Source organism: Triturus cristatus, chromosome 1_2, assembly GCF_964204655.1.
Source record: "Triturus cristatus chromosome 1_2, aTriCri1.1, whole genome shotgun sequence".
NCBI lineage: Eukaryota > Metazoa > Chordata > Amphibia > Caudata > Salamandridae > Triturus > Triturus cristatus.
In genome coordinates, this window is record NC_140580.1 from 241,396,593 (window position 1) to 241,467,423 (window position 70,831).

Genomic DNA, 70,831 nt, shown 5'->3' on the forward strand with positions numbered 1-70,831 from the left:
AGGCCAGAGTAAGAGTTAAGACCTTAACCAGTAGGCCAGAGTACGAGTCTAAGACCTTAGCTATTAGGCCAGAGTATGAGTCTAAGACCTTAGCTATTAGGACAGATTAAGAGTTAAGACCTTAACCAGTAGGCCACAGTACGAGTCTAAGACCTTAGCTATTAGGCCAGAGTACGCGTCTAAGACCTTAGCTATTAGGCCAGAGTAAGAGTTAAGACCTTAACCAGTAGGCCAGAGTACGAGTCTAAGACCTTAGCTATTAGGCCAGAGTACGAGTCTAAGACCTTAGCTATTAGGCCAGAGTAAGAGTTAAGACCTTAACTATTAGGCCAGAGTACGAGTCTAAGACCTTAGCTATTAGGCCAGAGTAAGAGTTAAGACCTTAGCTATTAGGCCAGAGTAAGGGTTAAGACCTTAACCAGTAGGCCAGAGAAAGAGCTAACACCTTAACCAGTAGGCCAGAGTAAGAGTTAAGACCTTAACCATTAGGCCAGAGTACGAGTCTAGACTTTAGCTATTAGGCCAGAGTAAGAGTTAAGACCTTAACCATTAGGCAAGAGTAAGAGTTAAGACCTTAACCATTAGGCCAGAGTACGAGTCTAAGACCTTAGCTATTAGGCCAGATTAAGAGTTAAGGCCTTAACCATTAGGCCATAGTACGAGTCTAAGACCTTAACTATTAGGCCAGAGTAAGAGTTAAGACCTTAACCATTAGGCCAGAGTACGAGTCTAAGACCTTAGCTATTAGGCCAGAGTAAGAGTTAAGACCTTAGCTATTAGGCCAGAGTAAGGGTTAAGACCTTAACCAGTAGGCCAGAGTAAGAGTTAAGACCTTAACCAGTAGGCCAGAGTACGAGTCTAAGACCTTAGCTATTAGGCCAGAGTAAGAGTTAAGACCTTAGCTATTAGGCCAGAGTATGAGTCTAAGACCTTAGCTATTAGGCAAGAGTAAGAGTTAAGACCTTAACCATTAGGCCAGAGCACGAGTCTAAGACCTTAGCTATTAGGCCAGATTAAGAGTTAAGGCCTTAACCATTAGGCCATAGTACGAGTCTAAGACCTTAACTATTAGGCCAGAGTAAGAGTTAAGACCTTAACCATTAGGCCAGAGTATGAGTCTAAGACCTTAGCTATTAGGCCAGAGTAAGAGTTAAGACCTTAGCTATTAGGCCAGAGTAAGAGTTAAGACCTTAACTATTAGGCCAGAGTAAGAGTTAAGACGTTAATCAGTAGGCCAGAGTACGAGTCTAAGACCTTAGCTATTAGGCCAGAGTAAGAGTAAAGACCTTAACCAGTAGGCCAGAGTACGAGTCTCAGACCTTAGCTATTAGGCCAGAGTACGAGTCTAAGACCTTAGCTATTAGGACAGATTAAGAGTTAAGACCTTAACCAGTAGGGCAGAGTACGAGTCTAAGACCTTAGCTATTAGGCCAGAGTACGCGTCTAAGACCCTAGCTATTAGGCCAGAGTAAGAGTTAAGACCTTAACCAGTAGGCAAGAGTACGAGTCTAAGACCTTAGCTATTAGGCCAGAGTACGAGTCTAAGACCTTATCTATTAGGCCAGAGTAAGAGTTAAGACCTTAGCTATTAGGCCAGAGTAAGAGTTAAGACCTTAGCTATTAGGCCAGAGTAAGGGTTAAGACCTTAACCAGTAGGCCAGTGAAAGAGCTAAGACCTTAACCAGTAGGCCAGAGTAAGAGTTAAGACCTTAACCATTAGGCCAGAGTACGAGTCTAGACTTTAGCTATTAGGCCAGAGTAAGAGTTAAGACCTTAACCATTAGGCAAGAGTAAGAGTTAAGACCCTAACCATTAGGCCAGAGTACGAGTCTAAGACCTTAGCTATTAGGCCAGATTAAGAGTTAAGGCCTTAACCATTAGGCCATAGTACGAGTCTAAGACCTTAACTATTAGGCCAGAGTAAGAGTTAAGACCTTAACCATTAGGCCAGAGTACGAGTCTAAGACCTTAGCTATTAGGCCAGAGTAAGAGTTAAGACCTTAGCTATTAGGCCAGAGTAAGAGTAAAGACCTTAACTATTAGGCCAGAGTAAGAGTTAAGACCTTAACCAGTAGGCCAGAGAAAGAGCTAAGACCTTAACCAGTAGGCCAGAGTAAGAGTTAAGAACTTAACCATTAGGCCATAGTACGAGTCTAAGACCTTAGCTATTAGGCCAGAGTAAGATTTAAGACCTTAACCAGTAGGCCAGAGTAAGAGTTAAGACCTTAACCAGTAGGCCATAGTACGAGTCTAAGACCTTAACTATTAGGCCAGAGTAAGAGTTAAGACCTTAGCTATTAGGCCAGAGTAAGAGTTAAGACCTTAGCTATTAGGCCAGATTACCAGTCTAAGAACTTTGCTATTAGGCCAGAGTAAGAGTTAAGACCTTAGCTATTAGGCCAGAATAAGAGTTAAGACCTTAATCATTAGGCCAGAGTACGAGTCTAAGACCTTAGCTATTAGGCCAGAGTACGCGTCTAAGACCTTAGCTATTAGGCCAGAGTAAGAGTTAAGACCTTAACCAGTAGGCCAGAGTACGAGTCTAAGACCTTAGCTATTAGGCCAGAGTACGAGTCTAAGACCTTAGCTATTAGGCCAGAGTAAGAGTTAAGACCTTAACCATTAGGCCAGAGTACGAGTCTAAGACCTTCGCTATTAGGCCAGAGTAAGAGTTAAGACCTTAGCTATGAGGCCAGAGTAAGAGTTAAGACCTTAGCTATTAGGCCAGAGTAAGGGTTAAGACCTTAACCAGTAGGCCAGAGAAAGAGCTAAGACCTTAACCAGTAGGCCAGAGTAAGAGTTAAGACCTTAACCATTAGGCCAGAGTACGAGTCTAGACCTTAGCTATTAGGCCAGAGTAAGAGTTAAGACCTTAGCTATAAGGCCAGAGTAAGAGTTGAGACCTTAGCTATTAGGCCAGAGTAAGAGTTAAGACCTTAGCTATTAGGCCAGAGTAAGGGTTAAGACCTTAGCCAGTAGGCCAGAGAAAGAGCTAAGACCTTAACCAGTAGGCCAGAGTAAGAGTTAAGACCTTAACCATTAGGCCAGAATACGAGTCTAGACTTTAGCTATTAGGCCAGAGTAAGAGTTAAGACCTTAACCATTAGGCAAGAGTAAGAGTTAAGACATTAACCATAAGGCCAGAGTACGAGTCTAAGACCTTAGCTATTAGGCCAGATTAAGAGTTAAGGCCTTAACCATTAGGCCATAGTACGAGTCTAAGACCTTAACTATTAGGCCAGAGTAAGAGTTAAGACCTTAACCATTAGGCCAGAGTACGAGTCTAAGACCTTAGCTATTAGGTCACAATAAGAGTTAAGACCTTAACCATTAGGCCAGAGTACGAGTCTAAGACCTTAGGTTTTAGGGCAGAGTAAGAGTTAAGACCGTAGCTATTAGGCCAGAGTAAGAGTTATGACCTTAACCATTAGGCCAGAGTACGAGTCTAAGACCTTAGCTATTAGGCCAGAGTACGCGTCAAAGACCTTAGCTATTAGGCCAGAGTAAGGGTTAAGACCTTAACCAGTAGGCCAGAGTAAGAGTTAAGACCTTAACCAGTAGGCCAGAGAACGAGTCTAAGACCTTAGCTATTAGGCCAGAGTAAGAGTTAAGACCTTAGCTATTAGGCCAGAGTACGAGTCTAAGACCTTAGCTATTAGGCAAGAGTAAGAGTTAAGACCTTAACCATTAGGCCAGAGTATGAGTCTAAGACCTTAGCTATTAGGCCAGATTAATGGTTAAGGCCTTAACCATTAGGCCATAGTACGAGTCTAAGACCTTAACTATTAGGCCAGAGTAAGAGTTAAGACCTTAACCATTAGGCCAGAGTACGAGTCTAAGACCTTAGCTATTAGGCCAGAGTAAGAGTTAAGACCTTAGCTATTAGGCCAGAGTAAGAGTTAAGACCTTAACTATTAGGCCAGAGTAAGAGTTAAGAACTTAACCATTAGGCCAGAGTACGAGTCTAAGACCTTAGCTATTAGGCCAGAGTAAGAGTTAAGACCTTAACCAGTAGGCCATAGTACGAGTCTAAGACCTTAACTATTAGGCCAGAGTAAGAGTTAGGACCTTAGCTATTAGGCCAGAGTAAGAGTTAAGACCTTAGCTATTAGGCCAGATTACCAGTCTAAGAATTTTTCTATTAGGCCAGAGTAAGAGTTAAGACCTTAGCTATTAGGCCAGAATAAGAGTTAAGACCTTAACCATTAGGCCAGAGTACAAGTCTAAGACCTTAGCTATTAGGCCACAGTAAGAGTTAAGACCTTAACCAGTAGGCCAGAGTACGAGTCTAAGACCTTAGCTATTAGGCCAGAGTACGAGTCTAAGACCTTAGCTATTAGGACAGATTAAGAGTTAAGACCTTAACCAGTAGGCCATAGTACGAGTCTAAGACCTTAACTACTAGGCCAGAGTAAGAGTTAAGACCTTAGCTATTAGGCCAGAGTAAGAGTTAAGACCTTAGCTATTAGGCCAGAATAAGAGTTAAGACCTTAATCATTAGGCCAGAGTACGAGTCTAAGACCTTAGCTATTAGGCCAGAGTAAGAGTTAAGACCTTAACCATTAGGCCAGAGTACGAGTCTAAGACCTTAGCTATTAGGCCAGAGTAAGAGTTAAGACCTTAGCTATTAGGCCAGAGTAAGAGTTAAGACCTTAGCTATTAGGCCAGAGTAAGGGTTAAGACCTTAACCAGTAGGCCAGAGAAAGAGCTAAGACCTTAACCAGTAGGCCAGAGTAAGAGTTAAGACCTTAACCATTAGGCCAGAGTACGAGTCTAGACTTTAGCTATTAGGCCAGAGTAAGAGTTAAGACCTTAACCATTAGGCAAGAGTAAGAGTTAAGACCTTAACCATTAGGCCAGAGTACGAGTCTAAGACCTTAGCTATTAGGCCAGATTAAGAGTTAAGGCCTTAACCATTAGGCCATAGTACGAGTTTAAGACGTTAACTATTAGGTCAGAGTAAGAGTTAAGACCTTAACCATTAGGCCAGAGTACGAGTCTAAGACCTTAGCTATTAGGCCAGAGTAAGAGTTAAGACCTTAGCTATTAGGCCAGAGTAAGAGTAAAGACCTTAACTATTAGGCCAGAGTAAGAGTTAAGACCTTAACCAGTAGGCCAGAGAAAGAGCTAAGACCTTAACCAGTAGGCCAGAGTAAGAGTTAAGAACTTAACCATTAGGCCAGAGTACGAGTCTAAGACCTTAGCTATTAGGCCAGAGTAAGATTTAAGACCTTAACCAGTAGGCCAGAGTAAGAGTTAAGACCTTAACCAGTAGGCCATAGTACGAGTCTAAGACCTTAACTATTAGGCCAGAGTAAGAGTTAAGACCTTAGCTATTAGGCCAGAGTAAGAGTTAAGACCTTAGCTATTCGGCCAGATTACCAGTCTAAGAACTTTGCTATTAGGCCAGAGTAAGAGTTAAGACCTTAGCTATTAGGCCAGAATAAGAGTTAAGACCTTAATCATTAGGCCAGAGTACGAGTCTAAGACCTTAGCTATTAGGACAGAGTACGCGTCTAAGACCTTAACTATTAGGCCAGAGTAAGAGTTAAGACCTTAACCAGTAGGCCAGAGTACGAGTCTAAGACCTTAGCTATTAGGCCAGAGTACGAGTCTAAGACCTTAGCTATTAGGCCAGAGGAAGAGTTAAGACCTTAGCTATTAGGCCAGAATAAGAGTTAAGACCTTAACCATTAGGCCAGAGTACAAGTCTAAGACCTTAGCTATTAGGCCACAGTAAGAGTTAAGACCTTAACCAGTAGGCCAGAGTACGAGTCTAAGACCTTAGCTATTAGGCCAGAGTACGAGTCTAAGACCTTAGCTATTAGGACAGATTAAGAGTTAAGACCTTAACCAGTAGGCCATAGTACGAGTCTAAGACCTTAACTACTAGGCCAGAGTAAGAGTTAAGACCTTAGCTATTAGGCCAGAGTAAGAGTTAAGACCTTAGCTATTAGGCCAGAATAAGAGTTAAGACCTTAATCATTAGGCCAGAGTACGAGTCTAAGACCTTAGCTATTAGGCCAGAGTAAGAGTTAAGACCTTAACCATTAGGCCAGAGTACGAGTCTAAGACCTTAGCTATTAGGCCAGAGTAAGAGTTAAGACCTTAGCTATTAGGCCAGAGTAAGAGTTAAGACCTTAGCTATTAGGCCAGAGTAAGGGTTAAGACCTTAACCAGTAGGCCAGAGAAAGAGCTAAGACCTTAACCAGTAGGCCAGAGTAAGAGTTAAGACCTTAACCATTAGGCCAGAGTACGAGTCTAGACTTTAGCTATTAGGCCAGAGTAAGAGTTAAGACCTTAACCATTAGGCAAGAGTAAGAGTTAAGACCTTAACCATTAGGCCAGAGTACGAGTCTAAGACCTTAGCTATTAGGCCAGATTAAGAGTTAAGGCCTTAACCATTAGGCCATAGTACGAGTCTAAGACGTTAACTATTAGGTCAGAGTAAGAGTTAAGACCTTAACCATTAGGCCAGAGTACGAGTCTAAGACCTTAGCTATTAGGCCAGAGTAAGAGTTAAGACCTTAGCTATTAGGCCAGAGTAAGAGTAAAGACCTTAACTATTAGGCCAGAGTAAGAGTTAAGACCTTAACCAGTAGGCCAGAGAAAGAGCTAAGACCTTAACCAGTAGGCCAGAGTAAGAGTTAAGAACTTAACCATTAGGCCAGAGTACGAGTCTAAGACCTTAGCTATTAGGCCAGAGTAAGATTTAAGACCTTAACCAGTAGGCCAGAGTAAGAGTTAAGACCTTAACCAGTAGGCCATAGTACGAGTCTAAGACCTTAACTATTAGGCCAGAGTAAGAGTTAAGACCTTAGCTATTAGGCCAGAGTAAGAGTTAAGACCTTAGCTATTCGGCCAGATTACCAGTCTAAGAACTTTGCTATTAGGCCAGAGTAAGAGTTAAGACCTTAGCTATTAGGCCAGAATAAGAGTTAAGACCTTAATCATTAGGCCAGAGTACGAGTCTAAGACCTTAGCTATTAGGACAGAGTACGCGTCTAAGACCTTAGCTATTAGGCCAGAGTAAGAGTTAAGACCTTAACCAGTAGGCCAGAGTACGAGTCTAAGACCTTAGCTATTAGGCCAGAGTACGAGTCTAAGACCTTAGCTATTAGGCCAGAGGAAGAGTTAAGACCTTAACCATTAGGCCAGAGTACGAGTCTAAGACCTTCGCTATTAGGCCAGAGTAAGAGTTAAGACCTTAGCTATTAGGCCAGAGTAAGAGTTAAGACCTTAGCTATTAGGCCAAAGTAAGGGTTAAGACCTTAACCAGTAGGCCAGAGAAAGAGCTAAGACCTTAACCATTAGGCCAGAGTACGAGGCTAGACTTTAGCTATTAGGCCAGAGTAAGAGTTAAGACCTTAACCAGTAGGCCAGAGTAAGAGTTAAGACCTTAACCATTAGGCCAGAGTGCGAGTCTAGACCTTAGCTATTAGGCCAGAGCAAGAGTTAAGACCTTAGCTATAAGGCCAGAGTAAGAGTTGAGACCTTAACCAGTAGGCCAGAGTACGAGTCTAAGACCTTAGCTATTAGGCCAGAGTAAGAGTTAAGACCTTAGCTATTAGACCAGAGTAAGAGTTAAGACCTTAGCTATTAGGCCAGAGTAAGGGTTAAGACCTTAGCCAGTAGGCCAGAGAAAGAGCTAAGACCTTAACCAGTAGGCCAGAGTAAGAGTTAAGAACTTAACCATTAGGCCAGAGTACGAGTCTAAGACCTTAGCTATTAGGCCAGAGTAAGTGTTAAGACCTTAACCAGTAGGCCAGAGTAAGAGTTAAGACCTTAACCAGTAGGCCATAGTACGAGTCTAAGACCTTAACTATTAGGCCAGAGTAAGAGTTAAGACCTTAGCTATTAGGCCAGAGTAAGAGTTAAGACCTTAGCTATTAGGCCAGATTACCATTCTAAGAACTTTGCTATTAGGCCAGAGTAAGAGTTAAGACCTTAGCTATTAGGCCAGAATAAGAGTTAAGACCTTAATCCTTAGGCCAGAGTACGAGTCTAAGACCTTAGCTATTAGGCCAGAGTAAGAGTTAAGACCTTAACCAGTAGGCCAGAGTACAAGTCTAAGACCTTAGCTATTAGGCCAGAGTACGAGTCTAAGACCTTAGCTATTAGGACAGATTAAGAGTTAAGACCTTAACCAGTAGGCCAGAGTACGAGTCTAAGACCTTAGCTATTAGGCCAGAGTACGCTTCTAAGACCTTAGCTATTAGGCCAGAGTAAGAGTTAAGACCTTAACCAGTAGGCCAGAGTACGAGTCTAAGACCTTAGCTATTAGGCCAGAGTACGAGTCTAAGACCTTAGCTATTAGGCCAGAGTAAGAGTTAAGACCTTAACCATTAGGCCAGAGTACGAGTCTAAGACCTTAGCTATTAGGCCAGAGGAAGAGTTAAGACCTTAGCTATTAGGCCAAAGTAAGGGTTAAGACCTTAACCAGTAGGCCAGAGAAAGAGCTAAGACCTTAACCAGTAGGCCAGAGTAAGAGTTAAGACCTTAACCATTAGTCCAGAATACAAGTCTAGACTTTAGCTATTAGGCCAGAGTAAGAGTTAAGACCTTAACCATTAGGCAAGAGTAAGAGTTAAGACATTAACCATTAGGCCAGAGTACGAGTCTAAGATCTTAGCTATTAGGCCAGATTAAGAGTTAAGGCCTTAACCATTAGGCCATAGTACGAGTCTAAGACCTTAACTATTAGGCCAGAGTAAGAGTTAAGACCTTAACCATTAGGCCAGAGTACGAGTCTAAGACCTTAGCTATTAGGTCACAGTAAGAGTTAAGACCTTAACCATTAGGCCAGAGTACGAGTCTAAGACCTTAGGTTTTAGGGCAGAGTAAGAGTTCAGACCGTAGCTATTAGGCAAGAGTAAGAGTTATGACCTTAACCATTAGGCCAGAGTACGAGTCTAAGACCTTAGGTATTAGGCCAGAGTATGCGTCAAAGACCTTAGCTATTAGGCCAGAGTAAGGGTTAAGACCTTAACCAGTAGGCCAGAGTAAGAGTTAAGACCTTAACCAGTAGGCCAGAGTACGAGTCTAAGACCTTAGCTATTAGGCCAGAGTAAGAGTTAAGACCTTAGCTATTAGGCCAGAGTACGAGTCTAAGACCTTAGCTATTAGGCAAGAGTAAGAGTTAAGACCTTAAGCATTAGGCCAGAGTATGAGTCTAAGATCTTAGCTATTAGGCCAGATTAATGGTTAAGGCCTTAACCATTAGGCCATAGTACGAGTCTAAGACCTTAACTATTAGGCCAGAGTAAGAGTTAAGACCTTAACCATTAGGCCAGAGTACGAGTCTAAGACCTTAGCTATTAGGCCAGAGTAAGAGTTAAGACCTTAGCTATTAGGCCAGAGTAAGAGTTAAGACCTTAACTATTAGGCCAGAGTAAGAGTTAAGACCTTAACCGGTAGGCCAGAGAAAGAGCTAAGACCTTAACCAGTAGGCCAGAGTAAGAGTTAAGAACTTAACCATTAGGCCAGAGTACGAGTCTAAGACCTTAGCTATTAGGCCAGAGTAAGAGTTAAGACCTTAACCAGTAGGCCTTAGTACGAGTCTAAGACCTTAACTATTAGGCCAGAGTAAGAGTTAAGACCTTAGCTATTAGGCCAGAGTAAGAGTTAAGACCTTAGCTATTAGGCCAGATTACCAGTCTAAGAATTTTGCTATTAGGCCAGAGTAAGAGTTAAGACCTTAGCTATTAGGCCAGAATAAGAGTTAAGACCTTAACCATTATTAGGCCAGAATACGAGTCTAAGACCTTAGCTATTAGGCCAGAGTAAGAGTTAAGACCTTAACCAGTAGGCCAGAGTACGAGTCTAAGACCTTAGCTATTAGGCCAGAGTACGAGTCTAAGACCTTAGCTATTAGGACAGATTAAGAGTTAAGACCTTAACCAGTAGGCCATAGTACGAGTCTAAGACCTTAACTACTAGGCCAGAGTAAGAGTTAAGACCTTAGCTATTAGGCCAGAGTAAGAGTTAAGACCTTAGCTATTAGGCCAGAATAAGAGTTAAGACCTTAATCATTAGGCCAGAGTACGAGTCTAAGACCTTAGCTATTAGGCCAGAGTAAGAGTTAAGACCTTAACCATTAGGCCAGAGTACGAGTCTAAGACCTTAGCTATTAGGCCAGAGTAAGAGTTAAGACCTTAGCTATTAGGCCAGAGTAAGAGTTAAGACCTTAGCTATTAGGCCAGAGTAAGGGTTAAGACCTTAACCAGTAGGCCAGAGAAAGAGCTAAGACCTTAACCAGTAGGCCAGAGTAAGAGTTAAGACCTTAACCATTAGGCCAGAGTACGAGTCTAGACTTTAGCTATTAGGCCAGAGTAAGAGTTAAGACCTTAACCATTAGGCAAGAGTAAGAGTTAAGACCTTAACCATTAGGCCAGAGTACGAGTCTAAGGCCTTAGCTATTAGGCCAGATTAAGAGTTAAGGCCTTAACCATTAGGCCATAGTACGAGTCTAAGACCTTAACTATTAGGCCAGAGTAAGAGTTAAGACCTTAACCATTAGGCCAGAGTACGAGTCTAAGACCTTAGCTATTAGGCCAGAGTAAGAGTTAAGACCTTAGCTATTAGGTCACAGTAAGAGTTAAGACCTTAACCATTAGGCCAGAGTACGAGTCTAAGACCTTAGCTATTAGGGCAGAGTAAGAGTTAAGACCGTAGCTATTAGGCCAGAGTAAGAGTTATGACCTTAACCATTAGGCCAGAGTACGAGTCTAAGACCTTAGCTATTAGGCCAGAGTACGCGTCAAAGACCTTAGCTATTAGGCCAGAGTAAGGGTTAAGACCTTAACCAGTAGGCCAGAGTAAGAGTTAAGACCTTAACCAGTAGGCCAGAGTACGAGTCTAAGACCTTAGCTATTAGGCCAGAGTAAGAGTTAAGACCTTAGCTATTAGGCCAGAGTACGAGTCTAAGACCTTAGCTATTAGGCCAGAGTAAGAGTTAAGACCTTAGCTATTAGGCCAGAGTAAGAGTTAAGACCTTAGCTATTAGGCCAGAGTAAGGGTTAAGACCTTAGCCAGTAGGCCAGAGAAAGAGCTAAGACCTTAACCAGTAGGCCAGAGTAAGAGTTAAGACCTTAACCATTAGGCCAGAATACGAGTCTAGACTTTAGCTATTAGGCCAGAGTAAGAGTTAAGACCTTAACCATTAGGCAAGAGTAAGAGTTAAGACATTAACCATAAGGCCAGAGTACGAGTCTAAGACCTTAGCTATTAGGCCAGATTAAGAGTTAAGGCCTTAACCATTAGGCCATAGTACGAGTCTAAGACCTTAACTATTAGGCCAGAGTAAGAGTTAAGACCTTAACCATTAGGCCAGAGTACGAGTCTAAGACCTTAGCTATTAGGTCACAGTAAGAGTTAAGACCTTAACCATTAGGCCAGAGTACGAGTCTAAGACCTTAGGTTTTAGGGCAGAGTAAGAGTTAAGACCGTAGCTATTAGGCCAGAGTAAGAGTTATGACCTTAACCATTAGGCCAGAGTACGAGTCTAAGACCTTAGCTATTAGGCCAGAGTACGCGTCAAAGACCTTAGCTATTAGGCCAGAGTAAGGGTTAAGACCTTAACCAGTAGGCCAGAGTAAGAGTTAAGACCTTAACCAGTAGGCCAGAGTACGAGTCTAAGACCTTAGCTATTAGGCCAGAGTAAGAGTTAAGACCTTAGCTATTAGGCCAGAGTACGAGTCTAAGACCTTAGCTATTAGGCAAGAGTAAGAGTTAAGACCTTAACCATTAGGCCAGAGTATGAGTCTAAGACCTTAGCTATTAGGCCAGATTAATGGTTAAGGCCTTAACCATTAGGCCATAGTACGAGTCTAAGACCTTAACTATTAGGCCAGAGTAAGAGTTAAGACCTGAACCATTAGGCCAGAGTACGAGTCTAAGACCTTAGCTATTAGGCCAGAGTAAGAGTTAAGACCTTAGCTATTAGGCCAGAGTAAGAGTTAAGACCTTAACTATTAGGCCAGAGTAAGAGTTAAGACCTTAACCGGTTGGCCAGAGAAAGAGCTAAGACCTTAACCAGTAGGCCAGAGTAAGAGTTAAGAACTTAACCATTAGGCCAGAGTACGAGTCTAAGACCTTAGCTATTAGGCCAGAGTAAGAGTTAAGACCTTAACCAGTAGGCCATAGTACGAGTCTAAGACCTTAACTATTAGGCCAGAGTAAGAGTTAGGACCTTAGCTATTAGGCCAGAGTAAGAGTTAAGACCTTAGCTATTAGGCCAGATTACCAGTCTAAGAATTTTGCTATTAGGCCAGAGTAAGAGTTAAGACCTTAGCTATTAGGCCAGAATAAGAGTTAAGACCTTAACCATTAGGCCAGAGTACGAGTCTAAGACCTTAGCTATTAGGCCACAGTAAGAGTTAAGACCTTAACCAGTAGGCCAGAGTACGAGTCTAAGACCTTAGCTATTAGGCCAGAGTACGAGTCTAAGACCTTAGCTATTAGGACAGATTAAGAGTTAAGACCTTAACCAGTAGGCCATAGTACGAGTCTAAGACCTTAACTACTAGGCCAGAGTAAGAGTTAAGACCTTAGCTATTAGGCCAGAGTAAGAGTTAAGACCTTAGCTATTAGGCCAGAATAAGAGTTAAGACCTTAATCATTAGGCCAGAGTACGAGTCTAAGACCTTAGCTATTAGGCCAGAGTAAGAGTTAAGACCTTAACCATTAGGCCAGAGTACGAGTCTAAGACCTTAGCTATTAGGCCAGAGTAAGAGTTAAGACCTTAGCTATTAGGCCAGAGTAAGAGTTAAGACCTTAGCTATTAGGCCAGAGTAAGGGTTAAGACCTTATCCAGTAGGCCAGAGAAAGAGCTAAGACCTTAACCAGTAGGCCAGAGTAAGAGTTAAGACCTTAACCATTAGGCCAGAGTACGAGTCTAGACTTTAGCTATTAGGCCAGAGTAAGAGTTAAGACCTTAACCATTAGGCAAGAGTAAGAGTTAAGACCTTAACAATTAGGCCAGAGTACGAGTCTAAGACCTTAGCTATTAGGCCAGATTAAGAGTTAAGGCCTTAACCATTAGGCCATAGTACGAGTCTAAGACGTTAACTATTAGGCCAGAGTAAGAGTTAAGACCTTAACCATTAGGCCAGAGTACGAGTCTAAGACCTTAGCTATTAGGCCAGAGTAAGAGTTAAGACCTTAGCTATTAGGCCAGAGTAAGAGTAAAGACCTTAACTATTAGGCCAGAGTAAGAGTTAAGACCTTAACCAGTAGGCCAGAGAAAGAGCTAAGACCTTAACCAGTAGGCCAGAGTAAGAGTTAAAAACTTAACCATTAGGCCAGAGTACGAGTCTAAGACCTTAGCTATTAGGCCAGAGTAAGATTTAAGACCTTAACCAGTAGGCCAGAGTAAGAGTTAAGACCTTAACCAGTAGGCCATAGTACGAGTCTAAGACCTTAACTATTAGGCCAGAGTAAGAGTTAAGACCTTAGCTATTAGGCCAGAGTAAGAGTTAAGACCTTAGCTATTCGGCCAGATTACCAGTCTAAGAACTTTGCTATTAGGCCAGAGTAAGAGTTAAGACCTTAGCTATTAGGCCAGAATAAGAGTTAAGACCTTAATCATTAGGCCAGAGTACGAGTCTAAGACCTTAGCTATTAGGACAGAGTACGCGTCTAAGACCTTAGCTATTAGGCCAGAGTAAGAGTTAAGACCTTAACCAGTAGGCCAGAGTACGAGTCTAAGACCTTAGCTATTAGGCCAGTGTACGAGTCTAAGACCTTAGCTATTAGGCCAGAGTAAGAGTTAAGACCTTAACCATTAGGCCAGAGTACGAGTCTAAGACCTTCGCTATTAGGCCAGAGTAAGAGTTAAGACCTTAGCTATTAGGCCAGAGTAAGAGTTAAGACCTTAGCTATTAGGCCAGAGTAAGGGTTAAGACCTTAACCAGTAGGCCAGAGAAAGAGCTAAGACCTTAACCAGTAGGCCAGAGTAAGAGTTAAGACCTTAACCATTAGGCCAGAGTACGAGTCTAGACCTTAGCTATTAGGCCAGAGTAAGAGTTAAGACCTTAGCTATAAGGCCAGAGTAAGAGTTGAGACCTTAACCAGTAGGCCAGAGTACGAGTCTAAGACCTTAGCTATTAGGCCAGAGTAAGAGTTAAGACCTTAGCTATTAGACCAGAGTAAGAGTTAAGACCTTAGCTATTAGGCCAGAGTAAGGTTTAAGACCTTAGCCAGTAGGCCAGAGAATGAGCTAAGACCTTAACCAGTAGGCCAGAGTAAGAGTTAAGAACTTAACCATTAGGCCAGAGTACGAGTCTAAGACCTTAGCTATTAGGCCAGAGTAAGTGTTAAGACCTTAACCAGTAGGCCAGAGTAAGAGTTAAGACCTTAACCAGTAGGCCATAGTACGAGTCTAAGACCTTAACTATTAGGCCAGAGTAAGAGTTAAGACCTTAGCTATTAGGCCAGAGTAAGAGTTAAGACCTTAGCTATTAGGCCAGATTACCAGTCTAAGAACTTTGCTATTAGGCCAGAGTAAGAGTTAAGACCTTAGCTATTAGGCCAGAATAAGAGTTAAGACCTTAATCCTTAGGCCAGAGTACGAGTCTAAGACCTTAGCTATTAGGCCAGAGTAAGAGTTAAGACCTTAACCAGTAGGCCAGAGTACAAGTCTAGGACCTTAGCTATTAGGCCAGAGTACGAGTCTAAGACCTTAGCTATTAGGACAGATTAAGAGTTAAGACCTTAACCAGTAGGCCAGAGTACGAGTCTAAGACCTTAGCTATTAGGCCAGAGTACGCGTCTAAGACCTTAGCTATTAGGCCAGAGTAAGAGTTAAGACCTTAACCAGTAGGCCAGAGTACGAGTCTAAGACCTTAGCTATTAGGCCAGAGTACGAGTCTAAGACCTTAGCTATTAGGCCAGAGTAAGAGTTAAGACCTTAACCATTAGGCCAGAGTACGAGTCTAAGACCTTAGCTATTAGGCCAGAGGAAGAGTTAAGACCTTAGCTATTAGGCCAGAGTAAGGGTTAAGACCTTAACCAGTAGGCCAGAGAAAGAGCTAAGACCTTAACCAGTAGGCCAGAGTAAGAGTTAAGACCTTAACCATTAGTCCAGAATACGAGTCTAGACTTTAGCTATTAGGCCAGAGTAAGAGTTAAGACCTTAACCATTAGGCAAGAGTAAGAGTTAAGACATTAACCATTAGGCCAGAGTACGAGTCTAAGATCTTAGCTATTAGGCCAGATTAAGAGTTAAGGCCTTAACCATTAGGCCATAGTACGAGTCTAAGACCTTAACTATTAGGCCAGAGTAAGAGTTAAGACCTTAACCATTAGGCCAGAGTACGAGTCTAAGACCTTAGCTATTAGGTCACAGTAAGAGTTAAGACCTTAACCATTAGGCCAGAGTACGAGTCTAAGACCTTAGGTTTTAGGGCAGAGTAAGAGTTAAGACCGTAGCTATTAGGCCAGAGTAAGAGTTATGACCTTAACCATTAGGCCAGAGTACGAGTCTAAGACCTTAGCTATTAGGCCAGAGTACGCGTCAAAGACCTTAGCTATTAGGCCAGAGTAAGGGTTAAGACCTTAACCAGTAGGCCAGAGTAAGAGTTAAGACCTTAACCAGTAGGCCAGAGTACGAGTCTAAGACCTTAGCTATTAGGCCAGAGTAAGAGTTAAGACCTTAGCTATTAGGCCAGAGTACGAGTCTAAGACCTTAGCTATTAGGCAAGAGTAAGAGTTAAGACCTTAACCATTAGGCCAGAGTATGAGTCTAAGACCTTAGCTATTAGGCCAGATTAATGGTTAAGGCCTTAACCATTAGGCCATAGTACGAGTCTAAGACCTTAACTATTAGGCCAGAGTAAGAGTTAAGACCTTAACCATTAGGCCAGAGTACGAGTCTAAGACCTTAGCTATTAGGCCAGAGTAAGAGTTAAGACCTTAGCTATTAGGCCAGAGTAAGAGTTAAGACCTTAACTATTAGGCCAGAGTAAGAGTTAAGACCTTAACCGGTAGGCCAGAGAAAGAGCTAAGACCTTAACCAGTAGGCCAGAGTAAGAGTTAAGAACTTAACCATTAGGCCAGAGTACGAGTCTAAGACCTTAGCTATTAGGCCAGAGTAAGAGTTAAGACCTTAACCAGTAGGCCATAGTACGAGTCTAAGACCTTAACTATTAGGCCAGAGTAAGAGTTAGGACCTTAGCTATTAGGCCAGAGTAAGAGTTAAGACCTTAGCTATTAGGCCAGATTACCAGTCTAAGAATTTTGCTATTAGGCCAGAGTAAGAGTTAAGACCTTAGCTATTAGGCCAGAATAAGAGTTAAGACCTTAACCATTAGGCCAGAGTACGAGTCTAAGACCTTAGCTATTAGGACACAGTAAGAGTTAAGACCTTAACCAGTAGGCCAGAGTACGAGTCTAAGACCTTAGCTATTAGGCCAGAGTACGAGTCTAAGACCTTAGCTATTAGGACAGATTAAGAGTTAAGACCTTAACCAGTAGGCCATAGTACGAGTCTAAGACCTTAACTACTAGGCCAAAGTAAGAGTTAAGACCTTAGCTATTAGGCCAGAGTAAGAGTTAAGACCTTAGCTATTAGGCCAGAATAAGAGTTAAGACCTTAATCATTAGGCCAGAGTACGAGTCTAAGACCTTAGCTATTAGGCCAGAGTAAGAGTTAAGACCTTAACCATTAGGCCAGAGTACGAGTCTAAGACCTTAGCTATTAGGCCAGAGTAAGAGTTAAGACCTTAGCTATTAGGCCAGAGTAAGAGTTAAGACCTAAGCTATTAGGCCAGAGTAAGGGTTAAGACCTTAACCAGTAGGCCAGAGAAAGAGCTAAGACCTTAACCAGTAGGCCAGAGTAAGAGTTAAGACCTTAACCATTAGGCCAGAGTACGAGTCTAGACTTTAGCTATTAGGCCAGAGTAAGAGTTAAGACCTTAACCATTAGGCAAGAGTAAGAGTTAAGACCTTAACCATTAGGCCAGAGTACGAGTCTAAGACCTTAGCTATTAGGCCAGATTAAGAGTTAAGGCCTTAACCATTAGGCCATAGTATGAGTCTAAGACGTTAACTATTAGGCCAGAGTAAGAGTTAAGACCTTAACCATTAGGCCAGAGTACGAGTCTAAGACCTTAGCTATTAGGCCAGAGTAAGAGTTAAGACCTTAGCTATTAGGCCAGAGTAAGAGTAAAGACCTTAACTATTAGGCCAGAGTAAGAGTTAAGACCTTAACCAGTAGGCCAGAGAAAGAGCTAAGACCTTAACCAGTAGGCCAGAGTAAGAGTTAAGAACTTAACCATTAGGCCAGAGTACGAGTCTAAGACCTTAGCTATTAGGCCAGAGTAAGATTTAAGACCTTAACCAGTAGGCCAGAGTAAGAGTTAAGACCTTAACCAGTAGGCCATAGTACGAGTCTAAGACCTTAACTATTAGGCCAGAGTAAGAGTTAAGACCTTAGCTATTAGGCCAGAGTAAGAGTTAAGACCTTAGCTATTCGGCCAGATTACCAGTCTAAGAACTTTGCTATTAGGCCAGAGTAAGAGTTAAGACCTTAGCTATTAGGCCAGAATAAGAGTTAAGACCTTAATCATTAGGCCAGAGTACGAGTCTAAGACCTTAGCTATTAGGACAGAGTACGCGTCTAAGACCTTAGCTATTAGGCCAGAGTAAGAGTTAAGACCTTAACCAGTAGGCCAGAGTACGAGTCTAAGACCTTAGCTATTACGCCAGAGTACGAGTCTAAGACCTTAGCTATTAGGCCAGAGTAAGAGTTAAGACCTTAACCATTAGGCCAGAGTAGAGTCTAAGACCTTCGCTATTAGGCCAGAGTAAGAGTTAAGACCTTAGCTATTAGGCCAGAGTAAGAGTTAAGACCTTAGCTATTAGGCCAGAGTAAGGGTTAAGACCTTAACCAGTAGGCCAGAGAAAGAGCTAAGACCTTAACCAGTAGGCCAGAGTAAGAGTTAAGACCTTAACCATTAGGCCAGAGTACGAGTCTAGACCTTAGCTATTAGGCCAGAGTAAGAGTTAAGACCTTAGCTATAAGGCCAGAGTAAGAGTTGAGACCTTAACCAGTAGGCCAGAGTACGAGTCTAAGACCTTAGCTATTAGGCCAGAGTAAGAGTTAAGACCTTAGCTATTAGACCAGAGTAAGAGTTAAGACCTTAGCTATTAGGCCAGAGTAAGGGTTAAGACCTTAGCCAGTAGGCCAGAGAATGAGCTAAGACCTTAACCAGTAGGCCACAGTAAGAGTTAAGAACTTAACCATTAGGCCAGAGTACGAGTCTAAGACCTTAGCTATTAGGCCAGAGTAAGTGTTAAGACCTTAACCAGTAGGCCAGAGTAAGAGTTAAGACCTTAACCAGTAGGCCATAGTACGAGTCTAAGACCTTAACTATTAGGCCAGAGTAAGAGTTAAGACCTTAGCTATTAGGCCAGAGTAAGAGTTAAGACCTTAGCTATTAGGCCAGATTACCAGTCTAAGAACTTTGCTATTAGGCCAGAGTAAGAGTTAAGACCTTAGCTATTAGGCCAGAATAAGAGTTAAGACCTTAATCCTTAGGCCAGAGTACGAGTCTAAGACCTTAGCTATTAGGCCAGAGTAAGAGTTAAGACCTTAACCAGTAGGCCAGAGTACAAGTCTAAGACCTTAGCTATTAGGCCAGAGTACGAGTCTAAGACCTTAGCTATTAGAACAGATTAAGAGTTAAGACCTTAACCAGTAGGCCAGAGTACGAGTCTAAGACCTTAGCTATTAGGCCAGAGTACGAGTCTAAGACCTTAGCTATTAGGCCAGAGTAAGGGTTAAGACCTTAACCATTAGGCCAGAGTACGAGTCTAAGACCTTAGCTATTAGGCCAGAGGAAGAGTTAAGACCTTAGCTATTAGGCCAGAGTAAGGGTTAAGACCTTAACCAGTAGGCCAGAGAAAGAGCTAAGACCTTAACCAGTAGGCCAGAGTAAGAGTTAAGACCTTAACCATTAGTCCAGAATACGAGTCTAGACTTTAGCTATTAGGCCAGAGTAAGAGTTAAGACCTTAACCATTAGGCAAGAGTAAGAGTTAAGACATTAACCATTAGGCCAGAGTACGAGTCTAAGATCTTAGCTATTAGGCCAGATTAAGAGTTAAGGCCTTAACCATTAGGCCATAGTACGAGTCTAAGACCTTAACTATTAGGCCAGAGTAAGAGTTAAGACCTTAACCATTAGGCCAGAGTACGAGTCTAAGACCTTAGCTATTAGGTCACAGTAAGAGTTAAGACCTTAACCATTAGGCCAGAGTACGAGTCTAAGACCTTAGGTTTTAGGGCAGAGTAAGAGTTAAGACCGTAGCTATTAGGCAAGAGTAAGAGTTATGACCTTAACCATTAGGCCAGAGTACGAGTCTAAGACCTTAGCTATTAGGCCAGAGTATGCGTCAAAGACCTTAGCTATTAGGCCAGAGTAAGGGTTAAGACCTTAACCAGTAGGCCAGAGTAAGAGTTAAGACCTTAACCAGTAGGCCAGAGTATGAGTCTAAGACCTTAGCTATTAGGCCAGAGTAAGAGTTAAGACCTTAGCTATTAGGCCAGAGTACGAGTCTAAGACCTTAGCTATTAGGCAAGAGTAAGAGTTAAGACCTTAAGCATTAGGCCAGAGTATGAATCTAAGATCTTAGCTATTAGGCCAGATTAATGGTTAAGGCCTTAACCATTAGGCCATAGTACGAGTCTAAGACCTTAACTATTAGGCCAGAGTAAGAGTTAAGACCTTAACCATTAGGCCAGAGTACGAGTCTAAGACCTTAGCTATTAGGCCAGAGTAAGAGTTAAGACCTTAGCTATTAGGCCAGAGTAAGAGTTAAGACCTTAACTATTAGGCCAGAGTAAGAGTTAAGACCTTAACCGGTAGGCCAGAGAAAGAGCTAAGACCTTAACCAGTAGGCCAGAGTAAGAGTTAAGAACTTAACCATTAGGCCAGAGTACGAGTCTAAGACCTTAGCTATTAGGCCAGAGTAAGAGTTAAGACCTTAACCAGTAGGCCATAGTACGAGTCTAAGACCTTAACTATTAGGCCAGAGTAAGAGTTAAGACCTTAGCTATTAGGCCAGAGTAAGAGTTAAGACCTTAGCTATTAGGCCAGATTACCAGTCTAAGAATTTTGCTATTAGGCCAGAGTAAGAGTTAAGACCTTAGCTATTAGGCCAGAATAAGAGTTAAGATCTTAACCATTATTAGGCCAGAATACAAGTCTAAGACCTTAGCTATTAGGCCAGAGTAAGAGTTAAGACCTTAACCAGTAGGCCAGAGTACGAGTCTAAGACCTTAGCTATTAGGCCAGAGTACGAGTCTAAGACCTTAGCTATTAGGACAGATTAAGAGTTAAGACCTTAACCAGTAGGCCATAGTACGAGTCTAAGACCTTAACTACTAGGCCAGAGTAAGAGTTAAGACCTTAGCTATTAGGCCAGAGTAAGAGTTAAGACCTTAGCTATTAGGCCAGAATAAGAGTTAAGACCTTAATCATTAGGCCAGAGTACGAGTCTAAGACCTTAGCTATTAGGCCAGAGTAAGAGTTAAGACCTTAACCATTAGGCCAGAGTACGAGTCTAAGACCTTAGCTATTAGGCCAGAGTAAGAGTTAAGACCTTAGCTATTAGGCCAGAGTAAGAGTTAAGACCTTAGCTATTAGGCCAGAGTAAGGGTTAAGACCTTAACCAGTAGGCCAGAGAAAGAGCTAAGACCTTAACCAGTAGGCCAGAGTAAGAGTTAAGACCTTAACCATTAGGCCAGAGTACGAGTCTAGACTTTAGCTATTAGGCCAGAGTAAGAGTTAAGACCTTAACCATTAGGCAAGAGTAAGAGTTAAGACCTTAACCATTAGGCCAGAGTACGAGTCTAAGGCCTTAGCTATTAGGCCAGATTAAGAGTTAAGGCCTTAACCATTAGGCCATAGTACGAGTCTAAGACCTTAACTATTAGGCCAGAGTAAGAGTTAAGACCTTAACCATTAGGCCAGAGTACGAGTCTAAGACCTTAGCTATTAGGCCAGAGTAAGAGTTAAGACCTTAGCTATTAGGTCACAGTAAGAGTTAAGACCTTAACCATTAGGCCAGAGTACGAGTCTAAGACCTTAGCTATTAGGGCAGAGTAAGAGTTAAGACCGTAGCTATTAGGCCAGAGTAAGAGTTATGACCTTAACCATTAGGCCAGAGTACGAGTCTAAGACCTTAGCTATTAGGCCAGAGTACGCGTCAAAGACCTTAGCTATTAGGCCAGAGTAAGGGTTAAGACCTTAACCAGTAGGCCAGAGTAAGAGTTAAGACCTTAACCAGTAGGCCAGAGTACGAGTCTAAGACCTTAGCTATTAGGCCAGAGTAAGAGTTAAGACCTTAGCTATTAGGCCAGAGTACGAGTCTAAGACCTTAGCTATTAGGCAAGAGTAAGAGTTAAGACCTTAACCATTAGGCCAGAGTACAAGTCTAAGACCTTAGCTATTAGGCCAGATTAAGAGTTAAGGCCTTAACCATTAGGCCATAGTACAAGTCTAAGACCTTAACTATTAGGCCAGAGTAAGAGTTAAGACCTTAACCATTAGTCCAGAGTACGAGTCTAAGACCTTAGCTATTAGGCCAGAGTAAGAGTTAAGACCTTAGCTATTAGGCCAGAGTAAAAGTTAAGACCTTAACTATTAGGCCAGAGTAAGAGTTAAGACCTTAACCAGTAGGCCAGAGAAAGAGCTAAGACCTTAACCAGTAGGCCAGAGTAAGAGTTAAGAACTTAACCATTAGGCCAGAGTACGAGTCTAAGACCTTAGCTATTAGGCCAGAGTAAGAGTTAAGACCTTAACCAGTAGGCCAGAGTAAGAGTTAAGACCTTAACTAGTAGGCCATAGTACGAGTCTAAGACCTTAACTATTAGGCCAGAGTAAGAGTTAAGACCTTAGCTATTAGGCCAGAGTAAGAGTTAAGACATTAGCTATTAGGCCAGAGTAAGAGTTAAGACCTTAACTATTAGGCCAGAGTAAGAGTTAAGACATTAACCAGTAGGCCAGAGAAAGAGCTAAGACCTTAACCAGTAGGCCAGAGAAAGAGTTAAGAACTTAACCATTAGGCCAGAGTACGAGTCTAAGACCTTAGCTACTAGGCCAGAGTAAGAGTTAAGACCTTAGCTATTAGGCCAGAGTACGAGTCTAAGACCTTAGCTATTAGGCCAGAGTAAGAGTTAAGACCTTAGCTATTAGGCCAGAGTAAGAGTTAAGACCTTAACCATTAGGCAAGAGTAAGAGTTAAGACCTTAACCATTAGGCCAGAGTACGAGTCTAAGACCTTAGCTATTAGGCCAGAGTAAGAGTTAAGACCTTAACCATTAGGCCAGAGTACGAGTCTCAGACCTTAGCTATTAGGCCAGAGTACGAGTCTAAGACCTTAGCTATTAGGCCAAATTAGGAGTTAAGACCTTAACCAGTAGGCCATAGTACGAGTCTAAAACCTTAACTATGAGGCCAGAGTAAGAGTTAAGACCTTAGCTATTAGGCCAGAGTAAGAGTTAAGACCTTAGCTATTAGGCCAGATTACCAGTCTAAGAACTTTGCTATTAGGCCAGAGTAAGAGTTAAGACCTTAGCTATTAGGTAAGAATAAGAGTTAAGACCTTAACCATTAGGCCAGAGTACAAGTCTAAGACCTTAGCTATTAGGCCAGAGTACGAGTCTAAGACCTTAGCTATTAGGACAGATTAAAAGTTAAGACCTTAACCAGTAGGCCAGAGTACGAGTCTCAGACCTTAGCTATTAGGCCAGAGTACGAGTCTAAGACCTTAGCTATTAGGACAGATTAAAAGTTAAGACCTTAACCAGTAGGCCAGAGTACGAGTCTAAGACCTTAGCTATTAGGCCAGAGTACGAGTCTAAGACATTATCTATTAGGCTAGAGTAAGAGTTAAGACCTTAGCTATTAGGCCAGAGGAAGAGTTAAGACCTTAGCTATTAGGCCAGAGTAAGGGTTAAGACCTTAACCAGTAGGCCAGTGAAAGAGCTAAGACCTTAAGCAGTAGGCCAGAGTAAGAGTTAAGACCTTAACCATTAGGCCAGAGTACGAGTCTAGACTTTAGCTATTAGGCCAGAGTAAGAGTTAAGACCTTAACCATTAGGCAAGAGTAAGAGTTAATACCCTAACCATTAGGCCAGAGTACGAGTCTAAGACCTTAGCTATTAGGCCAGATTAAGAGTTAAGGCCTTAACCATTAGGCCATAGTACAAGTCTAAGACCTTAACTATTAGGCCAGAGTAAGAGTTAAGACCTTAACCATTAGGCCAGAATACGAGTCTAAGACCTTAGCTATTAGGCCAGAGTAAGAGTTAAGACCTTAGCTATTAGGCCAGAGTAAGAGTAAAGACCTTAACTATTAGGCCAGAGTAAGAGTTAAGACCTTAACCAGTAGGCCAGAGAAAGAACTAAGACCTTAACCAGTAGGCCAGAGTAAGAGTTAAGAACTTAATCATTAGGCCAGAGTACGAGTCTAAGACCTTAGCTATTAGGCCAGAGTAAGATTTAAGACCTTAACCAGTAGGCCAGAGTAAGAGTTAAGACCTTAACCAGTAGGCCATAGTACGAGTCTAAGACCTTAACTATTAGGCCAGAGTAAGAGTTAAGACCTTAGATATTAGGCCAGAGTAAGAGTTAAGACCTTAGCTATTAGGCCAGATTACCAGTCTAAGAACTTTGCTATTAGGCCAGAGTAAGAGTTAAGACCTTAGCTATTAGGCCAGAATAAGAGTTAAGACCTTAATCATTAGGCCAGAGTACAAGTCTAAGACCTTAGCTATTAGGCCAGAGTACGCGTCTAAGACCTTAGCTATTAGGCCAGAGTAAGAGTTAAGACCTTAACCAGTAGGCCAGAGTACGAGTCTCAGACCTTAGCTATTAGGCCAGAGTACGAGTCTAAGACCTTAGCTATTAGGACAGATTAAGAGTTAAGACCTTAACCAGTAGGCCAGAGTACGAGTCTAAGACCTTAGCTATTAGGGCAGAGTACGCGTCTAAGACCTTAGCTATTAGGCCAGAGTAAGAGTTAAGACCTTAACCAGAAGGCCAGAGTACGAGTCTCAGACCTTAGCTATTAGGCCAGAGTACGAGTCTAAGACCTTAGCTATTAGGACAGATTAAGAGTTAAGACCTTAACCAGTAGGCCAGAGTACGAGTCTAAGACCTTAGCTATTAGGCCAGAGTACGCGTCTAAGACCTTAGCTATTAGGCCAGAGTAAGAGTTAAGACCTTAACCAGTAGGCCAGAGTACGAGTCTAAGACCTTAGCTATTAGGCCAGAGTACGAGTCTAAGACCTTATCTATTAGGCCAGAGTAAGAGTTAAGACCTTAGCTATTAGGCCAGAGTAAGAGTTAAGACCTTAGCTATTAGGCCAGAGTAAGGGTTAATACCTTAACCAGTAGGCCAGTGAAAGAGCTAAGACCTTAAGCAGTAGGCCAGAGTAAGAGTTAAGACCTTAACCATTAGGCCAGAGTACGAGTCTAGACTTTAGCTATTAGGCCAGAGTAAGAGTTAAGACCTTAACCATTAGGCAAGAGTAAGAGTTAAGACCCTAACCATTAGGCCAGAGTACGAGTCTAAGACCTTAGCTATTAGGCCAGATTAAGAGTTAAGGCCTTAACCATTAGGCCATAGTACGAGTCTAAGACCTTAACTATTAGGCCAGAGTAAGAGTTAAGACCTTAACCATTAGGCCAGAGTATGAGTCTAAGACCTTAGCTATTAGGCCAGAATAAGAGTTAAGACCTTAGCTATTAGGCCAGAGTAAGAGTAAAGACCTTAACTATTAGGCCAGAGTAAGAGTTAAGACCTTAACCAGTAGGCCAGAGAAAGAGCTAAGACCTTAACCAGTAGGCCAGAGTAAGAGTTAAGAACTTAACCATTAGGCCAGAGTACGAGTCTAAGACCTTAGCTATTAGGCCAGAGTAAGAGTTAAGACCTTAGCTATTAGGCCAGATTACCAGTCTAAGAACTTTGCTATCAGGACAGAGTAAGAGTTAAGACCTTAGCTATTAGGCCAGAATAAGAGTTAAGACCTTAATCATTAGGCCAGAGTACGAGTCTAAGACCTTAGCTATTAGGCCAGAGTAAGAGTTAAGACCTTAACCAGTAGGCCAGAGTACGAGTCTAAGACCTTAGCTATTAGGCCAGAGTGCGAGTCTAAGACCTTAGCTATTAGGACAGATTAAGAGTTAAGACCTTAACCAGTAGGCCAGAGTACGAGTCTAAGACCTTAGCTATTAGGCCAGAGTACGCGTCTAAGACCTTAGCTATTAGGCCAGAGTAAGAGTTAAGACCTTAACCAGTAGGCCAGAGTACGAGTCTAAGACCTTAGCTATTAGGCCAGAGTAAGAGTTAAGACCTTAGCTATTAGGCCAGAGTAAGGGTTAAGACCTTAACCAGTAGGCCAGAGAAAGAGCTAAGACCTTAACCAATAGGCCAGAGTAAGAGTTAAGACCTTAACCATTAGGCCAGAATACGAGTCTAGACTTTAGCTATTAGGCCAGAGTAAGAGTTAAGACCTTAACCATTAGGCAAGAGTAAGAGTTAAGACATTAACCATTAGGCTAGAGTACGAGTCTAAGACCTTAGCTATTAGGCCAGATTAAGAGTTAAGGCCTTAACCATTAGGCCATAGTACGAGTCTAAGACCTTAACTATTAGGCCGGAGTAAGAGTTAAGACCTTAACCATTAGGCCAGAGTACGAGTCTAAGACCTTAGCTATTAGGTCACAGTAAGAGTTAAGACCTTAACCATTAGGCCAGAGTACGAGTCTAAGACCTTAGGTTTTAGGGCAGAGTAAGAGTTAAGACCGTAGCTATTAGGCCAGAGTAAGAGTTAAGACCTTAGCTATTAGGCCAGAGTAAGAGTTAAGACCTTAGCTATTAGGCCAGATTACCAGTCTAAGAACTTTGCTATTAGGCCAGAGTAAGAGTTAAGACCTTAGCTATTAGGCCAGAATAAGAGTTAAGACCTTAATCCTTTGGCCAGAGTACGAGTCTAAGACCTTAGCTATTAGGCCAGAGTAAGAGTTAAGACCTTAACCAGTAGGCCAGAGTACAAGTCTAAGACCTTAGCTATTAGGCCAGAGTACGAGTCTAAGACCTTAGCTATTAGGACAGATTAAGAGTTAAGACCTTAACCAGTAGGCCAGAGTACGAGTCTAAGACCTTAGCTATTAGGCCAGAGTACGAGTCTAAGACCTTAGCTATTAGGCCAGAGTAAGGGTTAAGACCTTAACCATTAGGCCAGAGTACGAGTCTAAGACCTTAGCTATTAGGCCAGAGGAAGAGTTAAGACCTTAGCTATTAGGCCAGAGTAAGGGTTAAGACCTTAACCAGTAGGCCAGAGAAAGAGCTAAGACCTTAACCAGTAGGCCAGAGTAAGAGTTAAGACCTTAACCATTAGTCCAGAATACGAGTCTAGACTTTAGCTATTAGGCCAGAGTAAGAGTTAAGACCTTAACCATTAGGCAAGAGTAAGAGTTAAGACATTAACCATTAGGCCAGAGTACGAGTCTAAGATCTTAGCTATTAGGCCAGATTAAGAGTTAAGGCCTTAACCATTAGGCCATAGTACGAGTCTAAGACCTTAACTATTAGGCCAGAGTAAGAGTTAAGACCTTAACCATTAGGCCAGAGTACGAGTCTAAGACCTTAGCTATTAGGTCACAGTAAGAGTTAAGACCTTAACCATTAGGCCAGAGTACGAGTCTAAGACCTTAGGTTTTAGGGCAGAGTAAGAGTTAAGACCGTAGCTATTAGGCAAGAGTAAGAGTTATGACCTTAACCATTAGGCCAGAGTACGAGTCTAAGACCTTAGCTATTAGGCCAGAGTATGCGTCAAAGACCTTAGCTATTAGGCCAGAGTAAGGGTTAAGACCTTAACCAGTAGGCCAGAGTAAGAGTTAAGACCTTAACCAGTAGGCCAGAGTACGAGTCTAAGACCTTAGCTATTAGGCCAGAGTAAGAGTTAAGACCTTAGCTATTAGGCCAGAGTATGAGTCTAAGACCTTAGCTATTAGGCAAGAGTAAGAGTTAAGACCTTAAGCATTAGGCCAGAGTATGAGTCTAAGATCTTAGCTATTAGGCCAGATTAATGGTTAAGGCCTTAACCATTAGGCCATAGTACGAGTCTAAGACCTTAACTATTAGGCCAGAGTAAGAGTTAAGACCTTAACCATTAGGCCAGAGTACGAGTCTAAGACCTTAGCTATTAGGCCAGAGTAAGAGTTAAGACCTTAGCTATTAGGCCAGAGTAAGAGTTAAGACCTTAACTATTAGGCCAGAGTAAGAGTTAAGACTTTAACCGGTAGGCCAGAGAAAGAGCTAAGACCTTAACCAGTAGGCCAGAGTAAGAGTTAAGAACTTAACCATTAGGCCAGAGTACGAGTCTAAGACCTTAGCTATTAGGCCAGAGTAAGAGTTAAGACCTTAACCAGTAGGCCATAGTACGAGTCTAAGACCTTAACTATTAGGCCAGAGTAAGAGTTAAGACCTTAGCTATTAGGCCAGAGTAAGAGTTAAGACCTTAGCTATTAGGCCAGATTACCAGTCTAAGAATTTTGCTATTAGGCCAGAGTAAGAGTTAAGACCTTAGCTATTAGGCCAGAATAAGAGTTAAGACCTTAACCATTATTAGGCCAGAATACGAGTCTAAGACCTTAGCTATTAGGCCAGAGTAAGAGTTAAGACCTTAACCAGTAGGCCAGAGTACGAGTCTAAGACCTTAGCTATTAGGCCAGAGTACGAGTCTAAGACCTTAGCTATTAGGACAGATTAAGAGTTAAGACCTTAACCAGTAGGCCATAGTACGAGTCTAAGACCTTAACTACTAGGCCAGAGTAAGAGTTAAGACCTTAGCTATTAGGCCAGAGTAAGAGTTAAGACCTTAGCTATTAGGCCAGAATAAGAGTTAAGACCTTAATCATTAGGCCAGAGTACGAGTCTAAGACCTTAGCTATTAGGCCAGAGTAAGAGTTAAGACCTTAACCATTAGGCCAGAGTACGAGTCTAAGACCTTAGCTATTAGGCCAGAGTAAGAGTTAAGACCTTAGCTATTAGGCCAGAGTAAGAGTTAAGACCTTAGCTATTAGGCCAGAGTAAGGGTTAAGACCTTAACCAGTAGGCCAGAGTAAGAGCTAAGACCTTAACCAGTAGGCCAGAGTAAGAGTTAAGACCTTAACCATTAGGCCAGAGTACGAGTCTAGACTTTAGCTATTAGGCCAGAGTAAGAGTTAAGACCTTAACCATTAGGCAAGAGTAAGAGTTAAGACCTTAACCATTAGGCCAGAGTACGAGTCTAAGGCCTTAGCTATTAGGCCAGATTAAGAGTTAAGGCCTTAACCATTAGGCCATAGTACGAGTCTAAGACCTTAACTATTAGGCCAGAGTAAGAGTTAAGACCTTAACCATTAGGCCAGAGTACGAGTCTAAGACCTTAGCTATTAGGGCAGAGTAAGAGTTAAGACCGTAGCTATTAGGCCAGAGTAAGAGTTATGACCTTAACCATTAGGCCAGAGTACGAGTCTAAGACCTTAGCTATTAGGCCAGAGTACGCGTCAAAGACCTTAGCTATTAGGCCAGAGTAAGGGTTAAGACCTTAACCAGTAGGCCAGAGTAAGAGTTAAGACCTTAACCAGTAGGCCAGAGTACGAGTCTAAGACCTTAGCTATTAGGCCAGAGTAAGAGTTAAGACCTTAGCTATTAGGCCAGAGTACGAGTCTAAGACCTTAGCTATTAGGCAAGAGTAAGAGTTAAGACCTTAACCATTAGGCCAGAGTACAAGTCTAAGACCTTAGCTATTAGGCCAGATTAAGAGTTAAGGCCTTAACCATTAGGCCATAGTACAAGTCTAAGACCTTAACTATTAGGCCAGAGTAAGAGTTAAGACCTTAACCATTAGTCCAGAGTACGAGTCTAAGACCTTAGCTATTAGGCCAGAGTAAGAGTTAAGACCTTAGCTATTAGGCCAGAGTAAAAGTTAAGACCTTAACTATTAGGCCAGAGTAAGAGTTAAGACCTTAACCAGTAGGCCAGAGAAAGAGCTAAGACCTTAACCAGTAGGCCAGAGTAAGAGTTAAGAACTTAACCATTAGGCCAGAGTACGAGTCTAAGACCTTAGCTATTAGGCCAGAGTAAGAGTTAAGACCTTAACCAGTAGGCCAGAGTAAGAGTTAAGACCTTAACTAGTAGGCCATAGTACGAGTCTAAGACCTTAACTATTAGGCCAGAGTAAGAGTTAAGACCTTAGCTATTAGGCCAGAGTAAGAGTTAAGACATTAGCTATTAGGCCAGAGTAAGAGTTAAGACCTTAACTATTAGGCCAGAGTAAGAGTTAAGACATTAACCAGTAGGCCAGAGAAAGAGCTAAGACCTTAACCAGTAGGCCAGAGAAAGAGTTAAGAACTTAACCATTAGGCCAGAGTACGAGTCTAAGACCTTAGCTACTAGGCCAGAGTAAGAGTTAAGACCTTAGCTATTAGGCCAGAGTACGAGTCTAAGACCTTAGCTATTAGGCCAGAGTAAGAGTTAAGACCTTAGCTATTAGGCCAGAGTAAGAGTTAAGACCTTAACCATTAGGCAAGAGTAAGAGTTAAGACCTTAACCATTAGGCCAGAGTACGAGTCTAAGACCTTAGCTATTAGGCCAGAGTAAGAGTTAAGACCTTAACCATTAGGCCAGAGTACGAGTCTCAGACCTTAGCTATTAGGCCAGAGTACGAGTCTAAGACCTTAGCTATTAGGCCAAATTAGGAGTTAAGACCTTAACCAGTAGGCCATAGTACGAGTCTAAAACCTTAACTATAAGGCCAGAGTAAGAGTTAAGACCTTAGCTATTAGGCCAGAGTAAGAGTTAAGACCTTAGCTATTAGGCCAGATTACAAGTCTAAGAACTTTGCTATTAGGCCAGAGTAAGAGTTAAGACCTTAGCTATTAGGTAAGAATAAGAGTTAAGACCTTAACCATTAGGCCAGAGTACAAGTCTAAGACCTTAGCTATTAGGCCAGAGTAAGAGTTAAGACCTTAATCATTAGGCCAGAGTACGAGTCTAAGACCTTAGCTATTAGGCCAGAGTAAGAGTTAAGACCTTAACCAGTAGGCCAGAGTACGAGTCTCAGACCTTAGCTATTAGGCCAGAGTACGAGTCTAAGATCTTAGCTATTAGGACAGATTAAAAGTTAAGACCTTAACCAGTAGGCCAGAGTACGAGTCTAAGACCTTAGCTATTAGGCCAGAGTACGAGTCTAAGACATTATCTATTAGGCTAGAGTAAGAGTTAAGACCTTAGCTATTAGGCCAGAGGAAGAGTTAAGACCTTAGCTATTAGGCCAGAGTAAGGGTTAAGACCTTAACCAGTAGGCCAGTGAAAGAGCTAAGACCTTAAGCAGTAGGCCAGAGTAAGAGTTAAGACCTTAACCATTAGGCCAGAGTACGAGTCTAGACTTTAGCTATTAGGCCAGAGTAAGAGTTAAGACCTTAACCATTAGGCAAGAGTAAGAGTTAAGACCCTAACCATTAGGCCAGAGTACGAGTCTAAGACCTTAGCTATTAGGCCAGATTAAGAGTTAAGGCCTTAACCATTAGGCCATAGTACAAGTCTAAGACCTTAACTATTAGGCCAGAGTAAGAGTTAAGACCTTAACCATTAGGCCAGAATACGAGTCTAAGACCTTAGCTATTAGGCCAGAGTAAGAGTTAAGACCTTAGCTATTAGGCCAGAGTAAGAGTAAAGACCTTAACTATTAGGCCAGAGTAAGAGTTAAGACCTTAACCAGTAGGCCAGAGAAAGAGCTAAGACCTTAACCAGTAGGCCAGAGTAAGAGTTAAGAACTTAATCATTAGGCCAGAGTACGAGTCTAAGACCTTAGCTATTAGGCCAGAGTAAGATTTAAGACCTTAACCAGTAGGCCAGAGTAAGAGTTAAGACCTTAACCAGTAGGCCATAGTACGAGTCTAAGACCTTAACTATTAGGCCAGAGTAAGAGTTAAGACCTTAGATATTAGGCCAGAGTAAGAGTTAAGACCTTAGCTATTAGGCCAGATTACCAGTCTAAGAACTTTGCTATTAGGCCAGAGTAAGAGTTAAGACCTTAGCTATTAGGCCAGAATAAGAGTTAAGACCTTAATCATTAGGCCAGAGTACGAGTCTAAGACCTTAGCTATTAGGCCAGAGTACGCGTCTAAGACCTTAGCTATTAGGCCAGAGTAAGAGTTAAGACCTTAACCAGTAGGCCAGAGTACGAGTCTCAGACCTTAGCTATTAGGCCAGAGTACGAGTCTAAGACCTTAGCTATTAGGACAGATTAAGAGTTAAGACCTTAACCAGTAGGCCAGAGTACGAGTCTAAGACCTTAGCTATTAGGGCAGAGTACGCGTCTAAGACCTTAGCTATTAGGCCAGAGTAAGAGTTAAGACCTTAACCAGAAGGCCAGAGTACGAGTCTCAGACCTTAGCTATTAGGCCAGAGTACGAGTCTAAGACCTTAGCTATTAGGACAGATTAAGAGTTAAGACCTTAACCAGTAGGCCAGAGTACGAGTCTAAGACCTTAGCTATTAGGCCAGAGTACGCGTCTAAGACCTTAGCTATTAGGCCAGAGTAAGAGTTAAGACCTTAACCAGTAGGCCAGAGTACGAGTCTAAGACCTTAGCTATTAGGCCAGAGTACGAGTCTAAGACCTTATCTATTAGGCCAGAGTAAGAGTTAAGACCTTAGCTATTAGGCCAGAGTAAGAGTTAAGACCTTAGCTATTAGGCCAGAGTAAGGGTTAATACCTTAACCAGTAGGCCAGTGAAAGAGCTAAGACCTTAACCATTAGGCAAGAGTAAGAGTTAAGACCCTAACCATTAGGCCAGAGTACGAGTCTAAGACCTTAGCTATTAGGCCAGATTAAGAGTTAAGGCCTTAACCATTAGGCCATAGTACGAGTCTAAGACCTTAACTATTAGGCCAGAGTAAGAGTTAAGACCTTAACCATTAGGCCAGAGTATGAGTCTAAGACCTTAGCTATTAGGCCAGAATAAGAGTTAAGACCTTAGCTATTAGGCCAGAGTAAGAGTAAAGACCTTAACTATTAGGCCAGAGTAAGAGTTAAGACCTTAACCAGTAGGCCAGAGAAAGAGCTAAGACCTTAACCAGTAGGCCAGAGTAAGAGTTAAGAACTTAACCATTAGGCCAGAGTACGAGTCTAAGACCTTAGCTATTAGGCCAGAGTAAGAGTTAAGACCTTAACCAGTAGGCCAGAGTAAGAGTTAAGACCTTAACCAGTAGGCCATAGTACGAGTCTAAGACCTTAACTATTAGGCCAGAGTAAGAGTTAAGACCTTAGCTATTAGGCCAGAGTAAGAGTTAAGACCTTAGCTATTAGGACAGATTACCAGTCTAAGAACTTTGCTATTAGGCCAGAGTAAGAGTTAAGACCTTAGCTATTAGGCCAGAATAAGAGTTAAGACCTTAATCATTAGGCCAGAGTACGAGTCTAAGACCTTAGCTATTAGGCCAGAGTAAGAGTTAAGACCTTAACCAGTAGGCCAGAGTACGAGTCTAAGACCTTAGCTATTAGGCCAGAGTGCGAGTCTAAGACCTTAGCTATTAGGACAGATTAAGAGTTAAGACCTTAACCAGTAGGCCAGAGTACGAGTCTAAGACCTTAGCTATTAGGCCAGAGTACGCGTCTAAGACCTTAGCTATTAGGCCAGAGTAAGAGTTAAGACCTTAACCAGTAGGCCAGAGTACGAGTCTAAGACCTTAGCTATTAGGCCAGAGTAAGAGTTAAGACCTTAGCTATTAGGCCAGAGTAAGGGTTAAGACCTTAACCAGTAGGCCAGAGAAAGAGCTAAGACCTTAACCAATAGGCCAGAGTAAGAGTTAAGACCTTAACCATTAGGCCAGAATACGAGTCTAGACTTTAGCTATTAGGCCAGAGTAAGAGTTAAGACCTTAACCATTAGGCAAGAGTAAGAGTTAAGACATTAACCATTAGGCTAGAGTACGAGTCTAAGACCTTAGCTATTAGGCCAGATTAAGAGTTAAGGCCTTAACCATTAGGCCATAGTACGAGTCTAAGACCTTAACTATTAGGCCAGAGTAAGAGTTAAGACCTTAACCATTAGGCCAGAGTACGAGTCTAAGACCTTAGCTATTAGGTCACAGTAAGAGTTAAGACCTTAACCATTAGGCCAGAGTACGAGTCTAAGACCTTAGGTTTTAGGGCAGAGTAAGAGTTAAGACCGTAGCTATTACGCCAGAGTAAGAGTTATGACCTTAACCATTAGGCCAGAGTACGAGTCTAAGACCTTAGCTATTAGGCCAGAGTACGCGTCAAAGACCTTAGCTATTAGGCCAGAGTAAGGGTTAAGACCTTAACCAGTAGGCCAGAGTAAGAGTTAAGACCTTAACCAGTAGGCCAGAGTACGAGTCTAAGACCTTAGCTATTAGGCCAGAGTAAGAGTTAAGACCTTAGCAATTAGGCCAGAGTACGAGTCTAAGACCTTAGCTATTAGGCAAGAGTAAGAGTTAAGACCTTAACCATTAGGCCAGAGTACAAGTCTAAGACCTTAGCTATTAGGCCAGATTAAGAGTTAAGGCCTTAACCATTAGGCCATAGTACAAGTCTAAGACCTTAACTATTAGGCCAGAGTAAGAGTTAAGACCTTAACCATTAGTCCAGAGTACGAGTCTAAGACCTTAGCTATTAGGCCAGAGTAAGAGTTAAGACCTTAGCTATTAGGCCAGAGTAAAAGTTAAGACCTTAACTATTAGGCCAGAGTAAGAGTTAAGACCTTAACCAGTAGGCCAGAGAAAGAGCTAAGACCTTAACCAGTAGGCCAGAGTAAGAGTTAAGAACTTAACCATTAGGCCAGAGTACGAGTCTAAGACCTTAGCTATTAGGCCAGAGTAAGAGTTAAGACCTTAACCAGTAGGCCAGAGTAAGAGTTAAGACCTTAACTAGTAGGCCATAGTACGAGTCTAAGACCTTAACTATTAGGCCAGAGTAAGAGTTAAGACCTTAGCTATTAGGCCAGAGTAAGAGTTAAGACCTTAGCTATTAGGCCAGAGTAAGAGTTAAGACCTTAACTATTAGGCCAGAGTAAGAGTTAAGACATTAACCAGTAGGCCAGAGAAAGAGCTAAGACCTTAACCAGTAGGCCAGAGAAAGAGTTAAGAACTTAACCATTAGGCCAGAGTACGAGTCTAAGACCTTAGCTACTAGGCCAGAGTAAGAGTTAAGACCTTAGCTATTAGGCCAGAGTACGAGTCTAAGACCTTAGCTATTAGGCCAGAGTAAGAGTTAAGACCTTAGCTATTAGGCCAGAGTAAGAGTTAAGACCTTAACCATTAGGCAAGAGTAAGAGTTAAGACCTTAACCATTAGGCCAGAGTACGAGTCTAAGACCTTAGCTATTAGGCCAGAGTAAGAGTTAAGACCTTAACCATTAGGCCAGAGTACGAGTCTCAGACCTTAGCTATTAGGCCAGAGTACGAGTCTAAGACCTTAGCTATTAGGCCAAATTAGGAGTTAAGACCTTAACCAGTAGGCCATAGTACGAGTCTAAAACCTTAACTATGAGGCCAGAGTAAGAGTTAAGACCTTAGCTATTAGGCCAGAGTAAGAGTTAAGACCTTAGCTATTAGGCCAGATTACCAGTCTAAGAACTTTGCTATTAGGCCAGAGTAAGAGTTAAGACCTTAGCTATTAGGTAAGAATAAGAGTTAAGACCTTAACCATTAGGCCAGAGTACAAGTCTAAGACCTTAGCTATTAGGCCAGAGTAAGAGTTAAGACCTTAATCATTAGGCCAGAGTACGAGTCTAAGACCTTAGCTATTAGGCCAGAGTAAGAGTTAAGACCTTAACCAGTAGGCCAGAGTACGAGTCTCAGACCTTAGCTATTAGGCCAGAGTACGAGTCTAAGACCTTAGCTATTAGGACAGATTAAAAGTTAAGACCTTAACCAGTAGGCCAGAGTACGAGTCTAAGACCTTAGCTATTAGGCCAGAGTACGAGTCTAAGACATTATCTATTAGGCTAGAGTAAGAGTTAAGACCTTAGCTATTAGGCCAGAGGAAGAGTTAAGACCTTAGCTATTAGGCCAGAGTAAGGGTTAAGACCTTAACCAGTAGGCCAGTGAAAGAGCTAAGACCTTAAGCAGTAGGCCAGAGTAAGAGTTAAGACCTTAACCATTAGGCCAGAGTACGAGTCTAGACTTTAGCTATTAGGCCAGAGTAAGAGTTAAGACCTTAACCATTAGGCAAGAGTAAGAGTTAAGACCCTAACCATTAGGCCAGAGTACGAGTCTAAGACCTTAGCTATTAGGCCAGATTAAGAGTTAAGGCCTTAACCATTAGGCCATAGTACAAGTCTAAGACCTTAACTATTAGGCCAGAGTAAGAGTTAAGACCTTAACCATTAGGGCAGAATACGAGTCTAAGACCTTAGCTATTAGGCCAGAGTAAGAGTTAAGACCTTAGCTATTAGGCCAGAGTAAGAGTTAAGACCTTAACCAGTAGGCCAGAGTACGAGTCTAAGACCTTAGCTATTAGGCCAGAGTACGAGTCTAAGACATTATCTATTAGGCTAGAGTAAGAGTTAAGACCTTAGCTATTAGGCCAGAGGAAGAGTTAAGACCTTAGCTATTAGGCCAGAGTAAGGGTTAAGACCTTAACCAGTAGGCCAGTGAAAGAGCTAAGACCTTAAGCAGTAGGCCAGAGTAAGAGTTAAGACCTTAACCATTAGGCCAGAGTACGAGTCTAGACTTTAGCTATTAGGCCAGAGTAAGAGTTAAGACCTTAACCATTAGGCAAGAGTAAGAGTTAAGACCCTAACCATTAGGCCAGAGTACGAGTCTAAGACCTTAGCTATTAGGCCAGATTAAGAGTTAAGGCCTTAACCATTAGGCCATAGTACAAGTCTAAGACCTTAACTATTAGGCCAGAGTAAGAGTTAAGACCTTAACCATTAGGGCAGAATACGAGTCTAAGACCTTAGCTATTAGGCCAGAGTAAGAGTTAAGACCTTAGCTATTAGGCCAGAGTAAGAGTTAAGACCTTAACCAGTAGGCCAGAGAAAGAGCTAAGACCTTAACCAGTAGGCCAGAGTAAGAGTTAAGAACTTAATCATTAGGCCAGAGTACGAGTCTAAGACCTTAGCTATTAGGCCAGAGTAAGATTTAAGACCTTAACCAGTAGGCCAGAGTAAGAGTTAAGACCTTAACCAGTAGGCCATAGTACGAGTCTAAGACCTTAACTATTAGGCCAGAGTAAGAGTTAAGACCTTAGATATTAGGCCAGAGTAAGAGTTAAGACCTTAGCTATTAGGCCAGATTACCAGTCTAAGAACTTTGCTATTAGGCCAGAGTAAGAGTTAAGACCTTAGCTATTAGGCCAGAATAAGAGTTAAGACCTTAATCATTAGGCCAGAGTACGAGTCTAAGACCTTAGCTATTAGGCCAGAGTACGCGTCTAAGACCTTAGCTATTAGGCCAGAGTAAGAGTTAAGACCTTAACCAGTAGGCCAGAGTACGAGTCTCAGACCTTAGCTATTAGGCCAGAGTACGAGTCTAAGACCTTAGCTATTAGGACAGATTAAGAGTTAAGACCTTAACCAGTAGGCCAGAGTACGAGTCTAAGACCTTAGCTATTAGGGCAGAGTACGCGTCTAAGACCTTAGCTATTAGGCCAGAGTAAGAGTTAAGACCTTAACCAGAAGGCCAGAGTACGAGTCTCAGACCTTAGCTATTAGGCCAGAGTACGAGTCTAAGACCTTAGCTATTAGGACAGATTAAGAGTTAAGACCTTAACCAGTAGGCCAGAGTACGAGTCTAAGACCTTAGCTATTAGGCCAGAGTACGCGTCTAAGACCTTAGCTATTAGGCCAGAGTAAGAGTTAAGACCTTAACCAGTAGGCCAGAGTACGAGTCTAAGACCTTAGCTATTAGGCCAGAGTACGAGTCTAAGACCTTATCTATTAGGCCAGAGTAAGAGTTAAGACCTTAGCTATTAGGCCAGAGAAAGAGTTAAGACCTTAGCTATTAGGCCAGAGTAAGGGTTAATACCTTAACCAGTAGGCCAGTGAAAGAGCTAAGACCTTAAGCAGTAGGCCAGAGTAAGAGTTAAGACCTTAACCATTAGGCCAGAGTACGAGTCTAGACTTTAGCTATTAGGCCAGAGTAAGAGTTAAGACCTTAACCATTAGGCAAGAGTAAGAGTTAAGACCCTAACCATTAGGCCAGAGTACGAGTCTAAGACCTTAGCTATTAGGCCAGATTAAGAGTTAAGGCCTTAACCATTAGGCCATAGTACGAGTCTAAGACCTTAACTATTAGGCCAGAGTAAGAGTTAAGACCTTAACCATTAGGCCAGAGTATGAGTCTAAGACCTTAGCTATTAGGCCAGAGTAAGAGTTAAGACCTTAACCATTAGGCCAGAGTATGAGTCTAAGACCTTAGCTATTAGGCCAGAATAAGAGTTAAGACCTTAGCTATTAGGCCAGAGTAAGAGTAAAGACCTTAGCTATTAGGCCAGAGTACGCGTCTAAGACCTTAGCTATTAGGCCAGAGTAAGAGTTAAGACCTTAACCAGTAGGCCAGAGTACGAGTCTAAGACCTTAGCTATTAGGCCAGAGTAAGAGTTAAGACCTTAGCTATTAGGCCAGAGTAAGGGTTAAGACCTTAACCAGTAGGCCAGAGAAAGAGCTAAGACCTTAACCAATAGGCCAGAGTAAGAGTTAAGACCTTAACCATTAGGCCAGAATACGAGTCTAGACTTTAGCTATTAGGCCAGAGTAAGAGTTAAGACCTTAACCATTAGGCAAGAGTAAGAGTTAAGACATTAACCATTAGGCTAGAGTACGAGTCTAAGACCTTAGCTATTAGGCCAGATTAAGAGTTAAGGCCTTAACCATTAGGCCATAGTACGAGTCTAAGACCTTAACTATTAGGCCAGAGTAAGAGTTAAGACCTTAACCATTAGGCCAGAGTACGAGTCTAAGACCTTAGCTATTAGGTCACAGTAAGAGTTAAGACCTTAACCATTAGGCCAGAGTACGAGTCTAAGACCTTAGGTTTTAGGGCAGAGTAAGAGTTAAGACCGTAGCTATTAGGCCAGAGTAAGAGTTATGACCTTAACCATTAGGCCAGAGTACGAGTCTAAGACCTTAGCTATTAGGCCAGAGTACGCGTCAAAGACCTTAGCTATTAGGCCAGAGTAAGGGTTAAGACCTTAACCAGTAGGCCAGAGTAAGAGTTAAGACCTTAACCAGTAGGCCAGAGTACGAGTCTAAGACCTTAGCTATTAGGCCAGAGTAAGAGTTAAGACCTTAGCTATTAGGCCAGAGTACGAGTCTAAGACCTTAGCTATTAGGCAAGAGTAAGAGTTAAGACCTTAACCATTAGGCCAGAATACGAGTCTAAGACCTTAGCTATTAGGCCAGATTAATGGTTAAGGCCTTAACCATTAGGCCATAGTACGAGTCTAAGACCTTAACTATTAGTCCAGAGTAAGAGTTAAGACCTTAACCATTAGGCCAGAGTACGAGTCTAAGACCTTAGCTATTAGGCCAGAGTAAGAGTTAAGACCTTAGCTATTAGGCCAGAGTAAGAGTTAAGACCTTAACTATTAGGCCAGAGTAAGAGTTAAGACCTTAACCGGTAGGCCAGAGAAAGAGCTAAGACCTTAACCAGTAGGCCAGAGTAAGAGTTAAGAACTTAACCATTAGGCCAGAGTACGAGTCTAAGACCTTAGCTATTAGGCCAGAGTAAGAGTTAAGACCTTAACCAGTAGGCCATAGTACGAGTCTAAGACCTTAACTATTAGGCCAGAGTAAGAGTTAAGACCTTAGCTATTAGGCCAGAGTAAGAGTTAAGACCTTAGCTATTAGGCCAGATTACCAGTCTAAGAACTTTGCTATTAGGCCAGAGTAAGAGTTAAGACCTTAGCTATTATGCCAGAATAGGAGTTAAGATCTTAACCATTAGGCCAGAGTACGAGTCTAAGACCTTAGCTATTAGGCCAGAGTAAGAGTTAAGACCTTAACCAGTAGGCCAGAGTACGAGTCTAAGACCTTAGCTATTAGGCCAGAGTACGAGTCTAAGACCTTAGCTATTAGGACAGATTAAGAGTTAAGACCTTAACCAGTAGGCCATAGTACGAGTCTAAGACCTTAACTATTAGGCCAGAGTAAGAGTTAAGACCTTAGCTATTAGGCCAGAGTAAGAGTTAAGACCTTAGCTATTAGGCCAGAATAAGAGTTAAGACCTTAATCATTAGGCCAGAGTACGAGTCTAAGACCTTAGCTATTAGGCCAGAGTAAGAGTTAAGACCTTAACCATTAGGCCAGAGTACGAGTCTAAGACCTTAGCTATTAGGCCAGAGTAAGAGTTAAGACCTTAGCTATTAGGCCAGAGTAAGAGTTAAGACCTTAGCTATTAGGCCAGAGTAAGTGTTAAGACCTTAACCAGTATGCCAGAAAAAGAGCTAAGACCTTAACCAGTAGGCCAGAGTAAGAGTTAAGACCTTAACCATTAGGCCAGAGTACGAGTCTAGACTTTAGCTATTATGCCAGAGTAAGAGTTAAGACCTTAACCATTAGGCAAGAGTAAGAGTTAAGACCTTAACCATTAGGCCAGAGTACGAGTCTAAGACCTTAGCTATTAGGCCAGATTAAGAGTTAAGGCCTTAACCATTAGGCCATAGTACGAGTCTAAGACCTTAACTATTAGGCCAGAGTAAGAGTTAAGACCTTAACCATTAGGCCAGAGTACGAGTCTAAGACCTTAGCTATTAGGCCAGAGTAAGAGTTAAGACCTTAGCTATTAGGTCACAGTAAGAGTTAAGACCTTAACCATTAGGCCAGAGTACGAGTTTAAGACCTTAGCTATTAGGGCAGAGTAAGAGTTAAGACCGTAGCTATTAGGCCAGAGTAAGAGTTATGACCTTAACCATTAGGCCAGAGTACGAGTCTAAGACCTTAGCTATTAGGCCAGAGTACGCGTCAAAGACCTTAGCTATTAGGCCAGAGTAAGGGTTAAGACCTTAACCAGTAGGCCAGAGTAAGAGTTAAGACCTTAACCAGTAGGCCAGAGTACGAGTCTAAGACCTTAGCTATTAGGCCAGAGTAAGAGTTAAGACCTTAGCTATTAGGCCAGAGTACGAGTCTAAGACCTTAGCTATTAGGCAAGAGTAAGAGTTAAGACCTTAACCATTAGGCCATAGTACGAGTCTAAGACCTTAACTATTAGGCCAGAGTAAGAGTTAAGACCTTAATCATTAGGCCAGAGTACGAGTCTAAGACCTTAGCTATTAGGCCAGAGTAAGAGTTAAGACCTTAACCAGTAGGCCAGAGTACGAGTCTAAGACCTTAGCTATTAGGCCAGAGTACGAGTCTAAGACCTTAGCTATTAGGCCAGAGTAAGAGTTAAGACCTTAACCAGTAGGCCAGAGTACGAGTCTAAGACCTTAGCTATTAGGCCAGAGTAAGAGTTAAGACCTTAACCATTAGGCCAGAGTACGAGTCTAAGACCTTAGCTATTAGGCCAGAGTAAGAGTTAAGACCTTAGCTATTAGGCCAGAGTAAGAGTTAAGACCTTAGCTATTAGTCCAGAGTAAGGGTTAAGACCTTAACCAGTAGGCCAGAGAAAGAGCTAAGACCTTAACCAGTAGGCCAGAGTACGAGTCTAAGACCTTAGCTATTAGGACAGATTAAGAGTTAAGACCTTAACCAGTAGGCCAGAGTACGAGTCTAAGACCTTAGCTATTAGGCCAGAGTACGCGTCTAAGACCTTAGCTATAAGGCCAGAGTAAGAGTTAAGACCTTAACCAGTAGGCCAGAGTACGAGTCTAAGACCTTAGCTATTAGGCCAGAGTACGAGTCTAAGACCTTAGCTATTAGGCCAGAGTAAGAGTTAAGACCTTAGCTATTAGTCCAGAGTAAGGGTTAAGACCTTAACCAGTAGGCCAGAGAAAGAGCTAAGACCTTAACCAGTAGGCCAGAGTAAGAGTTAAGTCCTTAACCATTAGGCTAGAGTACGAGTCTCGACTTTAGCTATTAGGCCAGAGTAAGAGTTAAGACCTTAACCATTAGGCAAGAGTAAGAGTTAAGACCTTAACCATTAGGCCAGAGTACGAGTCTAAGACCTTAGCTATTAGTCCAGATTAAGAGTTAAGGCCTTAACCATTAGGCCATAGTACGCGTCTAAGACCTTAACTATTAGGCCAGAGTAAGAGTTAAGACCTTAACCATTAGGCCAGAGTACGAGTCTAAGACCTTAGCTATTAGGCCAGAGTAAGAGTTAAGACCTTAGCTATTAGGCCAGAGTAAGAGTTAAGACCTTAACTATTAGGCCAGAGTAAGAGTTAAGACCTTAACCAGTAGGCAAGAGAAAGAGCTAAGACCTTAACCAGTAGGCCAGAGTAAGAGTTAAGAATTTAACCATTAGGCCAGAGTACGAGTCTAAGACCTTAGCTATTAGGCCAGAGAAAGAGTTAAGACCTTAGCTATTAGGCCAGAGTAAGAGTTAAGACCTTAGCTATTAGGCCAGATTACCAGTCTAAGAACTTTGCTATTAGGCCAGAGTAAGAGTTAAGACCTTAGCTATTAGGCCAGAATAAGAGTTAAGACCTTAACCATTAGGCCAGAGTACAAGTCTAAGACCTTAGCTATTAGGCCAGAGTAAGAGTTAAGACCTTAACCATTAGGCCAGAGTACGCGTCTAAGACCTTAGCTATTAGGCCAGAGTAAGAGTTAAGACCTTAACCATTAGGCCAGAGTACGCGTCTAAGACCTTAGCTATTAGGCCAGAGTAAGAGTTAAGACCTTAACCCGTAGGCCAGAGAAAGAGTTAAGACCTTAACCAGTAGGCCAGAGTACGAGTCTAAGACCTTAGCTATTAGGCCAGAGTAAGAGTTAAGACCTTAGCTATTAGGCCAGAGTACGAGTCTAAGACCTTAGCTATTAGGCAAGAGTAAGAGTTAAGACCTTAACCATTAGGCCATAGTACGAGTCTAAGACCTTAACTATTAGGCCAGAGTAAGAGTTAAGACCTTAATCATTAGGCCAGAGTACGAGTCTAAGACCTTAGCTATTAGGCCAGAGTAAGAGTTAAGACCTTAACCAGTAGGCCAGAGTACGAGTCTAAGACCTTAGCTATTAGGCCAGAGTACGAGTCTAAGACCTTAGCTATTAGGCCAGAGTAAGAGTTAAGACCTTAACCAGTAGGCCAGAGTACGAGTCTAAGACCTTAGCTATTAGGCCAGAGTAAGAGTTAAGACCTTAACCATTAGGCCAGAGTACGAGTCTAAGACCTTAGCTATTAGGCCAGAGTAAGAGTTAAGACCTTAGCTATTAGGCCAGAGTAAGAGTTAAGACCTTAGCTATTAGTCCAGAGTAAGGGTTAAGACCTTAACCAGTAGGCCAGAGAAAGAGCTAAGACCTTAACCAGTAGGCCAGAGTACGAGTCTAAGACCTTAGCTATTAGGACAGATTAAGAGTTAAGACCTTAACCAGTAGGCCAGAGTACGAGTCTAAGACCTTAGCTATTAGGCCAGAGTACGCGTCTAAGACCTTAGCTATAAGGCCAGAGTAAGAGTTAAGACCTTAACCAGTAGGCCAGAGTACGAGTCTAAGACCTTAGCTATTAGGCCAGAGTACGAGTCTAAGACCTTAGCTATTAGGCCAGAGTAAGAGTTAAGACCTTAGCTATTAGTCCAGAGTAAGGGTTAAGACCTTAACCAGTAGGCCAGAGAAAGAGCTAAGACCTTAACCAGTAGGCCAGAGTAAGAGTTAAGTCCTTAACCATTAGGCTAGAGTACGAGTCTCGACTTTAGCTATTAGGCCAGAGTAAGAGTTAAGACCTTAACCATTAGGCAAGAGTAAGAGTGAAGACCTTAACCATTAGGCCAGAGTACGAGTCTAAGACCTTAGCTATTAGTCCAGATTAAGAGTTAAGGCCTTAACCATTAGGCCATAGTACGCGTCTAAGACCTTAACTATTAGGCCAGAGTAAGAGTTAAGACCTTAACCATTAGGCCAGAGTACGAGTCTAAGACCTTAGCTATTAGGCCAGAGTAAGAGTTAAGACCTTAGCTATTAGGCCAGAGTAAGAGTTAAGACCTTAACTATTAGGCCAGAGTAAGAGTTAAGACCTTAACCAGTAGGCAAGAGAAAGAGCTAAGACCTTAACCAGTAGGCCAGAGTAAGAGTTAAGAATTTAACCATTAGGCCAGAGTACGAGTCTAAGACCTTAGCTATTAGGCCAGAGAAAGAGTTAAGACCTTAGCTATTAGGCCAGAGTAAGAGTTAAGACCTTAGCTATTAGGCCAGATTACCAGTCTAAGAACTTTGCTATTAGGCCAGAGTAAGAGTTAAGACCTTAGCTATTAGGCCAGAATAAGAGTTAAGACCTTAACCATTAGGCCAGAGTACAAGTCTAAGACCTTAGCTATTAGGCCAGAGTAAGAGTTAAGACCTTAACCATTAGGCCAGAGTACGCGTCTAAGACCTTAGCTATTAGGCCAGAGTAAGAGTTAAGACCTTAACCATTAGGCCAGAGTACGCGTCTAAGACCTTAGCTATTAGGCCAGAGTAAGAGTTAAGACCTTAACCCGTAGGCCAGAGAAAGAGCTAAGACCTTAACCAGTAGGCCAGAGTAAGAGTTAAGAATTTAACCATTAGGCCAGAGTACGAGTCTAAGACCTTAGCTATTAGGCCAGAGTAAAAGTTAAGACCTTAGCTATTAGGCCAGAGTAAGAGTTAAGACCTTAGCTATTAGGCCAGATTACCAGTCTAAGAACTTTGCTATTAGGCCAGAGTAAGAGTTAAGACCTTAGCTATTAGGCCAGAATAACAGTTAAGACCTTAGCCATTAGGCCAGAGTACGAGTCTAAGACCTTAGCTATTAGGCCAGAGTAAGAGTTAAGACCTTAACCATTAGGCCAGAGTACGAGTCTAAGACCTTAGCTATTAGGCCAGAGTAAGAGTTAAGACCTTAGCTATTAGGCCAGATTACCAGTCTAAGAACTTTGCTATTAGGCCAGAATAAGAGTTAAGACCTTAGCTATTAGGCCAGAATAAGAGTTAAGACCTTAACAATTAGGCCAGAGTACGAGTCTAAGACCTTAGCTATTACGCCAGAGTAAGAGTTAAGACCTTAACCATTAGGCCAGAGTACGAGTCTAAGACCTTAGCTATTTGGCCAGAGTAAGAGTTAAGACCTTAACCAGTAGGCCAGAGTACGAGTCTAAGACCTTAGCTATTAGGACAGAGTACGAGTCTTAGACCTTAGCTATTAGGCCAGAGTAAGAGTTAAGACCTTAACCATTAGGCCAGAGTACGAGTCTAAGACCTTAGCTATTAGGCCAGAGTAAGAGTTAAGACCTTAGCTATTAGGCCAGAGTAAGAGTTAAGACCTTATCTATTAGTCCAGAGTAAGGGTTAAGACCTTAACCAGTAGGCCAGAGAAAGAGCTAAGACCTTAACCAGTAGGCCAGAGTAAGAGTTAAGAAGTTAACCATTAGGCCAGAGTACGAGTCTAAGACCTTAGCTATTAGGCCAGAGTAAGAGTTAAGACCTTAGCTATTAGGCCAGAGTAAGAGTTAAGACCTTAGCTATTAGGCCAGATTACCAGTCTAAGAACTTTGCTATTAGGCCAGAGTAAGAGTTAAGACCTTAGCTATTAGGCCAGAATAAGAGTTAAGACCTTAACCATTAGGCCAGAGTACGAGTCTAAGACCTTAGCTATTAGGCCAGAGTAAGACTTAAGACCTTAACCATTAGGCCAGAGTACGCGTCTAAGACCTTAGCTATTAGGCCAGAGTAAGAGTTAAGACCTTAGCTATTAGGCCAGAGTAAGAGTTAAGACCTTAGCAATTAGGCCAGATTACCAGTCTAAGAACTTTGCTATTAGGCCAGAGTAAGAGTTAATACCTTAGCTATTAGGCCAGAATAAGAGTTAAGACCTTAACCATTAGGCCAGAGTACGAGTCTAAGACCTTAGCTATTAGGCCAGAGTAAGAGTTAAGACCTTAACCATTAGGCCAGAGTACGCGTCTAAGACCTTAGCTATTAGGCCAGAGTAAGAGTTAAGACCTTAACCCGTAGGCCAGAGAAAGAGCTAAGACCTTAACCAGTAGGCCAGAGTAAGAGTTAAGAATTTAACCATTAGGCCAGAGTACGAGTCTAAGACCTTAGCTATTAGGCCAGAGTAAAAGTTAAGACCTTAGCTATTAGGCCAGAGTAAGAGTTAAGACCTTAGCTATTAGGCCAGATTACCAGTCTAAGAACTTTGCTATTAGGCCAGAGTAAGAGTTAAGACCTTAGCTATTAGGCCAGAATAACAGTTAAGACCTTAGCCATTAGGCCAGAGTACGAGTCTAAGACCTTAGCTATTAGGCCAGAGTAAGAGTTAAGACCTTAACCATTAGGCCAGAGTACGAGTCTAAGACCTTAGCTATTAGGCCAGAGTAAGAGTTAAGACCTTAGCTATTAGGCCAGATTACCAGTCTAAGAACTTTGCTATTAGGCCAGAATAAGAGTTAAGACCTTAGCTATTAGGCCAGAATAAGAGTTAAGACCTTAACAATTAGGCCAGAGTACGAGTCTAAGACCTTAGCTATTAGGCCAGAGTAAGAGTTAAGACCTTAACCATTAGGCCAGAGTACGAGTCTAAGACCTTAGCTATTTGGCCAGAGTAAGAGTTAAGACCTTAACCAGTAGGCCAGAGTACGAGTCTAAGACCTTAGCTATTAGGACAGAGTACGAGTCTTAGACCTTAGCTATTAGGCCAGAGTAAGAGTTAAGACCTTAACCATTAGGCCAGAGTACGAGTCTAAGACCTTAGCTATTAGGCCAGAGTAAGAGTTAAGACCTTAGCTATTAGGCCAGAGTAAGAGTTAAGACCTTATCTATTAGTCCAGAGTAAGGGTTAAGACTTTAACCAGTAGGCCAGAGTAAGAGTTAAGACCTTAACCATTAGGCCAGAGTACAAGTCTAGACTTTAGCTATTAGGCCAGAGTAAGAGTTAAGACCTTAACCATTAGGCAAGAGTAAGAGTTAAGAACTTAACCATTAGGCCAGAGTACGAGTCTAAGACCTTAGCTATTAGGCCAGATTAAGAGTTAAGGCCTTAACCATATGTCCATAGTACGAGTCTAAGACCTTAACTATTAGGCCAGAGTAAGAGTTAAGACCTTAACCATTAGGCCAGAGTACGAGTCTAAGACCTTAGCTATTAGGCCAGAGTAAGAGTTAAGACCTTAGCTATTAGGTCACAGTAAGAGTTAAGACCTTAACCATTAGGCCAGAGTACGAGTTTAAGACCTTAGCTATTAGGGCAGAGTAAGAGTTAAGACCGTAGCTATTAGGCCAGAGTAAGAGTTATGACCTTAACCATTAGGCCAGAGTACGAGTCTAAGACCTTAGCTATTAGGCCAGAGTACGCGTCAAAGACCTTAGCTATTAGGCCAGAGTAAGGGTTAAGACCTTAACCAGTAGGCCAGAGTAAGAGTTAAGACCTTAACCAGTAGGCCAGAGTACGAGTCTAAGACCTTAGCTATTAGGCCAGAGTAAGAGTTAAGACCTTAGCTATTAGGCCAGAGTACGAGTCTAAGACCTTAGCTATTAGGCAAGAGTAAGAGTTAAGACCTTAACCATTAGGCCATAGTACGAGTCTAAGACCTTAACTATTAGGCCAGAGTAAGAGTTAAGACCTTAATCATTAGGCCAGAGTACGAGTCTAAAACCTTAGCTATTAGGCCAGAGTAAGAGTTAAGACCTTAACCAGTAGGCCAGAGTACGAGTCTAAGACCTTAGCTATTAGGCCAGAGTACGAGTCTAAGACCTTAGCTATTTGGCCAGAGTAAGAGTTAAGACCTTAACCAGTAGGCCAGAGTACGAGTCTAAGACCTTAGCTATTAGGACAGAGTACGAGTCTTAGACCTTAGCTATTAGGCCAGAGTAAGAGTTAAGACCTTAACCATTAGGCCAGAGTACGAGTCTAAGACCTTAGCTATTAGGCCAGAGTAAGAGTTAAGACCTTAGCTATTAGGCCAGAGTAAGAGTTAAGACCTTATCTATTAGTCCAGAGTAAGGGTTAAGACCTTAACCAGTAGGCCAGAGAAAGAGCTAAGACCTTAACCAGTAGGCCAGAGTAAGAGTTAAGAATTTAACCATTAGGCCAGAGTACGAGTCTAAGACCTTAGCTATTAGGCCAGAGTAAGAGTTAAGACCTTAGCTATTAGGCCAGAGTAAGAGTTAAGACCTTAGCTATTAGGCCAGATTACCAGTCTAAGAACTTTGCTATTAGGCCAGAGTAAGAGTTAAGACCTTAGCTATTAGGCCAGAATAAGAGTTAAGACCTTAACCATTAGGCCAGAGTACGAGTCTAAGACCTTAGCTATTAGGCCAGAGTAAGACTTAAGACCTTAACCATTAGGCCAGAGTACGCATCTAAGACCTTAGCTATTAGGCCAGAGTAAGAGTTAAGACCTTAGCTATTAGGCCAGAGTAAGAGTTAAGACCTTAGCAATTAGGCCAGATTACCAGTCTAAGAACTTTGCTATTAGGCCAGAGTAAGAGTTAATACCTTAGCTATTAGGCCAGAATAAGAGTTAAGACCTTAACCATTAGGCCAGAGTACGAGTCTAAGACCTTAGCTATTAGGCCAGAGTAAGAGTTAAGACCTTAACCATTAGGCCAGAGTACGCGTCTAAGACCTTAGCTATTAGGCCAGAGTAAGAGTTAAGACCTTAACCCGTAGGCCAGAGAAAGAGCTAAGACCTTAACCAGTAGGCCAGAGTAAGAGTTAAGAATTTAACCATTAGGCCAGAGTACGAGTCTAAGACCTTAGCTATTAGGCCAGAGTAAAAGTTAAGACCTTAGCTATTAGGCCAGAGTAAGAGTTAAGACCTTAGCTATTAGGCCAGATTACCAGTCTAAGAACTTTGCTATTAGGCCAGAGTAAGAGTTAAGACCTTAGCTATTAGGCCAGAATAACAGTTAAGACCTTAGCCATTAGGCCAGAGTACGAGTCCAAGACCTTAGCTATTAGGCCAGAGTAAGAGTTAAGACCTTAACCATTAGGCCAGAGTACGAGTCTAAGACCTTAGCTATTAGGCCAGAGTAAGAGTTAAGACCTTAGCTATTAGGCCAGATTACCAGTCTAAGAACTTTGCTATTAGGCCAGAATAAGAGTTAAGACCTTAGCTATTAGGCCAGAATAAGAGTTAAGACCTTAACAATTAGGCCAGAGTACGAGTCTAAGACCTTAGCTATTAGGCCAGAGTAAGAGTTAAGACCTTAACCATTAGGCCAGAGTACGAGTCTAAGACCTTAGCTATTTGGCCAGAGTAAGAGTTAAGACCTTAACCAGTAGGCCAGAGTACAAGTCTAAGACCTTAGCTATTAGGACAGAGTACGAGTCTTAGACCTTAGCTATTAGGCCAGAGTAAGAGTTAAGACCTTAACCATTAGGCCAGAGTACGAGTCTAAGACCTTAGCTATTAGGCCAGAGTAAGAGTTAAGACCTTAGCTATTAGGCCAGAGTAAGAGTTAAGACCTTATCTATTAGTCCAGAGTAAGGGTTAAGACCTTAACCAGTAGGCCAGAGTAAGAGTTAAGACCTTAACCATTAGGCCAGAGTACAAGTCTAGACTTTAGCTATTAGGCCAGAGTAAGAGTTAAGACCTTAACCATTAGGCAAGAGTAAGAGTTAAGAACTTAACCATTAGGCCAGAGTACGAGTCTAAGACCTTAGCTATTAGGCCAGATTAAGAGTTAAGGCCTTAACCATTAGGCCATAGTACGAGTCTAAGACCTTAACTATTAGGCCAGAGTAAGAGTTAAGACCTTAACCATTAGGCCAGAGTACGAGTCTAAGACCTTAGCTATTAGGCCAGAGTAAGAGTTAAGACCTTAGCTATTAGGTCACAGTAAGAGTTAAGACCTTAATCTTTAGGCCAGAGTACGAGTTTAAGACCTTAGCTATTAGGGCAGAGTAAGAGTTAAGACCGTAGCTATTAGGCCAGAGTAAGAGTTATGACCTTAACCATTAGGCCAGAGTACGAGTCTAAGACCTTAGCTATTAGGCCAGAGTACGCGTCAAAGACCTTAGCTATTAGGCCAGAGTAAGGGTTAAGACCTTAACCAGTAGGCCAGAGTAAGAGTTAAGACCTTAACCAGTAGGCCAGAGTACGAGTCTAAGACCTTAGCTATTAGGCCAGAGTAAGAGTTAAGACCTTAGCTATTAGGCCAGAGTACGAGTCTAAGACCTTAGCTATTAGGCAAGAGTAAGAGTTAAGACCTTAACCATTAGGCCATAGTACGAGTCTAAGACCTTAACTATTAGGCCAGAGTAAGAGTTAAGACCTTAATCATTAGGCCAGAGTACGAGTCTAAGACCTTAGCTATTAGGCCAGAGTAAGAGTTAAGACCTTAACCAGTAGGCCAGAGTACGAGTCTAAGACCTTAGCTATTAGGCCAGAGTACGAGTCTAAGACCTTAGCTATTAGGCCAGAGTAAGAGTTAAGACCTTAACCAGTAGGCCAGAGTACGAGTCTAAGACCTTAGCTATTAGGCCAGAGTAAGAGTTAAGACCTTAACCATTAGGCCAGAGTACGAGTCTAAGACCTTAGCTATTAGGCCAGAGTAAGAGTTAAGACCTTAGCTATTAGGCCAGAGTAAGAGTTAAGACCTTATCTATTAGTCCAGAGTAAGGGTTAAGACCTTAACCAGTAGGCCAGAGAAAGAGCTAAGACCTTAACCAGTAGGCCAGAGTAAGAGTTAAGAATTTAACCATTAGGCCAGAGTACGAGTCTAAGACCTTAGCTATTAGGCCAGAGTAAGAGTTAAGACCTTAGCTATTAGGCCAGAGAAAGAGTTAAGACCTTAGCTATTAGGCCAGATTACCAGTCTAAGAACTTTGCTATTAGGCCAGAGTAAGAGTTAAGACCTTAGCTATTAGGCCAGAATAAGAGTTAAGACCTTAACCATTAGGCCAGAGTACGAGTCTAAGACCTTAGCTATTAGGCCAGAGTAAGACTTAAGACCTTAACCATTAGGCCAGAGTACGCGTCTAAGACCTTAGCTATTAGGCCAGAGTAAGAGTTAAGACCTTAGCTATTAGGCCAGAGTAAGAGTTAAGACCTTAGCAATTAGGCCAGATTACCAGTCTAAGAACTTTGCTATTAGGCCAGAGTAAGAGTTAATACCTTAGCTATTAGGCCAGAATAAGAGTTAAGACCTTAACCATTAGGCCAGAGTACGAGTCTAAGACCTTAGCTATTAGGCCAGAGTAAGAGTTAAGACCTTAACCATTAGGCCAGAGTACGCGTCTAAGACCTTAGCTATTAGGCCAGAGTAAGAGTTAAGACCTTAACCCGTAGGCCAGAGAAAGAGCTAAGACCTTAACCAGTAGGCCAGAGTAAGAGTTAAGAATTTAACCATTAGGCCAGAGTACGAGTCTAAGACCTTAGCTATTAGGCCAGAGTAAAAGTTAAGACCTTAGCTATTAGGCCAGAGTAAGAGTTAAGACCTTAGCTATTAGGCCAGATTACCAGTCTAAGAACTTTGCTATTAGGCCAGAGTAAGAGTTAAGACCTTAGCTATTAGGCCAGAATAACAGTTAAGACCTTAGCCATTAGGCCAGAGTACGAGTCTAAGACCTTAGCTATTAGGCCAGAGTAAGAGTTAAGACCTTAACCATTAGGCCAGAGTACGAGTCTAAGACCTTAGCTATTAGGCCAGAGTAAGAGTTAAGACCTTAGCTATTAGGCCAGATTACCAGTCTAAGAACTTTGCTATTAGGCCAGAATAAGAGTTAAGACCTTAGCTATTAGGCCAGAATAAGAGTTAAGACCTTAACAATTAGGCCAGAGTACGAGTCTAAGACCTTAGCTATTAGGCCAGAGTAAGAGTTAAGACCTTAACCATTAGGCCAGAGTACGAGTCTAAGACCTTAGCTATTTGGCCAGAGTAAGAGTTAAGACCTTAACCAGTAGGCCAGAGTACGAGTCTAAGACCTTAGCTATTAGGACAGAGTACGAGTCTTAGACCTTAGCTATTAGGCCAGAGTAAGAGTTAAGACCTTAACCATTAGGCCAGAGTACGAGTCTAAGACCTTAGCTATTAGGCCAGAGTAAGAGTTAAGACCTTAGCTATTAGGCCAGAGTAAGAGTTAAGACCTTATCTATTAGTCCAGAGTAAGGGTTAAGACCTTAACCAGTAGGCCAGAGTAAGAGTTAAGACCTTAACCATTAGGCCAGAGTACAAGTCTAGACTTTAGCTATTAGGCCAGAGTAAGAGTTAAGACCTTAACCATTAGGCAAGAGTAAGAGTTAAGAACTTAACCATTAGGCCAGAGTACGAGTCTAAGACCTTAGCTATTAGGCCAGATTAAGAGTTAAGGCCTTAACCATTAGGCCATAGTACGAGTCTAAGACCTTAACTATTAGGCCAGAGTAAGAGTTAAGACCTTAACCATTAGGCCAGAGTACGAGTCTAAGACCTTAGCTATTAGGCCAGAGTAAGAGTTAAGACCTTAGCTATTAGGTCACAGTAAGAGTTAAGACCTTAACCATTAGGCCAGAGTACGAGTTTAAGACCTTAGCTATTAGGGCAGAGTAAGAGTTAAGACCGTAGCTATTAGGCCAGAGTAAGAGTTATGACCTTAACCATTAGGCCAGAGTACGAGTCTAAGACCTTAGCTATTAGGCCAGAGTACGCGTCAAAGACCTTAGCTATTAGGCCAGAGTAAGGGTTAAGACCTTAACCAGTAGGCCAGAGTAAGAGTTAAGACCTTAACCAGTAGGCCAGAGTACGAGTCTAAGACCTTAGCTATTAGGCCAGAGTAAGAGTTAAGACCTTAGCTATTAGGCCAGAGTACGAGTCTAAGACCTTAGCTATTAGGCAAGAGTAAGAGTTAAGACCTTAACCATTAGGCCATAGTACGAGTCTAAGACCTTAACTATTAGGCCAGAGTAAGAGTTAAGACCTTAATCATTAGGCCAGAGTACGAGTCTAAAACCTTAGCTATTAGGCCAGAGTAAGAGTTAAGACCTTAACCAGTAGGCCAGAGTACGAGTCTAAGACCTTAGCTATTAGGCCAGAGTACGAGTCTAAGACCTTAGCTATTTGGCCAGAGTAAGAGTTAAGACCTTAACCAGTAGGCCAGAGTACGAGTCTAAGACCTTAGCTATTAGGACAGAGTACGAGTCTTAGACCTTAGCTATTAGGCCAGAGTAAGAGTTAAGACCTTAACCATTAGGCCAGAGTACGAGTCTAAGACCTTAGCTATTAGGCCAGAGTAAGAGTTAAGACCTTAGCTATTAGGCCAGAGTAAGAGTTAAGACCTTATCTATTAGTCCAGAGTAAGGGTTAAGACCTTAACCAGTAGGCCAGAGAAAGAGCTAAGACCTTAACCAGTAGGCCAGAGTAAGAGTTAAGAATTTAACCATTAGGCCAGAGTACGAGTCTAAGACCTTAGCTATTAGGCCAGAGTAAGAGTTAAGACCTTAGCTATTAGGCCAGAGTAAGAGTTAAGACCTTAGCTATTAGGCCAGATTACCAGTCTAAGAACTTTGCTATTAGGCCAGAGTAAGAGTTAAGACCTTAGCTATTAGGCCAGAATAAGAGTTAAGACCTTAACCATTAGGCCAGAGTACGAGTCTAAGACCTTAGCTATTAGGCCAGAGTAAGACTTAAGACCTTAACCATTAGGCCAGAGTACGCATCTAAGACCTTAGCTATTAGGCCAGAGTAAGAGTTAAGACCTTAGCTATTAGGCCAGAGTAAGAGTTAAGACCTTAGCAATTAGGCCAGATTACCAGTCTAAGAACTTTGCTATTAGGCCAGAGTAAGAGTTAATACCTTAGCTATTAGGCCAGAATAAGAGTTAAGACCTTAACCATTAGGCCAGAGTACGAGTCTAAGACCTTAGCTATTAGGCCAGAGTAAGAGTTAAGACCTTAACCATTAGGCCAGAGTACGCGTCTAAGACCTTAGCTATTAGGCCAGAGTAAGAGTTAAGACCTTAACCCGTAGGCCAGAGAAAGAGCTAAGACCTTAACCAGTAGGCCAGAGTAAGAGTTAAGAATTTAACCATTAGGCCAGAGTACGAGTCTAAGACCTTAGCTATTAGGCCAGAGTAAAAGTTAAGACCTTAGCTATTAGGCCAGAGTAAGAGTTAAGACCTTAGCTATTAGGCCAGATTACCAGTCTAAGAACTTTGCTATTAGGCCAGAGTAAGAGTTAAGACCTTAGCTATTAGGCCAGAATAACAGTTAAGACCTTAGCCATTAGGCCAGAGTACGAGTCCAAGACCTTAGCTATTAGGCCAGAGTAAGAGTTAAGACCTTAACCATTAGGCCAGAGTACGAGTCTAAGACCTTAGCTATTAGGCCAGAGTAAGAGTTAAGACCTTAGCTATTAGGCCAGATTACCAGTCTAAGAACTTTGCTATTAGGCCAGAATAAGAGTTAAGACCTTAGCTATTAGGCCAGAATAAGAGTTAAGACCTTAACAATTAGGCCAGAGTACGAGTCTAAGACCTTAGCTATTAGGCCAGAGTAAGAGTTAAGACCTTAACCATTAGGCCAGAGTACGAGTCTAAGACCTTAGCTATTTGGCCAGAGTAAGAGTTAAGACCTTAACCAGTAGGCCAGAGTACAAGTCTAAGACCTTAGCTATTAGGACAGAGTACGAGTCTTAGACCTTAGCTATTAGGCCAGAGTAAGAGTTAAGACCTTAACCATTAGGCCAGAGTACGAGTCTAAGACCTTAGCTATTAGGCCAGAGTAAGAGTTAAGACCTTAGCTATTAGGCCAGAGTAAGAGTTAAGACCTTATCTATTAGTCCAGAGTAAGGGTTAAGACCTTAACCAGTAGGCCAGAGTAAGAGTTAAGACCTTAACCATTAGGCCAGAGTACAAGTCTAGACTTTAGCTATTAGGCCAGAGTAAGAGTTAAGACCTTAACCATTAGGCAAGAGTAAGAGTTAAGAACTTAACCATTAGGCCAGAGTACGAGTCTAAGACCTTAGCTATTAGGCCAGATTAAGAGTTAAGGCCTTAACCATTAGGCCATAGTACGAGTCTAAGACCTTAACTATTAGGCCAGAGTAAGAGTTAAGACCTTAACCATTAGGCCAGAGTACGAGTCTAAGACCTTAGCTATTAGGCCAGAGTAAGAGTTAAGACCTTAGCTATTAGGTCACAGTAAGAGTTAAGACCTTAATCATTAGGCCAGAGTACGAGTTTAAGACCTTAGCTATTAGGGCAGAGTAAGAGTTAAGACCGTAGCTATTAGGCCAGAGTAAGAGTTATGACCTTAACCATTAGGCCAGAGTACGAGTCTAAGACCTTAGCTATTAGGCCAGAGTACGCGTCAAAGACCTTAGCTATTAGGCCAGAGTAAGGGTTAAGACCTTAACCAGTAGGCCAGAGTAAGAGTTAAGACCTTAACCAGTAGGCCAGAGTACGAGTCTAAGACCTTAGCTATTAGGCCAGAGTAAGAGTTAAGACCTTAGCTATTAGGCCAGAGTACGAGTCTAAGACCTTAGCTATTAGGCAAGAGTAAGAGTTAAGACCTTAACCATTAGGCCATAGTACGAGTCTAAGACCTTAACTATTAGGCCAGAGTAAGAGTTAAGACCTTAATCATTAGGCCAGAGTACGAGTCTAAGACCTTAGCTATTAGGCCAGAGTAAGAGTTAAGACCTTAACCAGTAGGCCAGAGTACGAGTCTAAGACCTTAGCTATTAGGCCAGAGTACGAGTCTAAGACCTTAGCTATTAGGCCAGAGTAAGAGTTAAGACCTTAACCAGTAGGCCAGAGTACGAGTCTAAGACCTTAGCTATTAGGCCAGAGTAAGAGTTAAGACCTTAACCATTAGGCCAGAGTACGAGTCTAAGACCTTAGCTATTAGGCCAGAGTAAGAGTTAAGACCTTAGCTATTAGGCCAGAGTAAGAGTTAAGACCTTATCTATTAGTCCAGAGTAAGGGTTAAGACCTTAACCAGTAGGCCAGAGAAAGAGCTAAGACCTTAACCAGTAGGCCAGAGTAAGAGTTAAGAATTTAACCATTAGGCCAGAGTACGAGTCTAAGACCTTAGCTATTAGGCCAGAGTAAGAGTTAAGACCTTAGCTATTAGGCCAGAGAAAGAGTTAAGACCTTAGCTATTAGGCCAGATTACCAGTCTAAGAACTTTGCTATTAGGCCAGAGTAAGAGTTAAGACCTTAGCTATTAGGCCAGAATAAGAGTTAAGACCTTAACCATTAGGCCAGAGTACGAGTCTAAGACCTTAGCTATTAGGCCAGAGTAAGACTTAAGACCTTAACCATTAGGCCAGAGTACGCGTCTAAGACCTTAGCTATTAGGCCAGAGTAAGAGTTAAGACCTTAGCTATTAGGCCAGAGTAAGAGTTAAGACCTTAGCAATTAGGCCAGATTACCAGTCTAAGAACTTTGCTATTAGGCCAGAGTAAGAGTTAATACCTTAGCTATTAGGCCAGAATAAGAGTTAAGACCTTAACCATTAGGCCAGAGTACGAGTCTAAGACCTTAGCTATTAGGCCAGAGTAAGAGTTAAGACCTTAACCATTAGGCCAGAGTACGCATCTAAGACCTTAGCTATTAGGCCAGAGTAAGAGTTAAGACCTTAACCCGTAGGCCAGAGAAAGAGCTAAGACCTTAACCAGTAGGCCAGAGTAAGAGTTAAGAATTTAACCATTAGGCCAGAGTACGAGTCTAAGACCTTAGCTATTAGGCCAGAGTAAAAGTTAAGACCTTAGCTATTAGGCCAGAGTAAGAGTTAAGACCTTAGCTATTAGGCCAGATTACCAGTCTAAGAACTTTGCTATTAGGCCAGAGTAAGAGTTAAGACCTTAGCTATTAGGCCAGAATAACAGTTAAGACCTTAGCCATTAGGCCAGAGTACGAGTCTAAGACCTTAGCTATTAGGCCAGAGTAAGAGTTAAGACCTTAACCATTAGGCCAGAGTACGAGTCTAAGACCTTAGCTATTAGGCCAGAGTAAGAGTTAAGACCTTAGCTATTAGGCCAGATTACCAGTCTAAGAACTTTGCTATTAGGCCAGAATAAGAGTTAAGACCTTAGCTATTAGGCCAGAATAAGAGTTAAGACCTTAACAATTAGGCCAGAGTACGAGTCTAAGACCTTAGCTATTAGGCCAGAGTAAGAGTTAAGACCTTAACCATTAGGCCAGAGTACGAGTCTAAGACCTTAGCTATTTGGCCAGAGTAAGAGTTAAGACCTTAACCAGTAGGCCAGAGTACGAGTCTAAGACCTTAGCTATTAGGACAGAGTACGAGTCTTAGACCTTAGCTATTAGGCCAGAGTAAGAGTTAAGACCTTAACCATTAGGCCAGAGTACGAGTCTAAGACCTTAGCTATTAGGCCAGAGTAAGAGTTAAGACCTTAGCTATTAGGCCAGAGTAAGAGTTAAGACCTTATCTATTAGTCCAGAGTAAGGGTTAAGACCTTAACCAGTAGGCCAGAGTAAGAGTTAAGACCTTAACCATTAGGCCAGAGTACAAGTCTAGACTTTAGCTATTAGGCCAGAGTAAGAGTTAAGACCTTAACCATTAGGCAAGAGTAAGAGTTAAGAACTTAACCATTAGGCCAGAGTACGAGTCTAAGACCTTAGCTATTAGGCCAGATTAAGAGTTAAGGCCTTAACCATTAGGCCATAGTACGAGTCTAAGACCTTAACTATTAGGCCAGAGTAAGAGTTAAGACCTTAACCATTAGGCCAGAGTACGAGTCTAAGACCTTAGCTATTAGGCCAGAGTAAGAGTTAAGACCTTAGCTATTAGGTCACAGTAAGAGTTAAGACCTTAACCATTAGGCCAGAGTACGAGTTTAAGACCTTAGCTATTAGGGCAGAGTAAGAGTTAAGACCGTAGCTATTAGGCCAGAGTAAGAGTTATGACCTTAACCATTAGGCCAGAGTACGAGTCTAAGACCTTAGCTATTAGGCCAGAGTACGCGTCAAAGACCTTAGCTATTAGGCCAGAGTAAGGGTTAAGACCTTAACCAGTAGGCCAGAGTAAGAGTTAAGACCTTAACCAGTAGGCCAGAGTACGAGTCTAAGACCTTAGCTATTAGGCCAGAGTAAGAGTTAAGACCTTAGCTATTAGGCCAGAGTACGAGTCTAAGACCTTAGCTATTAGGCAAGAGTAAGAGTTAAGACCTTAACCATTAGGCCATAGTACGAGTCTAAGACCTTAACTATTAGGCCAGAGTAAGAGTTAAGACCTTAATCATTAGGCCAGAGTACGAGTCTAAAACCTTAGCTATTAGGCCAGAGTAAGAGTTAAGACCTTAACCAGTAGGCCAGAGTACGAGTCTAAGACCTTAGCTATTAGGCCAGAGTACGAGTCTAAGACCTTAGCTATTTGGCCAGAGTAAGAGTTAAGACCTTAACCAGTAGGCCAGAGTACGAGTCTAAGACCTTAGCTATTAGGACAGAGTACGAGTCTTAGACCTTAGCTATTAGGCCAGAGTAAGAGTTAAGACCTTAACCATTAGGCCAGAGTACGAGTCTAAGACCTTAGCTATTAGGCCAGAGTAAGAGTTAAGACCTTAGCTATTAGGCCAGAGTAAGAGTTAAGACCTTATCTATTAGTCCAGAGTAAGGGTTAAGACCTTAACCAGTAGGCCAGAGAAAGAGCTAAGACCTTAACCAGTAGGCCAGAGTAAGAGTTAAGAATTTAACCATTAGGCCAGAGTACGAGTCTAAGACCTTAGCTATTAGGCCAGAGTAAGAGTTAAGACCTTAGCTATTAGGCCAGAGTAAGAGTTAAGACCTTAGCTATTAGGCCAGATTACCAGTCTAAGAACTTTGCTATTAGGCCAGAGTAAGAGTTAAGACCTTAGCTATTAGGCCAGAATAAGAGTTAAGACCTTAACCATTAGGCCAGAGTACGAGTCTAAGACCTTAGCTATTAGGCCAGAGTAAGACTTAAGACCTTAACCATTAGGCCAGAGTACGCATCTAAGACCTTAGCTATTAGGCCAGAGTAAGAGTTAAGACCTTAGCTATTAGGCCAGAGTAAGAGTTAAGACCTTAGCAATTAGGCCAGATTACCAGTCTAAGAACTTTGCTATTAGGCCAGAGTAAGAGTTAATACCTTAGCTATTAGGCCAGAATAAGAGTTAAGACCTTAACCATTAGGCCAGAGTACGAGTCTAAGACCTTAGCTATTAGGCCAGAGTAAGAGTTAAGACCTTAACCATTAGGCCAGAGTACGCGTCTAAGACCTTAGCTATTAGGCCAGAGTAAGAGTTAAGACCTTAACCCGTAGGCCAGAGAAAGAGCTAAGACCTTAACCAGTAGGCCAGAGTAAGAGTTAAGAATTTAACCATTAGGCCAGAGTACGAGTCTAAGACCTTAGCTATTAGGCCAGAGTAAAAGTTAAGACCTTAGCTATTAGGCCAGAGTAAGAGTTAAGACCTTAGCTATTAGGCCAGATTACCAGTCTAAGAACTTTGCTATTAGGCCAGAGTAAGAGTTAAGACCTTAGCTATTAGGCCAGAATAACAGTTAAGACCTTAGCCATTAGGCCAGAGTACGAGTCCAAGACCTTAGCTATTAGGCCAGAGTAAGAGTTAAGACCTTAACCATTAGGCCAGAGTACGAGTCTAAGACCTTAGCTATTAGGCCAGAGTAAGAGTTAAGACCTTAGCTATTAGGCCAGATTACCAGTCTAAGAACTTTGCTATTAGGCCAGAATAAGAGTTAAGACCTTAGCTATTAGGCCAGAATAAGAGTTAAGACCTTAACAATTAGGCCAGAGTACGAGTCTAAGACCTTAGCTATTAGGCCAGAGTAAGAGTTATGACCTTAACCATTAGGCCAGAGTACGAGTCTAAGACCTTAGCTATTTGGCCAGAGTAAGAGTTAAGACCTTAACCAGTAGGCCAGAGTACAAGTCTAAGACCTTAGCTATTAGGACAGAGTACGAGTCTTAGACCTTAGCTATTAGGCCAGAGTAAGAGTTAAGACCTTAACCATTAGGCCAGAGTACGAGTCTAAGACCTTAGCTATTAGGCCAGAGTAAGAGTTAAGACCTTAGCTATTAGGCCAGAGTAAGAGTTAAGACCTTATCTATTAGTCCAGAGTAAGGGTTAAGACCTTAACCAGTAGGCCAGAGTAAGAGTTAAGACCTTAACCATTAGGCCAGAGTACAAGTCTAGACTTTAGCTATTAGGCCAGAGTAAGAGTTAAGACCTTAACCATTAGGCAAGAGTAAGAGTTAAGAACTTAACCATTAGGCCAGAGTACGAGTCTAAGACCTTAGCTATTAGGCCAGATTAAGAGTTAAGGCCTTAACCATTAGGCCATAGTACGAGTCTAAGACCTTAACTATTAGGCCAGAGTAAGAGTTAAGACCTTAACCATTAGGCCAGAGTACGAGTCTAAGACCTTAGCTATTAGGCCAGAGTAAGAGTTAAGACCTTAGCTATTAGGTCACAGTAAGAGTTAAGACCTTAATCATTAGGCCAGAGTACGAGTTTAAGACCTTAGCTATTAGGGCAGAGTAAGAGTTAAGACCGTAGCTATTAGGCCAGAGTAAGAGTTATGACCTTAACCATTAGGCCAGAGTACGAGTCTAAGACCTTAGCTATTAGGCCAGAGTACGCGTCAAAGACCTTAGCTATTAGGCCAGAGTAAGGGTTAAGACCTTAACCAGTAGGCCAGAGTAAGAGTTAAGACCTTAACCAGTAGGCCAGAGTACGAGTCTAAGACCTTAGCTATTAGGCCAGAGTAAGAGTTAAGACCTTAGCTATTAGGCCAGAGTACGAGTCTAAGACCTTAGCTATTAGGCAAGAGTAAGAGTTAAGACCTTAACCATTAGGCCATAGTACGAGTCTAAGACCTTAACTATTAGGCCAGAGTAAGAGTTAAGACCTTAATCATTAGGCCAGAGTACGAGTCTAAGACCTTAGCTATTAGGCCAGAGTAAGAGTTAAGACCTTAACCAGTAGGCCAGAGTACGAGTCTAAGACCTTAGCTATTAGGCCAGAGTACGAGTCTAAGACCTTAGCTATTAGGCCAGAGTAAGAGTTAAGACCTTAACCAGTAGGCCAGAGTACGAGTCTAAGACCTTAGCTATTAGGCCAGAGTAAGAGTTAAGACCTTAACCATTAGGCCAGAGTACGAGTCTAAGACCTTAGCTATTAGGCCAGAGTAAGAGTTAAGACCTTAGCTATTAGGCCAGAGTAAGAGTTAAGACCTTAGCTATTAGTCCAGAGTAAGGGTTAAGACCTTAACCAGTAGGCCAGAGAAAGAGCTAAGACCTTAACCAGTAGGCCAGAGTAAGAGTTAAGAACTTAGCTATTAGGCCAGATTACCAGTCTAAGAACTTTGCTATTAGGCCAGAGTAAGAGTTAAGACCTTAGCTATTAGGCCAGAATAAGAGTTAAGACCTTAACCAGTAGGCCAGAGTAAGAGTTAAGACCTTAACCAGTAGGCCAGAGTACGAGTCTAAGACCTTAGCTATTAGGCCAGAGTAAGAGTTAAGACCTTAGCTATTAGGCCAGAGTACGAGTCTAAGACCTTAGCTATTAGGCAAGAGTAAGAGTTAAGACCTTAACCATTAGGCCATAGTACGAGTCTAAGACCTTAACTATTAGGCCAGAGTAAGAGTTAAGACCTTAATCATTAGGCCAGAGTACGAGTCTAAGACCTTAGCTATTAGGCCAGAGTAAGAGTTAAGACCTTAACCAGTAGGCCAGAGTACGAGTCTAAGACCTTAGCTATTAGGCCAGAGTACGAGTCTAAGACCTTAGCTATTAGGCCAGAGTAAGAGTTAAGACCTTAACCAGTAGGCCAGAGTACGAGTCTAAGACCTTAGCTATTAGGCCAGAGTAAGAGTTAAGACCTTAACCATTAGGCCAGAGTACGAGTCTAAGACCTTAGCTATTAGGCCAGAGTAAGAGTTAAGACCTTAGCTATTAGGCCAGAGTAAGAGTTAAGACCTTAGCTATTAGTCCAGAGTAAGGGTTAAGACCTTAACCAGTAGGCCAGAGAAAGAGCTAAGACCTTAACCAGTAGGCCAGAGTAAGAGTTAAGAACTTAGCTATTAGGCCAGATTACCAGTCTAAGAACTTTGCTATTAGGCCAGAGTAAGAGTTAAGACCTTAGCTATTAGGCCAGAATAAGAGTTAAGACCTTAACCATTAGGCCAGAGTACGAGTCTAAGACCTTAGCTATTAGGCCAGAGTAAGAGTTAAGACCTTAATCATTAGGCCAGAGTACGAGTCTAAGACCTTAGCTATTAGGCCAGAGTAAGAGTTAAGACCTTAACCAGTAGGCCAGAGTACGAGTCTAAGACCTTAGCTATTAGGACAGATTAAGAGTTAAGACCTTAACCAGTAGGCCAGAGTACGAGTCTAAGACCTTAGCTATTAGGCCAGAGTACACGTCTAAGACCTTAGCTATAAGGCCAGAGTAAGAGTTAAGACCTTAACCAGTAGGCCAGAGTACGAGTCTAAGACCTTAGCTATTAGGCCAGAGTACGAGTCTAAGACCTTAGCTATTAGGCCAGAGTAAGAGTTAAGACCTTAGCTATTAGTCCAGAGTAAGGGTTAAGACCTTAACCAGTAGGCCAGAGAAAGAGCTAAGACCTTAACCAGTAGGCCAGAGTAAGAGTTAAGTCCTTAACCATTAGGCTAGAGTACGAGTCTCGACTTTAGCTATTAGGCCAGAGTAAGAGTTAAGACCTTAACCAGTAGGCCAGAGTAAGAGTTAAGACCTTAACCATTAGGCCAGAGTACGAGTCCAAGACATTAGCTATTAGGCCAGAGTAAGAGTTAAGACCTTAGCTATAAGGCCAGAGTAAGAGTTGAGACCTTAACCAGTAGGCCAGAGTACGAGTCTAAGACCTTAGCTATTAGGCCAGAGTAAGAGTTAAGACCTTAACCAGTAGGCCAGAGTACGAGTCTAAGACCTTAGCTATTAGGCCAGAGTACGAGTCTAAGACCTTAGCTATTAGGCCAGAGTAAGAGTTAAGACCTTAACCAGTAGGCCAGAGTACGAGTCTAAGACCTTAGCTATTAGGCCAGAGTAAGAGTTAAGACCTTAACCATTAGGCCAGAGTACGAGTCTAAGACCTTAGCTATTAGGCCAGAGTAAGAGTTAAGACCTTAGCTATTAGGCCAGAGTAAGAGTTAAGACCTTAGCTATTAGTCCAGAGTAAGGGTTAAGACCTTAACCAGTAGGCCAGAGAAAGAGCTAAGACCTTAACCAGTAGGCCAGAGTAAGAGTTAAGAACTTAGCTATTAGGCCAGATTACCAGTCTAAGAACTTTGCTATTAGGCCAGAGTAAGAGTTAAGACCTTAGCTATTAGGCCAGAATAAGAGTTAAGACCTTAACCATTAGGCCAGAGTACGAGTCTAAGACCTTAGCTATTAGGCCAGAGTAAGAGTTAAGACCTTAATCATTAGGCCAGAGTACGAGTCTAAGACCTTAGCTATTAGGCCAGAGTAAGAGTTAAGACCTTAACCAGTAGGCCAGAGTACGAGTCTAAGACCTTAGCTATTAGGACAGATTAAGAGTTAAGACCTTAACCAGTAGGCCAGAGTACGAGTCTAAGACCTTAGCTATTAGGCCAGAGTACACGTCTAAGACCTTAGCTATAAGGCCAGAGTAAGAGTTAAGACCTTAACCAGTAGGCCAGAGTACGAGTCTAAGACCTTAGCTATTAGGCCAGAGTACGAGTCTAAGACCTTAGCTATTAGGCCAGAGTAAGAGTTAAGACCTTAGCTATTAGTCCAGAGTAAGGGTTAAGACCTTAACCAGTAGGCCAGAGAAAGAGCTAAGACCTTAACCAGTAGGCCAGAGTAAGAGTTAAGTCCTTAACCATTAGGCTAGAGTACGAGTCTCGACTTTAGCTATTAGGCCAGAGTAAGAGTTAAGACCTTAACCATTAGGCAAGAGTAAGAGTTAAGACCTTAACCATTAGGCCAGAGTACGAGTCTAAGACCTTAGCTATTAGTCCAGATTAAGAGTTAAGGCCTTAACCATTAGGCCATAGTACGCGTCTAAGACCTTAACTATTAGGCCAGAGTAAGAGTTAAGACCTTAACCATTAGGCCAGAGTACGAGTCTAAGACCTTAGCTATTAGGCCAGAGTAAGAGTTAAGACCTTAGCTATTAGGCCAGAGTAAGAGTTAAGACCTTAACTATTAGGCCAGAGTAAGAGTTAAGACCTTAACCAGTAGGCAAGAGAAAGAGCTAAGACCTTAACCAGTAGGCCAGAGTAAGAGTTAAGAATTTAACCATTAGGCCAGAGTACGAGTCTAAGACCTTAGCTATTAGGCCAGAGAAAGAGTTAAGACCTTAGCTATTAGGCCAGAGTAAGAGTTAAGACCTTAGCTATTAGGCCAGATTACCAGTCTAAGAACTTTGCTATTAGGCCAGAGTAAGAGTTAAGACCTTAGCTATTAGGCCAGAATAAGAGTTAAGACCTTAACCATTAGGCCAGAGTACGAGTCTAAGACCTTAGCTATTAGGCCAGAGTAAGAGTTAAGACCTTAACCATTAGGCCAGAGTACGCGTCTAAGACCTTAGCTATTAGGCCAGAGTAAGAGTTAAGACCTTAGCTATTAGGCCAGAGTAAGAGTTAAGACCTTAGCTATTAGGCCAGATTACCAGTCTAAGAACTTTGCTATTAGGCCAGAGTAAGAGTTAAGACCTTAGCTATTAGGCCAGAATAAGAGTTAAGACCTTAACCATTAGGCCAGAGTACGAGTCTAAGACCTTAGCTATTAGGCCAGAGTAAGAGTTAAGACCTTAACCATTAGGCCAGAGTACGCGTCTAAGACCTTAGGTATTAGGCCAGAGTAAGAGTTAAGACCTTAACCCGTAGGCCAGAGAAAGAGCTAAGACCTTAACCAGTAGGCCAGAGTAAGAGTTAAGAATTTAACCATTAGGCCAGAGTACGAGTCTAAGACCTTAGCTATTAGGCCAGATTACCAGTCTAAGAACTTTGCTATTAGGCCAGAGTAAGAGTTAAGACCTTAGCTATTAGGCCAGAATAACAGTTAAGACCTTAGCCATTAGGCCAGAGTACGAGTCTAAGACCTTAGCTATTAGGCCAGAGTAAGAGTTAAGACCTTAACCATTAGGCCAGAGTACGAGTCTAAGACCTTAGCTATTAGGCCAGAGTAAGAGTTAAGACCTTAGCTATTAGGCCAGATTACCAGTCTAAGAACTTTGCTATTAGGCCAGAATAAGAGTTAAGACCTTAGCTATTAGGCCAGAATATGAGTTAAGACCTTAACAATTAGGCCAGAGTACGAGTCTAAGACCTTAGCTATTAGGCCAGAGTAAGAGTTAAGACCTTAACCATTAGGCCAGAGTACGAGTCTAAGACCTTAGCTATTTGGCCAGAGTAAGAGTTAAGACCTTAACCAGTAGGCCAGAGTACGAGTCTAAGACCTTAGCTATTAGGACAGAGTACGAGTCTTAGACCTTAGCTATTAGGCCAGAGTAAGAGTTAAGACCTTAACCATTAGGCCAGAGTACGAGTCTAAGACCTTAGCTATTAGGCCAGAGTAAGAGTTAAGACCTTAGCTATTAGGCCAGAGTAAGAGTTAAGACCTTATCTATTAGTCCAGAGTAAGGGTTAAGACCTTAACCAGTAGGCCAGAGAAAGAGCTAAGACCTTAACCAGTAGGCCAGAGTAAGAGTTAAGAATTTAACCATTAGGCCAGAGTACGAGTCTAAGACCTTAGCTATTAGGCCAGAGTAAGAGTTAAGACCTTAGCTATTAGGCCAGAGTAAGAGTTAAGACCTTAGCTATTAGGCCAGATTACCAGTCTAAGAACTTTGCTATTAGGCCAGAGTAAGAGTTAAGACCTTAGCTATTAGGCCAGAATAAGAGTTAAGACCTTAACCATTAGGCCAGAGTACGAGTCTAAGACCTTAGCTATTAGGCCAGAGTAAGAGTTAAGACCTTAACCATTAGGCCAGAGTACGCGTCTAAGACCTTAGCTATTAGGCCAGAGTAAGAGTTAAGACCTTAGCTATTAGGCCAGAGTAAGAGTTAAGACCTTAGCAATTAGGCCAGATTACCAGTCTAAGAACTTTGCTATTAGGCCAGAGTAAGAGTTAATACCTTAGCTATTAGGCCAGAATAAGAGTTAAGACCTTAACCATTAGGCCAGAGTACGAGTCTAAGACCTTAGCTATTAGGCCAGAGTAAGAGTTAAGACCTTAACCATTAGGCCAGAGTACGCGTCTAAGACCTTAGCTATTAGGCCAGAGTAAGAGTTAAGACCTTAACCCGTAGGCCAGAGAAAGAGCTACGACCTTAACCAGTAGGCCAGAGTAAGAGTTAAGAATTTAACCATTAGGCCAGAGTACGAGTCTAAGACCTTAGCTATTAGGCCAGAGTAAAAGTTAAGACCTTAGCTATTAGGCCAGAGTAAGAGTTAAGACCTTAGCTATTAGGCCAGATTACCAGTCTAAGAACTTTGCTATTAGGCCAGAGTAAGAGTTAAGACCTTAGCTATTAGGCCAGAATAACAGTTAAGACCTTAGCCATTAGGCCAGAGTACGAGTCTAAGACCTTAGCTATTAGGCCAGAGTAAGAGTTAAGACCTTAACCATTAGGCCAGAGTACGAGTCTAAGACCTTAGCTATTAGGCCAGAGTAAGAGTTAAGACCTTAGCTATTAGGCCAGATTACCAGTCTAAGAACTTTGCTATTAGGCCAGAATAAGAGTTAAGACCTTAGCTATTAGGCCAGAATAAGAGTTAAGACCTTAACAATTAGGCCAGAGTACGAGTCTAAGACCTTAGCTATTAGGCCAGAGTAAGAGTTAAGACCTTAACCATTAGGCCAGAGTACGAGTCTAAGACCTTAGCTATTTGGCCAGAATAAGAGTTAAGACCTTAACCAGTAGGCCAGAGTACGAGTCTAAGACCTTAGCTATTAGGACAGAGTACGAGTCTTAGACCTTAGCTATTAGGCCAGAGTAAGAGTTAAGACCTTAACCATTAGGCCAGAGTACGAGTCTAAGACCTTAGCTATTAGGCCAGTGTAAGAGTTAAGACCTTAGCTATTAGGCCAGAGTAAGAGTTAAGACCTTATCTATTAGTCCAGAGTAAGGGTTAAGACCTTAACCAGTAGGCCAGAGTAAGAGTTAAGACCTTAACCATTAGGCCAGAGTACAAGTCTAGACTTTAGCTATTAGGCCAGAGTAAGAGTTAAGACCTTAACCATTAGGCAAGAGTAAGAGTTAAGAACTTAACCATTAGGCCAGAGTACGAGTCTAAGACCTTAGCTATTAGGCCAGATTAAGAGTTAAGGCCTTAACCATTAGGCCATGGTACGAGTCTAAGACCTTAGCTATTAGGCCAGAGTAAGAGTTAAGACCTTAGCTATTAGGCCAGAGTAAGAGTTAAGACCTTAACTATTAGGCCAGATTAAGAGTTAAGACCTTAACCAGTAGGCCAGAGAAAAAGCTAAGACCTTAACCAGTAGGCCAGAGTAAGAGTTAAGAATTTAACCATTAGGCCAGAGTACGAGTCTAAGACCTTAGCTATTAGGCCAGAGTAAGAGTTAAGACCTTAGCTATTAGGCCAGAGTAAGAGTTAAGACCTTAGCTATTAGGCCAGATTACCAGTCTAAGAACTTTGCTATTAGGCCAGAGTAAGAGTTAAGACCTTAGCTATTAGGCCAGAATAAGAGTTAAGACCTTAACCATTAGGCCAGAGTACCAGTCTAAGACCTTAGCTATTAGGCCAGAGTAAGAGTTAAGACCTTAATCATTAGGCCAGAGTACGAGTCTAAGACCTTAGCTATTAGGCCAGAGTACGCGTCTAAGACCTTAGCTATTAGGCCAGAGTAAGAGTTAACACCTTAACCAGTAGGCCAGAGTACGAGTCTAAGACCTTAGCTATTAGGCCAGAGTACGAGTCTAAGACCTTAGCTATTAGGCCAGAGTAAGAGTTAAGACCTTAACCATTAGGCCAGAGTACGAGTCTAAGACCATCGCTATTAGGCCAGAGTAAGAGTTAAGACCTTAGCTATTAGGCCAGAGTAAGAGTTAAGACCTTAGCTATTAGGCCAGAGTAAGGTTTAAGACCTTAACCAGTAGGCCAGAGAAAGAGCGAAGACCTTAACCAGTAGGCCAGAGTAAGAGTTAAGACCTTAACCATTAGGCCAGAGTTCGAGTCTAGACCTTAGCTATTAGGCCAGAGTAAGAGTTAAGACCTTAACCAGTAGGCCAGAGTAAGAGTTAAGACATTAACCATTAGGCCAGAGTATGAGTCTAAGACATTAGCTATTAGGCCAGAGTAAGAGTTAAGACCTTAGCTGTAAGGCCAGAGTAAGAGTTGAGACCTTAACCAGTAGGCCAGAGTACGAGTCTAAGACCTTAGCTATTAGGCCAGAGTAAGAGTTAAGACCTTAACCAGTAAGCCAGAGTAAGAGTTAAGACCTTAACCTGTAGGCCATAGTACGAGTCTAAGACCTTAGCTATTAGGCCAGATTAAAAGTTAAGACCTTAGCTATTAGGCCAGAGGAAGAGTTAAGACGTTAGCTATTAGGCCAGAGTAAGGGTTAAGACCTTAACCAGTAGGCCAGAGAAAGAGCTAAGACCTTAACCAGTAGGCCAGAGTAAGAGTTAAGAACTTAACCATTAGGCCAGAGTACGAGTTTAAGACCTTAGCTATTAGGCCAGAGTAAGAGTTAAGACCTTAACCAGTAGGCCAGAGTAAGAGTTAAGACCTTAACCAGTAGGCCATAGTACGAGTCTAAGACCTTAACTATTAGGCCAGAGTAAGAGTTAAGACCTTAGCTATTAGGCCAGAGTAAGAGTTAAGACCTTAGCTATTAGGCCAGATTACCAGTCTAAGAACTTTGCTATTAGGCCAGAGTAAGAGTTAAGACCTTAGCTATTAGGCCAGAATAAGAGTTAAGACCTTAATCATTAGGCCAGAGTATGAGTCTAAGACCTTAGCTATTAGGCCAGAGTAAGAGTTAAGACCTTAACCAGTAGGCCAGAGTACGAGTCTAAGACCTTAGCTATTAGGCCAGAGTACGAGTCTAAGACCTTAGCTATTAGGACAGATTAAGAGTTAAGACCTTAACCATTAGGCAATGGTACGAGTCTAAGACCTTAACTATTAGGCCAGAGTAAGAGTTATGACCTTAACCATTAGGCCAGAGTACAAGTCTAAGACCTTAGCTATTAGGCCAGAGTACGCGTCAAAGACCTTAGCTATTAGGCCAGAGTAAGGGTTAAGACCTTAACCAGTAGGCCAGAGTAAGAGTTAAGACCTTAATCATTAGGCCAGAGTACGAGTCTAAGACCTTAGCTATTAGGCCAGAGTACGCGTCTAAGACCTTAGCTATTAGGCCAGAGTAAGAGTTAACACCTTAACCAGTAGGCCAGAGTACGAGTCTAAGACCTTAGCTATTAGGCCAGAGTACGAGTCTAACACCTTAGCTATTAGGCCAGAGTAAGAGTTAAGACCTTAACCATTAGGCCAGAGTACGAGTCTAAGACCATCGCTATTAGGCCAGAGTAAGAGTTAAGACCTTAGCTATTAGGCCAGAGTAAGAGTTAAGACCTTAGCTATTAGGCCAGAGTAAGGTTTAAGACCTTAACCAGTAGGCCAGAGAAAGAGCGAAGACCTTAACCAGTAGGCCAGAGTAAGAGTTAAGACCTTAACCATTAGGCCAGAGTTCGAGTCTAGACCTTAGCTATTAGGCCAGAGTAAGAGTTAAGACCTTAACCAGTAGGCCAGAGTAAGAGTTAAGACATTAACCATTAGGCCAGAGTATGAGTCTAAGACATTAGCTATTAGGCCAGAGTAAGAGTTAAGACCTTAGCTGTAAGGCCAGAGTAAGAGTTGAGACCTTAACCAGTAGGCCAGAGTACGAGTCTAAGACCTTAGCTATTAGGCCAGAGTAAGAGTTAAGACCTTAACCAGTAAGCCAGAGTAAGAGTTAAGACCTTAACCTGTAGGCCATAGTACGAGTCTAAGACCTTAGCTATTAGGCCAGATTAAAAGTTAAGACCTTAGCTATTAGGCCAGAGGAAGAGTTAAGACGTTAGCTATTAGGCCAGAGTAAGGGTTAAGACCTTAACCAGTAGGCCAGAGAAAGAGCTAAGACCTTAACCAGTAGGCCAGAGTAAGAGTTAAGAACTTAACCATTAGGCCAGAGTACGAGTTTAAGACCTTAGCTATTAGGCCAGAGTAAGAGTTAAGACCTTAACCAGTAGGCCAGAGTAAGAGTTAAGACCTTAACCAGTAGGCCATAGTACGAGTCTAAGACCTTAACTATTAGGCCAGAGTAAGAGTTAAGACCTTAGCTATTAGGCCAGAGTAAGAGTTAAGACCTTAGCTATTAGGCCAGATTACCAGTCTAAGAACTTTGCTATTAGGCCAGAGTAAGAGTTAAGACCTTAGCTATTAGGCCAGAATAAGAGTTAAGACCTTAATCATTAGGCCAGAGTATGAGTCTAAGACCTTAGCTATTAGGCCAGAGTAAGAGTTAAGACCTTAACCAGTAGGCCAGAGTACGAGTCTAAGACCTTAGCTATTAGGCCAGAGTACGAGTCTAAGACCTTAGCTATTAGGACAGATTAAGAGTTAAGACCTTAACCATTAGGCAATGGTACGAGTCTAAGACCTTAACTATTAGGCCAGAGTAAGAGTTATGACCTTAACCATTAGGCCAGAGTACAAGTCTAAGACCTTAGCTATTAGGCCAGAGTACGCGTCAAAGACCTTAGCTATTAGGCCAGAGTAAGGGTTAAGACCTTAACCAGTAGGCCAGAGTAAGAGTTAAGACCTTAACCAGTACGCCAGAGTACGAGTCTAAGACCTTAGCTATTAGGCCAGAGTAAGAGTTAAGACCTTAGCTATTAGGCCAGAGTACGAGTCTAAGACCTTAGCTATTAGGCAAGAGTAAGAGTTAAGACCTTAACCATTAGGCCAGAGTACGAGTCTAAGACCTTAGCTATGAGGCTAGATTAAGAGTTAAGGCCTTAACCATTAGGCCATAGTACGAGTCTAAGCCATTAACTATTAGGCCAGAGTAAGAGTTAAGACCTTAACCATTAGGCCAGAGTATTAGTCTAAGACCTTAGCTATTAGGCCAGAGTAAGAGTTAAGACCTTAGAGGCCAGAGTAAGAGTTAAGACCTTAACTATTAGGCCAGAGTAAGAGTTAAGACCTTAACCAGTAGGCCAGAGAAAGAGCTAAGACCTTAACCAGTAGGCCAGAGTAAGAGTTAAGAACTTAACCATTAGGCCAGAGTACAAGTCTAAGACCTTAGCTATTAGGCCAGAGTAAGAGTTAAGACCTTAACCAGTAGGCCAGAGTAAGAGTTAAGACCTTAACCAGTAGGCCATAGTATGAGTCTAAGACCTTAACTATTAGGCCAGAGTAAGAGTTAAGACCTTAGCTATTAGGCCAGAGTAAGAGTTAAGACCTTAGCTATTAGGCCAGATTACCAGTCTAAGAACTTTGCTATTAGGCCAGAGTAAGAGTTAAGACCTTAGGTATTAGGCCAGAATAAGAGTTAAGACCTTAACCATTAGGCCAGAGTACGAGTTTAAGACCTTAGCTATTAGGCCAGAGTAAGAGTTAAGACCTTAACCAGTAGGCCAGAGTATGAGTCTAAGACCTTAGCTATTAGGCCAGAGTACGAGTCTAAGACCTTAGCTATTAGGACAGATTAAGAGTTAAGACCTTAACCAGTAGGCCATAGTATGAGTCTAAGACCTTAACTATTAGGCCAGAGTAAGAGTTAAGACCTTAGCTATTAGGCCAGAGTAAGAGTTAAGACCTTAGCTATTAGGCCA